This window comes from Phodopus roborovskii, unplaced genomic scaffold (assembly GCF_943737965.1).
Source record: "Phodopus roborovskii unplaced genomic scaffold, PHOROB, whole genome shotgun sequence".
NCBI lineage: Eukaryota > Metazoa > Chordata > Mammalia > Rodentia > Cricetidae > Phodopus > Phodopus roborovskii.
The window spans coordinates 9,158,722-9,210,731 of NW_026126558.1; the positions used below are offsets into that span (position 1 = coordinate 9,158,722).

General features: G+C 49.7%; 1 protein-coding gene across 1 annotated transcript; it reads left to right on the forward strand.

Annotated features, from left to right (window-relative positions):
* The first annotated feature begins 272 nt into the window (after positions 1 to 272).
* Positions 273 to 33,006, forward strand: Cotl1 (coactosin like F-actin binding protein 1). Its single transcript, XM_051201594.1, has 4 exons — positions 273 to 462; positions 562 to 644; positions 18,635 to 18,792; positions 31,881 to 33,006. Exons 1-4 carry the CDS (start codon positions 386 to 388, stop codon positions 31,989 to 31,991), a joined length of 429 nt encoding a protein of 142 aa, XP_051057551.1. The 5' UTR covers positions 273 to 385; the 3' UTR covers positions 31,992 to 33,006.
* The last annotated feature ends 19,004 nt before the right edge of the window (positions 33,007 to 52,010 follow it).

Below are 52,010 nucleotides of genomic sequence, written 5' to 3' on the forward strand. Positions count from 1 at the left end.
AGAAGGGGATGGAAAAAGAGAGGGGCTGGGGCCCACGGAGTGGGGAGGGGAGGAGGAGGAAGGCAGGATGAAGAGGAAGAACCCCTCCTCCAATCTTCCGCGAAGTTGCGCAATCTACCTAGGCTGGGATTGGCCTCTGAATGTGCGAGACACCCCGCCCACGGCCCTTGTGACCAATGGAGGCCGAGGGGCGTGGCTTCCCTGGGACTAGAGTCCCGGCGCGCGATCTGGCTCCGCATTAGCCGCGGGCGCCTCTCTCAGAAACGAAGCTTTTTGGTGGGAGTTGCAGTTATCCTCCCGCCCCAGCTCGCTCTCAGCGCCGGCTCGACCCTCTCAGCTTGTCAGTGGAGCGTTCACTGGCTCCAGCAGTGTCCTCGCGGCGGCCATGGCCACGAAGATCGACAAGGAGGCGTGTCGCGCGGCGTACAACCTAGTGCGGGACGACGGCTCGGCAGTCATCTGGTGAGCAACGCCGCGGGCCCGGGGATGCCCGTAGTGACCTGCTCCGTGCCTCCCGCCGCTGCCGCTCACCTCTGTTTCTTTTCTTCCTCCAACCCAAAGGGTGACTTTCAGGTACGATGGCTCCACCATTGTCCCCGGCGATCAGGGAGCGGATTACGAGCACTTCATCCAGCAGTGCACAGGTAGGGTGACCTGAGACCTTTTGGGAGGGAGTGGGCACTCTGGGCGCCAAGGTGTTGGGCATCCAAGCAGCAACAGATTTGGGCCGGGGTGTTTTTTGTTTTTAAAACGGGTCTCACTGTGTATCCAGGGTGACCTCCAACTGACCATCCTCCTGCCCAAATCATCTAGTACTGGGATTTAGGCGTGCATAGCCATGCGAGGCTCTGACCTGAGCTTCCTAAAGTCCAGTGTGTGTCCCTCACCCCTCACCCACTTTGGACATCACCAGAGGCAGAAGTGACCCGTGCAAATTCTTCTCCTGGCAGTGTCAGACAGCTTCTTCCGTCCCCTGTGGTTCACTGGGTTTCCAGGTCAGATCGGCCAGTTCCAACTCCAGTGTCCAACCCTATCCACCACCATCTCTGATTGGTCAGTGAACAATAACAACAAAGCCCCTGGGGGCTTCAAGCTAAAGGCAGAACCCAGGGCCCCACCCTCCTTTCTCCTTCCATCTTTGTCCGTATCTGCTTCCGTAGAAGCCTTTAATTTGGAGAGTACAGAGCCACATACTAAGAGCAGATGCCCGATGTTGCTATATGAGGTCTGGAGAAAGTGAAGCTGACTTGGGAGGTCCGAATGGACAGTTTCTTGTGGAGTGAATGGCCACTGACTGGGGTGGGGCATGGGAGCTCTGGGAGCTGAAGTGCCCCATGGTTTGGTGTGAGGGAATCATGCAGATGTGTGGCTTAGTAAAAGCATCACCCAGGAAACCTGGGGTCTGTATGTGTTCCAAGGCGCCCTCCCCCCACGGCCCATGAAAGAACACATGGCCTGAGTAGCCACAGCCCCTTGGTAGAAGCAGACCATCAGTACACAATTGATAATGTGATCTTTTAAGGAGCTAGTGTGTAGTGCTGCTCAGCCTTCTGCAAACAGAGGCAGGAGGATGGAGAGTTGGAGGTCAGCGTGGGCTGTGCACTCTGCTGCCCTCTAGCCCCCTAAAATCTCTTTAAAGAGATTAGAAGTAGGGGATTCTGTCCCCTGTTGTCTTTAGCTTTGTAACTAACTTCAGACAAAGGCAGGCCTCCTGGAAGCTAGGGTGTGGACTCCCAGCAGATGGCTGTGGGTTTGAATCCCACTGGGGCTGCTTCCCAGCTGGGTGGGTTGGGGACAGGTCCCTGTGGGGGTCATAGTTCCTCATCTGTCATCTCTTAGTGCTGCTGTAGGATTGAATGATCCCAAATGTGTAAGTGTTCAGAACAGAGCTTGTCAGAGTCATTGATGACATACAACAAAAAACAAGCCAGGCTTTCTTTTTTTCTTATTCCTCTGGGTTTTTTGTTTTGTTTTGTTTTTGCAGTACTGGGTATAGAACATAGTGTATGGAACATGCTGTTCCTGCACTCTACTATTGAGGTATATCTCAGCCTTTTAAAAAATCAAAAGCATTTTATTTTGGGACAAGTTCCCACTCAGTAGTCCACGCCTTGAACTTGCTATCTTCCTACTTCTGCTTCCTGGCTTTTGCTACCTGGCTCTTTAACTGCTTTCTGGTCTTACACTTGCTATATAGCTGGGCCTGGTCTGGAACTCCTGATCCTCTTGCCTCTGCCTCCTAAGTGCAGAAACTAGGCATGCATCACCGTGTATAACTTTCTTAATTGAATCATCTTTTGTATGTAGTTCATCTCAAAGGGTTTGCTTTGTGCTGGGCTGTACTGAGATTAATGTGTGATGGTGTGTTCGTGTGTAAGTATTCTCCTGGCTAAAATGTCTCTGGGGAGTTGCTGCTAGACCCTGTATTCATTTACTTTTGTAAATAATTCACTTAAAACAGCAACGGTGTAAAGTGCAACTCAGCACTGCTGTGGAGTCAGTGTGCAGGCTTCTGGCTCAGGAGCAGGATCTCAGCTGTTCTGATTGCAGTAATCCTTCCACAGTGGGGCAAGTGCAGGCTCAACTTTCCCCAGAGTCGGTGCACTGTCAGCAGGATTGGCTTCATAATCTCTGGGGCTGGGTGCTGCAGGCCCACTTCCCTCCTCACCAGATCCGACTTTTCTCTCTTCACCCAGAGGCTCTCCCCAGCTGTCCTCCTCTCTGACCAAGCTGGTGAAGGTGACAAAGGAAGGCTAAGCATCCTGCTGGTAGATTCCTGACTGATGTTCTGGGCTGTTGGACATCCGGCTTGAATGCTGCTTGGGGGACACTTCCTTCCTCTGGTGGGCTGTGGCATTCTGCTCAGGTCTCCCTTTGCTCATCCTCTACAGGGATGGGAAGGCAAGCGTCTGGCGGATGAGCTAAAAATGCTCTGCAGGCTGCTTGTTGGTCCTTGTGAATGGGCTGTGGGATCTGAGGCTTGTCTGCTGCAGCTGCAGTCTGTTTTCTCTTCCCAGCCATCTGGTGGACAGAGTACAGATGGTTCTGCTTGCCACGTCTGCTCTCTGTCCCTTCCCTGCTGAGTCCTCCTGAGCCAGGGACCCCACCCTCAGCATTCCTGTTTGTAATCTTACCTACCACCATACCTGACCTGAGTGTCAGCCATGCTTTGAGTGGGTTGGCTCCTCCTAAGGATTGCAAATCAAGACCCAGAGAGGTTAAGTGACTTATCTGCCACCGCACAGCTAGGAAGAACAGAGCTGGGACTGGACTCTGGATCCCATTGCTCTTGGCCCTAAGGAAGTGGTTTCCAGTCTTGTTCCTTGTGGAATGGTTTGCAGATTAGAAGGCTATGTTTACTTACAGTGATGTAGGGGGAGAGCCCTAAGTCAGCTGTCTTTTGCAGGCCCTTGAAGAAAAGCTTTTTTTCTTCTTTCCAAGAACCTCAGAGGTGTGCAGAGTACAACCCTGCCTTTCTTATGTAATTATTCTTCATAATAGCTACATGATAATTAATCAAAGAATGGCTATATAAATATTAGTTAACGAAGTTACTTTGACTCATGTAGCTTTCATCTTAAGATTCTCAGTGAGTGCCTAGCCCAGCACACAGTGGGTCTGCCCGCATCCTGCCTGTGATGGCCTCCTGTGGCACTAACTTTAGCCTGGGTCTGTTTTCAGTAGCTGCTCAGTCCATAGGGAGAAGTGGTTGCCATGGTGCTGAGGGGTTCAGGCTGTGCCAATGTTCTGGGTTCAGATCCATTTCCTGAAGCAGGCAAGCTGCCCATCTGGTGACCCTTCTGCCATAGTGGAATCAGCAGGAGTGTATACTTAGGGCGTAGTGAGTCTTCAAATGCCAAAGAGTAGGATTGGTGTTTTGTTTCAGGGATGGGGAAACAGCTGAGCTAGGGTGGGAGCTTTAGGGACCCCAGAGAGCCATGTGAAGTCAGGCAGCATCAAGCTCAGCTCACAGAGGTGAGCCAACCAGAGAGGATGTGCCATCTACATGATAACTGTGGAAGGGGCTCATAGATCGGGCATGGGTGACAAGGCAGAGGTACCGACTGTCTAGAGTCACATTTTGTTTTTGTACTGTACAGACAGTTCAAGAGTCTTTGTGTATGTGAGCATATATGTGTGGGTACATGTGTATGCATGCCCATGTGTGTGAAGTCCAGAGGTCAGTGTCAATGTTTCCTTTATCACTCCCTACTTTGTGTATGTGTGTGTGCTCCCTTCTATGCATGCACGTGCCATGGTGCACATGTGCGGGGGTGGGGGGGCAGTGGACAGTTTGTGGGAGTCAGTTCTCTCCTTCTGCCACTTGGGTACCAAGGATCAAACTCAGGCCATCAGGCTTGAGAGCAGGCACTATCATCTGCTGAACCATTTTGCTAGTTTGCTACCTTGTTCTTTGAGACTGGGTCTTTTTGGTTTTATGAGACAGGGATTCTTTGTAGCTTTGTAGCCTATCCTGGAACTTGCTCTGTAGACCAGGCTGGCTTCAAACTCACAGAGATCCACCTGCCTCTGCCTCCCGAGTGCTGGGACTAAAAGTGTGCACCACCACCACCCAGCTTGAGACAGGGTCTTATATTGACCTGGAGCTTGCCTCTAGGTGACCAGTGCACCCCAGGGCTTACTAGCATGCTACCATATCTTTGATGTGATTACTGGGAATCCAGACTCAGGTCCTCATGCTTGTATAGCAAAGCCTTTCTCACCTGAGCCCCCAGTGGTCCAAGATTCTTTTAGAATATTCAGAAGCTCAGTGCAAAGAAGAGACGAAGATCATACAGAGATGAGTTCCTCCTTTCATTTGTGTTGCTGTTGGTCCTCATATTCATCCATTCTGTGCACCAGTGGCTACTCTGTAGACTTGTTCTGGGAATCCAAGGGACATGTCACAACATAGAAATTCCTAGGCTCAGCAGATGCCTCATGGTTCCCCAAGACGACTGACCATATGACCATGGACCTAGTTTTTGTCCATATTCTTGAAATATTTCTCTATATGTATTTTCTGATCCAAAGTGCAGCCAGCCTGTGGGTGTTGGACTACCCACCTTCCCAGCTGGGGTTGAGCTACCTCCTCTATCTTTACTACTGCTTTTGTTTGTTTGTTTGTTTGTTTTCCCCTCTTTTTCCTGTGGCCCCTTTAAAACGGCTACATAATATTCTCTTTGTCAATTGCAACATTGTCTAACCAGTCCTCCTAATAGACCCAGAGTCTTCCAGGCAAGCCAGTTTTCTTTTGGAAAGAACCCAGGTTTCTGGAATGCATCCAGTGTTCTGGTGTAGATTTTAGAGTCTGTGGGGAACTGCACAGCTGAAGGATCCGATCTTCCTCTAACTGAAGCCTGGCTGTGCTGTGTAACCTTGGGCAGGTCTCCCAGATTCTCTGTTTCTGCAGTATCTATGATAAAGTACCAGGGTATAGAAGCACTGCCTGCATAAATAGATGATCAATATGTTTAAAGCTCCAGCGTTGCAGTCTTAGGAGGTGCCTGGCCCAGTCAGGTCTAAGTAAACTGGATGTGTAGAGTGGTCCCTGGAGAAGGGAGAATGTCAGCAGTTAAGTTTGGTTGGCAGAGGTGAAGGCTAGGGCAGGTGAGACTCCCATGGTACTCTGGTCACCCCACAGCCAAATAGCTAGAAGCCTCTTTGACTGAGGACACTGTCCTGTATCCTGTCCTTTGGCAGACTGGGTTGGAGGGAGAATGGCTCTCAGATGACACGTGATCCAGTTTTCACCAATCAGAGCAAGCCATCCTCATGACACTGATTAGCTCAAGGTTGGGGGCTCACATGACTGAGTCCTCAAGCTAATCAGGCCTGCTCCTGGGATTGGGACTTTGAACAGGGCCCTTGGGAAAGAATCCTTTAATCTTTCTCTAGGATTAAACCTAGAGAGTTTGAAGTCTTGGAGCTCACAGGACCCATTTGCCTTCGACAGAGCTTGTAGACAGCTCAGGCAAAGGTCAGGATTGGAGACCAGCTGGCATGGTTTACACCCTTGATCCAGCCATACTTGAAGCTGTTTCCACAGATTGTTCACTTCCCTGAGCCATTTGATTTCTTTTTCTTTCCTTCTGAGATAGGGTCTTAAAACTGTAGCCAAGGTTGGTCTGAAATTCATCGTGTAGCTCAGGTTGGCCTTGTAGTCTTAAAATAATCCCTGAGTGTCATGATTAAGGTATGAGCCACCAAGTCTTATTTTATTTACCTTCAAGGGTAGTGAGTAGCTTGGATACTGTTCAGTCTCCACTGAAGTTTCTTTACATTCTGTTGCTGAATACATGTGTCAGCCCTTTGGCTTTATAGCTTGGTGAAGTTTGTTCTTGCCTTTGGTTTTATAGACATGTTTGCAGGTATAGGTTGGCAGCTGCCTGTCTCCCTCATAGGTAGTTGGTGCCCCTTTCTTTAGAAGCTCCTTTACTTTCCACCTTCAGGAGCTGATAGTCTTGGGAGCCTTCCTGGTTTATAGCACCCTGATTTCCTGGGTGCTATAAACACCTCCCAATGTTCCCTTCCCAGCTTTTATTTCTTTTCTTGATTTTTCTCACCATGGAGTCCTAGATGGCTTAGAACTTGCTGTGTAGACCAGGCTGGCCCAAAGTCCCAGCTTTTGTCTGCTGGAATTGAAGGCAAAATCTGCCACCAGGCCCAGCCTCTTTGTCTTTTTTTTTTTTTTCCTTTCTCTATGCTGCCCCTCCCTCCACTCTGTCCCCTCCCTCTGCCTGGCTGGTTGGGGCTTCTTCACTGCCCTTTCTCCTTCCTGCCCATCAGTCTGAAAACCCTCAGGACCCCACCCTTTATGGTGGCCTTGTCTCCCATTACTAAATTTACTGAATAAAGCCTTTGTTCTTGACCCTATGACCTGGTCCTCCAGCCCTAGGTGACTTCCTGAGTTCACTTTGGTGTCCCCCCTCCGTAGCATTTTTACGGCTTTTGTCCAGAAGGCCCCTGTGCTGGGAATGCCCTGGAATGCCCTTCAGGACAGTCTAGCTAGCTAACACACACACTTCTGGTCTCACTGGTGCCTAGATCCTGGCATATATGGTATCTTTTCCTAAATGTCTCCCATCTAAAAGGGACTCAAAACAGCAACACCTGTGGGCAGCATTACCTCATTTTGCTGCCAAAGAGCTTGCCCATTTCCTTCGCCATGTTGCGTGGACAGTGGAAGATCTGCATGCTGAAGCTCAGCCCCCTGAAGCCCCACTCCTCTCTTCTTAGATCGTGTGGGTAGTCTTCCTGCTTGCTCTGTCTTCCTCCATTTTGCTTTCCAGGATGGCTTCTATATATACTTGTTAAGACCAGGGTAGATGTCACCCTTGTCCTAATAGTACTGGCCATATATATAGATAGCATGCACTCGTGTGTGTGTGTGTGTGTGTGTGTGTGTGTGTGTGTGTGTGTGTGTGTGTGTGTGAGAGAGAGAGAGAGAGAGAGAGAGAGAGAGAGAGAGAGAGAGAGAGAGAAAGAGGTGTCCCATGACAAGGTCCTGAAGAGACTTTCTTGGTGATGTTCATCTTGGTGATGACTGTGGTAGCCAGAGCCTAAGCTTTTCCCTGTGAATGTGTTGTTACCTTGACTGGCCTGAGTCATGGCTTCTCCTATAAGTGCTGGCTCTACAGCCTTCTGTTTCCCCTTGGAGAAGGAAACCCATGCTGTCTGGCCTCCAGTCTATTCCATGTGAGCTGTGTGACCTTGGCAAATCACCTGGCTTCTCTGTGCCCAGTGTGTCCATTGAAAAGAGCTCAGGCCAGTCTAAACCTGTAGCCTCATCCACTTTCTATACACCCAGCCTGCTCGGTTTTCTCCTGGGCACTGTGTTAAATTAGGTGGGTGCAAGCCAGAGGTCTGGGGGATAAACCCAAGAAGCAGGAACAAGGGTGTAGGTTGATGAGGCAGGCATGAGGGAGGAGAAGCAGTAAAGGGAACTTGAGCCAGCTGGTGAGGGTGTAGGTACTCAAAGTGGCATTCTGCTGGGACCCTTGAGGATCTGCTAGGAAGCTAGGGCACACTACTACCTTGGGTTTATGTCCCACTTCATTGGTTGGGGAGCTACTTCAGACTTTAGGGCTTCATGGCCCTAGTTAGCATCTTTGGGGAGTCAAAAACAGTCAGAGTTTTATAGAAAGGCCTTAAGCAGAGCAGCCCAGTGTTCTGGAAGCCAGCAATGCTTGTTGCTTGAGGCAATACCTGAGGCCATGTCCACGTGCAACTTCCTACCCCTGCTAGGATCTGAGCCTGGAACAGGAGCCTGGTCTGTTTCATGCCACTCTGTTGGGAGCACACAGGAGTGCATGGACAGCACCACATCCCACTATTGCTTAGGCGGTCCCCAGATATAGCTGAGGGCTGAGCCTGCACAGGAAGCCCCACTGTCCCTTTCTGAAGTGATAGCCTAGTAACCAGCACTAAGCAAATAGCCCCTGTCAGTGTCCCTGACCACATGACTGCTTTGGCCCCATGCCAGGCCTCTTCCTGCAACCCTGTGTCCAAGAGTGCCTCTCCCACTTACTTTGAGTCGGCTGGCGGCTTCAGGCCCCAGGGGCCTGTTTCCGAGAGTGGGATTTTATATTGCCTTTTAATATTGATGTCATCACTGCACTTTGGAATTAACTTGCAATAGCTCTGGTGGTGGGGGTGTGGGGTGAGGGGGGCCAGTACTGAGGATTGAGCCTAGGGGCTCATGCATTCAGGGAAGTGCTACCCATGGAGCTGCAGGCTCAGCCCTCTTCTTTTCATTTTGAAACAGAGGCTAGCCAAGTTGCCCAGGATGGTTTTGAACTTTAGACTCCTTCTATCTCAATCTTCCTAGTAACTGGATTGATAGGCCTGCCCTAGTGGGTCCAGCTTGCTTAATTGTTTATTTATTTAGTTTTTCGAGACAGGGTTTCTCTGTGGCTTTGGAGGCTGTCCTGGAGCTAGCTCTGGAGACCAGGCTGGCCTCCAACTCACATAGATCCACTGCCTCTGCCTCCCGAGTGCTGGGGTTAAAGGTGTGCGCCACCACCGCCTGGCCTTATTGTTTATTTTTATGGAGGCAGGATCTGGGCAGCTCTGGCTGGCCAGGGACTCGTGGTCCTGTACCACTTCTAGACTCTGATATTGTTTCCAGCGTTGCTGGTCTCCTGCACTTACTGTTCTTGATTTTGTCTTCTATCGTTTTTACTCGTCCTTGCCAATAATGAGCAAGTCGATGGTATTAATAAGAACAGTGGCTAATGTAATGGTGACTTTCCTGTGCCCTTGGCTCTATCCTTTTCTTTCTCCTTCAAAGCCAGCAGTGTCTGTCTAGTTCTTTCTCGTGCCAGCTCCTGGTCCTGACTCTCCTACCTCCCTTTTCTCCAGTTAGGACTTAGTGGTAGCATTTAGCGAAGCTAGTAGCCCAGCGTCATCCCTCATCTAGTCTTTTCACCAAGTTACATTGGTAGAGTTCCCTTTGCCATGTGAGGTCACGGCCACAGTTTCTTGGGGTCAGAACATTGATGTTAGGCGGACAAGAAATTAAACAAAATAAAGTTTAAGTTGTGGAGAAAAAGGAGAGGCCCTTGCCCCAAGGTAAAGGATAGTGATAGTGAGAGCATGTTGGAAAGTGGTAGGACCCAGCTCAAGCAGCCCAGGCTATAATGGGGTGCTGGGGTCTTCCGGCTGCATACCCTTCCCGTGGCCTACTTGTCATCAGTCCCCAGGGTGGATTCTGCCTGTCCACAGACCAGTATCCTCTGGGACTGGCTGCTGTGGCTTTAGGTGCATCCTCCAGCACCCAGCCTATCTCACCTTCCTGCATGTTGCTCTGCAGTCTCTGTTGGTACCCTGTGGTTGCCATGGTTACCACTGGTGTTCTTGCCTTCATTGCCATCTTACTAACTCCTTCCCTCCCCTTTTTAGTATAGTCTCTCTATGTAGCACAGGCTGACCTTAAGACCACAATTCTCCTGCCTCAGCCACTGGAGTATTGTAATGACAGGTATGAGCCTTTATGCTGAGCTTGTCCAGCCACTTGTAAAACTTGATATGTGTCAGGCCATCCCAAGGGCTTGTTCCTGTCACCTGGGTACACCAAGGAAACAGACTGTGTTACTATCTGGAGACAGAGGGGACTTCTCTACATCCCTTTGGCTAGAGCAACCATGCCCTCCTGTGTGATCTTGCTTGGTGATCTTACAACCTCTCCCAGGCCAGCAGCTGTGTGTGGATGCTTCTGCCTCTCCATGCCCTTTGGTTTAAGGCCAGTGTGCAAATGCTGTCAGCTGCTAGGTGGGTCCCTGAGCTCTCTTTGCATCTCATGCTTGTTCTCTGGGGATAGAAGTCACACTGGCAGTGACCAGGGGGAATGGCACCTCCCATTGCACTGAACAGTTGACTCCAAGGACTGAAAACTCTGGGGCCGCAGAGGTGACTGTTCAAGGCTATTACTGAGAGTGTACAATGTGCCAGACACCAGCTGGGTGCTAGGATTAACAAGAACATGCTGTAGTCTTCCAGGCTCTGGCTCTGCTGGTAGTGTGCTTGCCTAGGGTGCAGGAGACCCTGGATTCAGTTCTCATCACTGCACAAACTGGACATAGTGGTGCATGTTGTAAACCAGTCATTCAATCCCTTGGGAGGTGGAGGCAGGAGAATCAGGAATTCAAGGTCATCTTTGACTATACAGTTCCCAGGCCAGCCTGGGCTACATGAGACCTTCTCTGGGCCAAGTTAGCTTTTAAGATTTGGATCAAATAAGACCCCACCCATGAGGTAGGTTTTCCTTGATCACAGTACTCAGAAAGAGCTTCCTTTGATGTTTCAATAACTCCAGGTAACAGCTGTTCGGGTGTTAGTATCATTGTACACATAGTTTGTTTGACTATTTTTTTTTTTTTAAGGTTAGGAACTGTGCCTTATTCAGTAGTCTCCACATCACAGGCTTGTCCAGTGACCAACTTAGTAAAACTACAAAGAACAAATCCAGCAATACAAATAGGTGCTTGCAATGGCTGCCAGTGCTCCAGCAGTCACACCCCACACCCATACTGGCCCTAGGGTGTCTGGCTTAGATGCTGCTCAGCACTTTACCTTCCATTTAAGAGAGAGGGAGATAACTGATTAGAACAAACACCTGTGCTGTGTCCTGGGGAAGCCTGGGGCTCTCTGTGTAATTTGGGTCTCCGGGTCAGCTTGTTCCCTGGGGCTCTATCTTCCATTTCTCCATGCACCTTCTTGTGTTCTTTGTCAGGCTAGGAAAGCTGGGTCACTGGTGTTTGATGAGAACCCAGTTAGCCAGGGACGGATTGGACTGCTGGAGGTTGGGGGAAGTAGTGTTGGGGGGCCCCTCATACACTTTATGCCATGTGATCACAGATGCAAAACGATACACACAGATGCCCATGAGATCATACTGGAGACCCAGTCTCCCATCCTCTGAGAAAACAAGCCTTTGCCAACAGAGCATTCAGTTCTGGGTTTACAGGGATTGAACTCGGGTCCTTGCTCACCCACCCCAGGTCTCTACCACTAAGCCACATCCTAGCCGTGTTTTTACTTTTCCCTTTCAAATAAATCCCATTAAGTTGACCAGATAGGACTTGAACTTGCAATCCTCTTGCCTCAGCCCCCTGAGAAGCTAGAGAGAGAGCTCCATTGGTAGAACAATTGCTAGGCATGCACAAAGCCTTGGGTTTCACTCCCAACACCTTATAAACTAGGTACATATCTTAATCCTGGGACTCAGGAGTTAGAGGCAGGAGGAACAGAAGTTCAGATCATCCTGGGCGACATGTGGGTTTGAGGCCAACCTGGGCTACATGAGACCCTGTCTTTAAAAATAGGTGTGTGTGTGTGTGTGTGTGTGTGTATTTGGGAACAAAGGGTGCTAGTGTATTTGTTTTGTCCTTGATAACCAGGGGCTGCTGTGTGGTTATGAACAGAGAGGTATTTGTTGCCTAGCATTTTCTGTGCAATTTCAAGTCAGCCTGAGATTCCTGCTTTTGGCCTCATCCATCCATCCATCCATCCATCCATCCATCCATCCATCCATCTATCCACCCACCCATCCATTTTCTGGTGCTAGGGTAGAGTATATCTATACTACAACTATATATAGTATAAAATATATAACTACACCATAATCACAGAGTATAGTGAGGGCTGAGGGGAGGAGGGGAGTGTGCCTTTAGTAATACAGCTTCTGTCATATGAATGAGGGCAATGCCAGCCTCCTTCCCCTGTGATGGAAAGAGATCCTTCACCCCTCTAGGGGATGTACCTTCTGTGTGGCTCTACAGGAGCCAGGATGAAATGCCTGTGTCCATTCACCTCTGGGATTTGGCAGGATGTCAAAGTTCTTTCCACTTCCTCCCAGCTTCCTGGAGTTGCAGCCCTCCCCTCCAGCCTGTACCCCCACCCTCAACCCAACTGCAGCCTCCTCTCCAGCATGCAGCCTCCTCCCCTTGTGGAAGATGACTGCTTAGCTCTTTGGTGTGGGGGTGGTTTCCCCATTCTGAGCTTTGTTTGCACAACTTCTCAGGCTGCGGGGAAGGTCAGGAGTTGTGTGAGCTGATCTGGGCTCTGGGCTGTGTCCTTCTGCTTTCCTCTTTCTCCTTTTATATTGCTCTGAAGTTCAGCTTCAGGGCAGAAATAGCACAAATCATTCTCCTTTTCTCTACTTTCTGTTGGTCCATGGTTCATTTATATACTGCCTATGCCGTCCCTGGCATGGGGACATGACGACTGGACAGATGGTTCTCTGAAACCAGGCTGAAAATGTAAGACCCTCAGAATGAGGAGTCTTCCAGGTTCGGTCGATACCCCAAGAACTCAATGTCCAGTCCAGTTGCTGCAAAATGCAAGAGGCTTTAATGAACAGGAAACGTTTGCGCAAACGGGCTCCTCCAGGACGCAGGCTAGGGAGAAGCCCCCTCCCCTGGGCCCAGGTGTTTTTAAAGGCAAACCCACAAGCTTAGGAAGGGACCCTCTGTCCATTGAGTACGTGACCCTTGGAGGCCGGATGGTCTGCTATTAGGGTCAGCAGGCCTTAGGGCCTCAGGTGTGCTAATTAATCTTGTCTGGGCAAACCAGAGTTACAGCTATCTCTTGACCCTATTTACCACCTGTTGACTCACAGGAAAGGAGGGGCAGTGTGAATTCTTCTTATCTCAGGGCCCTGTGAGAGGAAGCTAGTAGCCTTTTGCAGGAAGGCAGGGTCTTGGTCAGTGTGGATGCAGTGTGGGGGGACCCGTGGTGAGAGGGGGAGGGAGAGAGGATAGTCCCAACCTGAGTCCACTGAGGTTTCAAATTCGGGTGGGAGGGGAGATGGGTTGCATGGCCAGCGGTCAGCGTGGTGGGGACGCTATGCTGGTAGTTCTTTGGGAGACATCACTGAAGCAGCCTGTCCTAGTGGCTTTGTAGATTGCAGAAACTCAGACTTCCCTCTGTTATCCATTTTCCCATCCCCCCTTATGGTCACTCCCTCCTTTGTGGTCACTCTGTTCCTCCCACATCCCTATTGCTGTCCCTGCCCAATATTCCCCTGCCTGAACCCCAGCTGGCTCTCTTCCTTACTCCTGCTGGGGACTCCCTCGCCTCATTGCCTAAATCCTATCCTCCTCCTAGACTAGAAGGGAGACTTAGGGAGGGCACAGGTGGGGAGAAGAAGATATGGGGAGGGGGCACTGGTGGGGGAGAGGGCACATTTGGTGATAAAGTAGGAGAATGGTGGTAGAGGCTATCATGAAGAAAAGGCACATGAGGAGAAAGCAGGCAGAGGCAGCAGTGCCCTGGGGGAGCACCGCTCAGACCGTGCTCTGGGGGAGCACCGCTCAGCTGTGCCCTGGGGGAGCACCGCTCAGCCGTGCCCTGGGGGAGCACCGCTCAGCCGTGCCCTGGGTCAGACGGTGAGTGCCTGGGTCAGAAGGTGAATGCCTGGGTCAGACCGGTGAGTGCCTGGGTCAGACCGTGAGTGCCCTGGGTCAGACCGTGAGTGCCCTGGGTCAGAAGGTGAATGCCCTGGGCCAGGCGGTGCCCTAAACCTGGCAGTGCCCCAAGTCAGACAGTGAGTGTCCTGGGTCAGACGGTACCCTCGGCCAGGTGGTGCCCTGGGCCAAGCAGTGCCCTGAACCTGGCAGTGCCCTGGGTCAGACGGTGCCCTGGGTCGGGCAGTGCATTAAGCATGTCCACTGGCTCCCCACTATTGCTTCTGGACCGCAGGGTAGATGGAGGCTGGGATCCTTGCAAGCAGGAGCCTGTTTTAGCTGTTCCACCTGATCCCACAGCTTTCAAAGAGATCAGCCTGTGAGGAGATGCAGGTCAAGGTTTTCTGGGTTGGGTCAAATTAACCCTGTAGCTTTCATGAGAAAAGCTCACTGGCTATGTATGAGGAGGGTGTTACAGTTTCTGAATTGGAGATGGAGTGACCTGTGCAGTCACCCTGGGCCTGGCATCCATAGAGAGAGCACAGAACTTGTGTCAACCCTCCAGCATGGGCCTGGTCTCATCTTACTCTCGGTGATGTTCCCCATGAGATGGAATTAAAGTGGATTTGTAATGCACCCCCCCAGTCATTGGGACGAAGGCTTCTTGACACATTAGGTGAGGAGGGAGGTAGTCTGAAGAGAGTCTGGATTCCCTATGTGTCTTAGGGACAGTCCCGTCGCCTTTGATGGTTATGTCTCTGATCCTGCAGAGTCATGTGGAAAAGGGGGACCAGATCTTTCAGGAAGCCTGGCCTGATCACTTCCTTAAAATGGGGGTGGGGGACATGGGGCAGGAGGAAGGGGTGGAGCTGAGCTCTGAGTACTTCTGCTTTTCGGCACTGGAGCTCTCTTGTCCCATCTCTTGTTACCATAGCTGCAGTGTTCCATCCCTCTGCTGGAGCCTCTCTGTCCCCACCTCGCCTTATTCTTTCCATGGTGACTCTCAAGCTTGGGCCATCAGAGTCACCCCAGGGGTTTGTTCAAGCTCAGCTCCTGAACCTTCCCCCCCCCCTTCCCCAGAGTTTCTAGATCAGCGGAGCACATGTCCTTTGGTTCCTCTGTGTCGAAAGGCTGGGACTGTGCTTTGACCGAGCACCATGGTTCTCGACTTTGCAGAGAAGCGACTTCTCGTTCCTCACCACCCAAGTCTCACTGGGGACAGAGTGTCACTGAGGGCATGACAGCAGACGCAGGTGCCAACCTTCTGGCCAGTTTGGCACCTTAGCATGTGTGTGTACACACATGTGCACTCATGGAGAAGTTCCTCCTGATCTCCCATGGTCCCATTCTCCTGTATGACAAATGGGTAGGATGTGTGCTCTCACAGCTTCTGAGCCGTCCTGTTTGGAGAAAGGGGTAGAAATGGACTTCCCAAGGGGCCACCTGCTCTCCCAAGCTGTCAGAATGGCAGTGACTGCCCAGGGCATTGAAGCAGTGGTAAAAGTGCTCTGAGACCCACAGACCTTCTGCCCGCCCTCAGCTGACATCCTGTCTGGCCAGGTCTCTAATGTCCAGCGTAAGTGCAATGTCACTCCGGATTTCTGAAAATGTGCCTGTCAGCAGTCTTCTTGAACACACTGTGGCTAGATAAGCACTCAGCCAGTCACTCCATGTGTGTGTGTGACCCGCCTTCCTCTCTCCCTCCCCCATGGTTGTTTAAGGGAAGTCAGTATGGGGTTCTGGAAGGTTCTCAATTCCTTTAAGAGTGTGTGTGACTTACTTGCTGTGCGTGGGGTAGTCCTTCGGGCAAAAGTTTTACTGGGCGATTGTTAGTGGCTCTTCAAAGGAAATCAAGGGGTTGGCAAGTGGGTAAAGATGATTGTCCCACAAGTCTGACAACTTAAGTTCAATCCCTAGATCCTACTTAAAGGTGCAAGGAGGGAACTGTCTCCATAGATTTATCCTCTGACCCCCATGTACATATCCCACTCACATTACTTATACACACTCATAATAAGAAATATAATTAAATAAAATTTTAGAAAGAACCATGGTGGCTGTAGTGGATAGAGTGTCTGAAATGGATGAGAGAGACTTGAGAGGGCCATCTTGTGAAAGTCCCTTGTGGCACAGGAAAGCTGACCAACATTCAGGGAGGGTGACACAGGAGAGGCAGGCAGGGAGAGCTCATGCCTCTGGCAAGCTCTGCTCTTGGCTGAATGGAGGAGGTCAGATGAGGGGCATCAGCCACTGCCCCACACAGAGACTTTGATATCAACCCACAGTCTCTGGGTCCAAGAGTCCACATTGACACTGCAGAGCTGGGAAGCTGTCATTTTGGAAACAGACACTGGTGGTCTTTTGTGAGAGGCTGGTAGGGAGGTGGCTAGGTTGGGTGCCTGCCTCCTCCCTAGGCCAAGGGTGAAATTCAAACATTTCACTGCTGGGTATTGGGACACAGTGCCTGAAACACTGCCCATACCTCCACCCTTCTCATGCTGGGAAATGCACTCTGCTACCCATGTCCCCTGCTGTATCTACATCAGCCACAGGGCCTGTGTACCTGCAACCTAGAAGCCTTCATCTTCAAGAGTTCAAGGTTAACCCTGAGGCCACACAGCAGCACCCTGGCAGCCCTGCACCATGGCAGTAGCATGACAGTCCCCTCTTCATGGATGATGGGCAGACTGTGGAACTGCCATTTTGGAAGCAGCTCTGATGTCCATCAGATGATGGGTAGACAATCATACCATGGAATGTTTTGGGTCCTGAGGGAGTCATAGAAATAAAGGGTGTTTCTGAGCTAGCTCAGTCAGTGAAGTGCTTGAGGCCCTGTGTTCCATTCCCAAAGCCCACATCAGAAGCCAGCATGGATTCCAGCACTGGGGAGGCAGAGGCAGGAGCATCCTTGGGGCTCACTGCTGTCCAGCCTAGCACACTTGGTAAGTTTCATGCCAGTGGGAGACCCTGTCTCAAAACAAAGGAGTCAGCTCCTAAAGCACAACACCTGAGGTTGTTCTCTGACTGCCACACGAATACATGCATACCTTTACACATGCACAGGCCTGAGAACACAGTGACTTATGAGAGAACTTGGTCTCCACAGTCCATGTGTGACATGATATCACTCACGTAACTGTGATCTAGCCAAATACAGAGACAGGTTTAGTGGTTGCAGGGGGCTGTGTGAGCATGGAAGCAGCTGTTCCTGGGTCTGAGTTTCCTTTTTGGATGATGAGAATGTTCTGGAATTAGGCTATGGCGATGGTTGAACAGTTGTGTCCTTTAAAATGGTGTGTGCGCATGCTCTAGCGAACTGTTTTACCAGTGACATTTTTTAAAATAAGTTTCCAACTGTCAAACATTTAGACTTTGAAGAAAAAATGAAACTGCAGAATATTTCTAGAATACTGTCATGGGAGTACAAACTGCTTGGGCTCGCAAGACAGCTCAGTGGGTAAGGGCATTGGCCACTAGGCCTGACAACCTGAGTTCAGTCCCTGGTACCAACATGGTGAAAGGAGAGAACAGACTTTGCAAAGTTATCCTCTGACCTCTGTACATATAACATTGTCTTCATGGATATATCCCCCCACCCCACCAGTGGACAGGTAGTTCTACTCCTGGGGGACAGCTGAGGGTGTGTCATTGTTCTTTGCCTGTCACAACTTGGATGCTCTAGTCTTTGGTGAAGAAGGCCAGGGGTATTGTACAACACACTGTACCACAATGACATATCAAGTCCTTCATCTCTCTTTTGCTTCCTTTTTTTTTCCTTCAGTTTTTTAAGGTAGTTTCTGTATACCTTATAGACCAGGCTGGCCTCCAACTCACAGAGATCTGCCTGCCTCTGCCTCTGCCTCTGCCTCTGCCTCCTGAGTGCTGGGGTTAAAGGCCTCTCTCAGAGGAAGTGTGGGGGCGGGCAGTGGAAGGTGGAACTTGATGAAGTTGTACTTGGTGTGGGTTGTGGGAGAGACTGCAAAGTGACTATACAAAGAGCTCTAATGTAGCTTGGTAGAGCAACTGCCCAAGGTGTTTTCTTGAAAGTGAGCATGCATGGTGTAAGCAACCTAAGTAGCCTAACTTCCCAGCTGGAAGATGCCATGGATCTCACTGCCTCGACATGGGCACCCTTGCTTATATTGGTATTTGTCTCTCTAAAGTGGCTTTCCTATTCCAAGTAGAACCTTAAAGATGATTTGCCAACTTTTGCTTTCTGAGACAGTGTCTCCAGTAGGCCAAGCTGGCCTTGAACTTCTGAGTCTCTTGCCTCCACCTCCCAAATGCTGGGATTGCAGGTGTGCACTATCTCACCTGGTTTATAAAGTGCCAGGGATTGAACACAGCCTCAGGCTGGCTAGGAGAGCTTTGTACCTACTGAGCTGCATCCCCAGCCTGAGGCGATGACTCTCTATCCCTAAATAACATTCATGTTTTGAGCCTTGGCCCATGAAGCTCATAAAGGTGACAGCCAGGGAGGCCTGAGTGCAAATCCTAGCATTCCTCCAGCTGTCTATCTCACCTGGGTTGTCACATGATCAGGCTATGCTTCTCCTTCCCATCGGTGAAACAGGCATTGGAGAGGACATTGCTGAGGTCTGTGGGTACACACTTGTTTTACCTTCTTACTGGGCACACAGGTGTGCCTGTGGCTCATGGCCTCTCCCCAGGAAGATGGTGTCAGGAAGTCCTTACTGAGTGCCATACTCTCTTTGTTTTTGCCACAGATGATGTCCGACTATTTGCCTTTGTGCGCTTTACCACCGGTGATGCCATGAGCAAAAGGTCCAAGTTTGCCCTCATCACATGGATCGGGGAGGATGTGAGTGGGCTGCAGCGAGCCAAGACGGGGACCGACAAGACACTGGTGAAGGAGGTGGTCCAGGTAATGTGTACTGTCGAATGTCAACAAGGGTCACCACCCAGTTGAGATAGCGGGTGTGGGGTGAACTCTGGAAAGCTTCTTAACATTGTTCAGGGTGCCAGCCAGGACCAGAACTTTGCCATCTTGACTGTCTCTCCATAGAAACATAGCTGCTGGATATCTAGCTCTGCACAGCCAGCATCCCACAGAGAGGGGCTGACGATGACCAGAATGGAGATCACTGCCTATCCCATTGTAGGTGGGTCCCAGCAGTGGCCATGGAGACCTAGGGAAGAGGATGTGATCTTTCCCAGGACAGCATCTGTCATGGGGACACTGCTCACACTTGCCTGGTGCACGTTAACCAGATTGACAGTGGGGTATATTGTCACAGTTTGGTAACAAAAGCTTGACAGTAGTACTATCTACAGCACCATAGACAGTGAGGTTGTTTGTTTCTGGGTTGGGGTAAGGGACCACATTAAGAAAGAAAAATCTGAATTTGTAATAGTGAAGCAAGGTGAGCATGGAGAAGGATTTCCCAAAGCCTAGAAGCCAGAGCCCTTCCTTCTTTTAGTTCCAGTGACTCGAGTAGATGTGGCCAGCCCTTGGCCCTTCAGTCTGGCTGTTGCCCAGGGCCAAGTGACATATGCAAAGAAAAAAGATGGGGTTGGAAAGATGGCTCAGTGATTAAGAGTGTTGGCTGCATTTCCAGAGAGCCTATGTTTGGTTCCTGGAGCTCACAGGGCAGTTCACAACCCTCCGCAGCCGCAGCTCCAGGCTATCTGATGTCCTCTTCTGGCCTCCATGGGCACTGCATACATGTGGTGCACAAACATACATTTAGGCAAAACACCCATACACAAAAACAAACAAAAAAAAAGATGTGGCTTGGCTCCCATTGGCTCTCTGGATCACACATTGACTGCCTTAACATTTTGGGGGGGGGGGGGAACAGGGTGTCTTAGGATTTCATCTATTGCTGTGATGAAACTCCATGACAGAAAGCAAGTTGAGAAGGAAAAGCTTTATTTATTAGGCTTACACTTCCACATCACTGTTAATCACTGGAGGAAATCAGAAAGGAACTCAAACAGGGCAGGATCCAGGAGGAAGGAGCTGATTCAGAGGTCATGGAAGGGGTGCTGCTTACTGGCTTGCTCCTTGTGGCTTGCTCAGTTTGCTTTCTTATAGAACCCAGGACTACCAATCCATCTACCATGGGCTGGGCATCCCCTATCAATCACTAATTAAGACAGTGTCCTACAGGCTTTTGCACAGCTACATTTTATGGAGACATAGTCTCAATTGTGGTTTCCTCCTCTCTGATGACTGTAGCTTGTATCAAGCTCTTCATAAAACTAGGCAGCATACAGGCTCTCTCTGCTATGTAACTCTGGCTGTCCTGGAACTCACTCTGTAGACCAGGCTGACCTGGAACTCACAGAGATTCCCTTGTCTCTGCCTTTTGAGTGCTGGGATTGAAGGTGAAGCCTGGCCATACCCAGCTTTTTCTTTTCCCTTTAAGTTCTGAGGATTAAACTGAGGTTGTTCTGCAAGCATTTTACTAGGGGAACAGCTTGAAGCCCCTGCTGGATAGCCTCTGTAGAAACCCTAGAAACCCTAGGAGGGATTCCAGGGCTTACAAATACAATAGTCAGCTTTATTGCATTTAAAGTAGGTTTTTAATTAATTGTCTCATTTGCATGTATATGGTTTTGTGTGTGTGTGTGTGTGTATGTGTGTGCACGCACTAAGTGCATATGGACAACACTGTAGAGTCAGTTCTCTCCTTCCCTCTTTCCTTGGCCTCCAGAGATTGAATTCAAGTCATCAGGTGCACCTCAAGAACCTTTACCTACTGAGCTATCTGCTGGCCCCATTATTACCTTGTTGTAATTTACTTTTGTTTCGATAGGGCCTCACTCTGTAGCCCAGTCGGTCCTCAAATTTATGCCTCTGGTTTTTGAGTGCTGACAGTTGACCCACCACACATGGCTGGATTGTTTGTTTAGTTGATTATTAAATGCTTGTTGGTTTGTGGTGCTGAGGTTCCAACCAGGGCCCCGCGCATGCTAGACAGGCACTCTGCTGCAGTCCCAGCCCAGGGCAGTGGCAAAGGGGACTCAGGAACCTAGATTCTCTGGTGGCAGCCTTCATGGCGGGAATACTAGTTCCTAGTTGTGGATTTTCAGGCTCCAAGAAGGTGAAGTTAATTGGCCGGCTCTTCACAGGGGGAGGTGAGGGCTTTAGAGACTCTTAGCTAGATCCAGGCTCAGATAGGTTTCATCTCTCTTCCATTCTCTTTCTCTCTGGATTTGGCCACCCTCTGCCCAGCAGAAGGAACATCCAGGCTTCGGTGGTCCTAGAATGGAGGCCTGCTACCTCTGTGGTAGTTGGTCCCTTCAAAGAACCCTAAGCCATTTAGGGGCAGAGGTGGGGCTCCTTCCAGTTCAGAGGCATGATGGGAGTTGAGGTATGCTGGGGTCACTCAGATGAGGAACTAGGATTCCCAGCCAGATGGAGGTGCATGCCTGTAACCTCAGCATCCAAGTGTGGAGGCAGGAGGATTCGGGATTGAGGCCCACTTGGAACTGGAAGCCAGAAAGGTCACGGAAGGGTTCGTGGCTGAGAAAACCAGACAAAAGTCTCCTTCTCCACCAGCCTCAGGGCAGCAGAGGCAGCAGGAAGCTGGGCTGTTCTAGCTGCCCTGAGTTGGGGAATGTGCTGAGCTGACAGCCAGTTTCCCTGGCTGAGGTGGCCCTGTCACACTGTTGTCTGCTGGTGCCTGAGATAGCACACCCGCCTTTGTTCTGGTGCCTCTGTAGGCTTGTGGGGACAATGTGGTGACCAGCAGGGGAGACTCCCTGGTGCCAGGCCAGGCTGCCTGGAATCAGAGCCAATCAGGTCTGCCTGCCTTGCAAAATGCTCTAACTATTTGTACTAATTTATCATTGAGTTTAAAATTTTTATATATGTGCATGACATGTATGTGGGTGTGCGTGTGAAGATCAGAGGACAGTGTCATGGGATCTCTTGCCTTTCACTATGTAGGTTCTGGGGACTGAACTCAAAGTCAGGTTCCAAGTTTAGCAGCAAATTCCTTTACTTACTAAGCCATCTTTCTCACCAAAGGGTGACAGACCATTTTGAAGGTAGGGCTTCATCTGAAACACAGTGGGGAGCCTGGGAAGGCTTTAAGCTAGGGAGGACAGGTTTGCTTGGGGAGAGGCCCAACACATAAACAAGGCTGCAACCAGAGAACTGTTCTGTGCTAGCCATGGCTTGCTGCCCCTCATCAGACTCTCGACCTACTCCTAGCCCGTGGCCAGCCTGCTCCGGTGCAGCCATGCCCAACACAGAACCATGGAACACCTCTGCTTGGCAGAGCTCTATGGTGGGAGTCCTCCTCCCCATAGTATTCCAAGGCCCAAGCACCCTGGGTGCGTGTTCTGCGGGCTTTGCCTGCCCACTTCCTGGTGCCTCTCCAGTTTTCTGTCTTCTGGATATTTGTCCCTACATGGTCCTTTTCATAACAGGCCGGTACCACACACAGTTGTGCAGTAGCTGCCAGCCACAGACACGAGTCTAATGAAATGCCAGTTGTGTGGATTCTTTCTTGTGTAGCCCTCAGCCAGCCTTGGCCGGGAGCTCAAAAAAATCAAGTTTCTGGCCCCTCACCTCCCTGAATCTCTGTTTCCTCATCTGAGAAATGGGATGTCAGTCTAACACGTAGAAGCATGAAAATAATAAATAAGATGCCACCTATGGGAAGTGCTGGTATAGATGTACAGTTCCTTTTTGAGAGAGGTCCAAATGTTGCCAAGGCTTGAACTCACTATGTAGTTGAGGTGACCTCGAACCCCTAAAATTCCTGTCTCTATCTCCCTAAGTAGTGAGTTGCTAGACAAGCATTCTACCAACTAAGCAAGCCCCTGTTTACTTATGTGTTCATTTTTTTTTTTGTTGAATTATGAACACATCCTGGTATTTGCTGACAGTGAACATCTTTGAGGCTAAGTGTTGTCATTTTAAAACAATTCTGTTTACTGATTCTTTGAAGGAAAGCCCCAAACATGCATGTGGCTGGGAACAAAAAATGCTATGTCTGTTTCTGTCTCTCTCTCTCTTTATCCTCTCTCTCTGGAGGCCCAGGATCTCTTAAGTGTTGGGTGAGGGTTCTGCTACATATCTAGTTCCCCAGTTTTGATTAGACAGAAGTTGAAGACCCAGCTGGATTTGACCTCAGCTGACCAATGGGTAGGGGCTGTTTGGAGCTCTGGGTAAAGATGTGTTCTGAGGTTGAGTGTTGACAGAGAATATGCCACGATTGATTTGTGAGGACTGCCATAGACATAGGAACAGAGATTGGAGTATGTTTCCTACCCCTTTCTCCTCCCTGAACTAGATAGAGTCAGAGGTCAGGCCAGGTGGTTCCAGAGCTTTGAACATCTGGGAGACAGAAGAGCAGGTCCCAAGCCTTTTCTTTTAGGCCACCAACAAGTTCCCAAATCATGACACAGACTTCTGATCTGTTTTGAATGCCAGCCTAGCTTAGCTCTTTTTTTGGCTAGTTCTTTTAACTTAAATTAATCTGTTTCTCTTATCTGCCTTTTGCCTCAGGGTTTTCTTTCTCCCTTCCTTCCTTCCTTCCTTCCTTCCTTCCTTCCTTCCTTCCTTCCTTCCTTCCTTTTTTTTTAAATCTTTTCTTACTTTCCTGCCGTCTCTATGTCTGTCTGAAGGCTGCCTGGTTTCTGGCCCCAGATGTGTCTTCTCTCCTCTCCCCTTCCCCTCCCCTTCCCCTCCCCTTCCCCTCCCCTCCCGTCCCCTCCCCTCCCCTCTCATTCTTCCTTCTTCTTGAACCCAGATTTCTCTTCCTCTCTGCTTGGCAACCCTGCCTATCCTTTCTCCTGCCTAGCTATTAGCTGCTAGGTTTTATTAAACCAATCAGGTGCCTTAGGCAGGCAGGATGTAACACAACTTTACATAATTAAACAAATACAGCACAAACAAAAGTAACACACTTTTACAGGTAAAGTAATATTCTGCAGCATAAACACATCTTTGTCCATTTATAATAATATTCCACAATATTTTTCAGGTATGGGATCCACTGCTCTGAGTTGGTTTGGTCCACACAGGCTCACAGCAGGCTCTTGGGACATCTGTCCGCTTGCATTTTGTCTTGCTGGATCACGGTGTGCCTACCTGTGGTGTGCCCCTGGTTCTTTCTCTCCCTGATCAGGAGGGTGACCTGTGCCTTTGTATCCCAGTCTGTCAGAATCTTGGCCTTCTGATCCATTTGTTTCCTTCACCCCTCTTTGATGAGTCATGCCGGCCTTTAAGAACCTGCTCTTTTTGAGTAAATTACACCTTGCTGGTTTTAAGTTTTAAGGACTTGGTCTTTCAGGCACTGAGTAGGTAGCAGGGCACAGAGGGGGTGGGAGGGCTGATGGTGGAGCACCACTGGCTGCGTTCCATTGCTTTCTGCTCAGCCTCCTGGGAGGTTGCCCTTTCTCCTGGCAAGAAGGGCTGTTGGGGACTGATTGCTTTTATTCAGCACTCAGAGGTCTTTGACTTAGAATTCTTAGGGAATTCCTGTTGGTGAAAGGCACTTTATTGTGGCCAGCAGGTGACTTGTCCACTCCTGCCTCAGCTCATGCATGTGGCATAGAGTCTACACCCTGTATAGTGGAGACTTTCATGGGTTCTGGGTGGTTCCAAAGCATTCGCAGAGCCTTAACCTTGAATAGTGCTGTGATTCTGTATGGGTTCCCCACGGATTCTGTGTCCATGGTGTGTGTGGGGTGCGATGGGGAGGGGGCATTGCCATAGTCTTTATCTTCATGCTGCAGGGACTTAGGCAGAACCTGGATGGCTGGTGAGGATCTGTTTGGGAGACCCTTTTTTCTCTCTCTCCTCTTTCACAGGAGTGAAGAGCAAGCAGGGCCAGAGTCATTGAATACTGTGTTTGGGGCCTCTTGGACCTCCTGCTCCTCATCTCTTAGAGAGAGAGCCACAGCTGGAATTTGGCCTCCTAGGGTATAGGCAAGTAGGTGATGGCCATAGTGAGTATTAAGGCAGTACAGGTTTCGGGCAACAGTGGTGGTATTGCTCTGCTTGTCTTCTGGTTTGGTGGAAGCCACCTCTCTTCCCTAGCAGGCTTTCTCCTCTGTAGCTCTCCCCTAGCCCAGCTTTGGGTGTTGTCACTGGGTTGGTTGGTGGACACAGCCAGCATCCATGTTTACCCAGAGGAAGCACCAGGGCTGCCCTTCATTGAAAATGAACTCTGGGGAACAAGGAAAGGGCCCAACCACTGAACCCCAAGCTCCCCTGAAGTCTTGAGGTTGAAGGGAAAGCTACATTACTCATAAATCAGCAGAGGGCCAGTCAACACTTGCCCAGTGCTGGGCGCACCCAGGGTCTTTGCAGTCTCCAAGGCCCTCATTACAGCCCCAGCATGTGGTACTGTTTCTGTTCCTGTTTGCAGAGGAGGAAGTGAAGCAGGCTCACTCCAGAGGGCCAGGCTACTAGAGCTTGGGGCAGTTTAGACTAAATCCTGTTCTCAGCCTGCCTTAGCAAGAAAACTGGGTTTAAGCTAGGCATTTGGGAGCCCTTTAAAAAAGAGATGGGGACTGGGGATATAGCTCAGCGGGTACCCAGCACCACATAAACCAGGCACTGTAATGTAACCACACGTAGATGGCAGCGCTGGAGTGATGGAAGGCCAGAAGTTCAGGGTCATCCTTGGCTATCCGCAAGTTCAAGGCCAGCCTAGGTTACATGAAATTCTCTGAAAAGGGGGTAGGTGGACAATTTAAATCAAGGGTAGGAGAATATTTATGCATATCTTAATTTAACCTTATAAACAGAGGTGTGTGTGTGTGTGTGTGTGTGTGTGTGTGTGAGAGAGAGAGAGAGAGAGAGAGAGAGAGAGAGAGAGAGAGAGAGGGAGAGATACACAGACCTTCATTGGCATCACTTTCTCAAGGAGAGCATCCTTGGGTCTGCTTAGCTTCTGAGAAAGGGTTGTGGGGACAAAGTCCGTCCTCAGCCACCTTTTCAGGGTATTTTGATGGAAGCCTGAAGCTGCCAGAGTTGGACAAGGCTTGAAGAAGCCTCGTCCTTTGAACAGTCCCACTGGGAAAACGTGCAAAGTCCCCATTTAGAAACCTTGGGTGGGATGGGAGAGTCCTGAACAAAGCACTAGAAGCCTCAGGAGACAGTGCCCAGACTGGCATTTTGTGCTTTGGACTCTTACAGGTAGCTTGGGCAGCCTTGGGGCTTCTGGTATGGGAGTGTGGGGGTGGAGAAGGCAGTCTAGAACAGCCTGGAGGAGGGGCGAGGGGGAAGGGCAGGCCTAACATGGAGCTCTTTACTCTGTGACCTGAAGTGAGTCACTTCCCTTCTCTGGTCCTCTATCAAAAGCGGAGGTGGTTGGCAGGGCTAGTGGGTTTTGTTCATTTGGTTCCATCCTCCCACTTTGTCTTGAACCACAGGACAGTTACAGCTGAGTGACTTTTGAACATTTCAAGCTTCCCCTGTGAGCACCCATGAAGCCACCAGCAGGTTTAAGGGAGGGACATGTGTTCCCTCACACCCCTGTCAGGCCCTGCTGCCCCTGAGCAGGTCAGCTGCAGGTCTCTATGACGGAGACTATCCCGTGTGGCCACCCTGCTTGCAGACTTGCTTGTGTTCTTTTCAGCCGCCAGCAGCTACAGTGTGTTGCTCACTGCTGCTGCTGACCTGTGACACACCTGATGGCCAAGCTGAGTGCCAGAAGCTGAGGGCTGACTGTGGGTGAGCTGGCAGCATTCCAGGGGTGCTGCAATGACACCGCTTCTCTTCAAATAAGGTTGCATGTGTGTCATCAAAGCGCTTCTCACTAAGGCTGGCCTGGGTCGTGCCACCTCCTCGCCTTGTGGCTGTTGGATGGCTTACATGTGCATAGGGGGCAGGTGTGGTGGGAGGTAGCCTTTGGCACAGGGGATGCCTTGGTGGCCAGCACCTAGGGATGCAGGTGAGCAGCTCCTTGTTCTTTCTGGTCCTGGCGGTGATCCCTGGTCAGACTTCATCTGCCCAGTGATGTCGCTTGGTTTCTGCCCTTTTTACAAGCACACCAGGAAGGCGACTCCTCTGTGGCATTGGAGACTCCCTTGGGTCTGAAGCTGACTGCTTAGTAGGAGAGGAGGCAGAGGGCAGGGGGTCATTTCAAGTAAGTTCTGAGGTTGGTACCTGTCTCTGGGTTTCTATTACTGTCATGAAACACTATGACCAAAAATCAAGCTGAGGAGGAACGGGTTCATTTTGTGTAGGATTCCATATCATATCATCACTGAAGGAAGTCAGGGCAGGAACACAGGCAGGGTGGGAGCCTGGACTGGAGCTGATGCTGAGGCTGTGGACGGAGGGTGCTGCTTACTGACTCGCTCCTTGTGACTTCTCAGCCTGCTTTCTTAGAACCCAGGAACTGAGCCCTCCTCCATCAATCATTAATTAAGAAAATGTTCTCTGGATTTACCTACAGTCCGATCTTACAGAGCCATATTCTCAGTTGAGGTTCCTTCCTCCCAGCTTGTGTCAAGTTGACATGAAACTAGTCAGCACAGTGCCCAAGTCATTTAGGGACATTTTGTAGAATTCACTCACATCTGGATGGGAAGAATGCGGTACTGGTGTGGACCTTTCGTTGGGGGGGTGACCTTTTGGCCCACCAGGGATACCATCACAAGATTGCTGCCTCTTCCACCCCCTCACATGAGGAGAGACTGCCCCTGGAATATAGGGAGGAGATCCCCTCAACTTTGTCTCCACATGGGTGACAGGAGCCCATTAATTGTCTTGGTTGGAAAAACCTCATTCAGAAGGATGAACAAGGAAGGGTTGGATCATAAGAGGTATGGAGATCCATGAGGTTCCTGGAGGGTATGGGGTGGGCAAGTGAGTGACATGGGTGTCAGTTAAAGGTTGTGAGTGAATGAAGCCTCAGCTGTCCTCATTGTAGACAGAGGAGTAGGTGAATGGCTTCTTGGGCCTTGCAATCTTCCAGTCTGTTGCTGGGGAGATGGGGGCCCCAGAGGAAGCACCTTTTCCATCATCTGCAGACATGTCTGACTTAAGCTGGGCTGTGGGTGTGGGTCCATCTCCTGGGCTCTTGTGGGGTGAGGGGAGCAGGGCCAGATCTATCATCCTCCAGCCAGGCTCACTGTGAGGATGAGGTCATTAGCCCAAGGTGTCAGCAAATCCATGGTCTGCCTTGGTACCAGGGGCATGGCTTGAGCGTCAGTGGCTTCAGAAACGTTAAACACCTGCCCTGGTCACCAGAAGAAAAAAGCAGTCAACCAAGAGATAGAACTCTTTATTCTGCTCTCTAACTCTGGAGTTCCCCCAAAGCAGTGGGAGTAGAGTGACAGGACAGGGTACTGGACAGGGTACTGGAACACGTAACCCACACCCCATACTACTTTTCCATAGTTACAATCCATGGAGGTGCCGGCTCGGCCTCTGCAGGCAACAACAATAAAAGCACATCTTCAGTCAAGTCTCCTTCTTCCTGTCTTCTGTGGCAACACAGAGGAGAGAATGTTCTGTGTGGCTGACCCAACGAGGCATCATTTGGGTGGTGACACAGCTGTCCTGTAAACTTTGTAAACTTGAAAGCATTTGCTTTGTGGCTAGTTGGTTTTAAGCTTGCCTCAAAGTTTGAGGCTGCATTTATTTATTTATTTATTTATTTATTTATTTATTTATTTATTTTTTAGTTTGAGGCGTGTGTGTGTGTGTGTGTGTGTGTGTGTGTTTGTACGCGCACGTGCGCGTGCATGGGCGCATGCATGCATGTGTGTATTATATATGTGGGGAGCTTAGATGATTTTGCCCATTTACATTTATTACTAGTCTGATCTCCTTTTTCAGACAGTATGATAGCTTGGGCTGGTCTTGAACTCCATATGTAGCTGCGGTTAGCCTTACATTTTTTTTCTCATCTACTAACTTTGTGTGTGGACTTGTGTGTTCCACAGCAGCATGTAGAGACAGGACAATGCACAAGGCTTGGTCTTTCCTTCCACTATGGGGATCTTAGATCATCAGGCTAGGCGGCAAGTGCCTTTAACTGCTGAGCCATCTCCCCAGCCAGTAATGTGGGATTATCATGCCTGGTTTGTGCAGTGCTGGGGATTGAACCCACAGGGCTCTTTTCATGCTGGGAAAGCACTCTGCCCACTGAGCCTCATCTCCAGCCCCAGTTTTGTTTTGTTGAGACAGTTTTGCTATGTAACCCAAACTGGCTTGAAGCTCATGGGCAGCCTCCAGAGTTCTGTGATTCAAGGTGTCTGAGATTCTAGGTGTGAGCACCATCCTGATTGTCATGTGATGACCCACACTCTTGTGGTTTTAGTTGGGGAGCTGCACCCAGCCCCTGACACTTCCCTTTAGATTTCTTAACCTTATCGCGTCTTCCTAATCGCCTGTTCCTGACACAGACTTCAGGTTCTTACTTCTTTAGATTGCCATATATGGCTGTCAACAAGCGGAGGACTTTGAACTTCCTCTGTAGGCTTCTCAGCCAGTTGGCTTCCTTGCTGGGGCAGTCTTGCCCCTCGCCGGTGCTGCTGGGCTGGGTGTTGAGACGCAAGTCCTCTCTCAATTCTCTTTCTGATTGAGGCCCACTGCCTTCCCCTGTTTGGGTCACGTGCACATACGTAGCAGTGCTGGCCAGTGGGGCTGGTGGGAAGGGTCTTTACCTTTGGGGCTGGACAAGGCTCTCTTGGCTCTGCCCAGGAGTAGGGTCTTATCTTATCCAAGTAAAAGGTCAGCATATGGAGGGTGGATTCAGAGACTGTGTGAGGCTGTCCCTCTTGGCTGATACTAACCCCTCCTCCATATCCCTCCATGTCTTAGTGGCCTTGCTCATGGTTTTCAGAAAGCTGAGAACTTGGTCTTCCTGGTACTGTGGTGACTTTGCTTATTTTGTTTTTATTGATGTGAAAGACATTTAATATAAAATTTAACTACCCCCTCTCTAGTTCCAAAGATTTTTTTTTTTTTTTTTTTTTTTTTTTTTTTTTGGCCATCTTTCTTTATACTTATATCAGTATAGGTGGGAATGCTAGGCATTGAACTCAGGACCTCATGCCTGTTAAGTAAGGTAAGCCATAAGCCACACTCCCAGCCTGAGGCAGTCGTCCCAGCTCTGTGGCCTTGGCCAGGCATTGCAGTCTTCAGACTCAGTCTTGTCTGTAAAAGGGAAACTATCTTGACTGTCCTGGGGGATATGAAGAGTTGCTCTTGGGGTGATTTGGGACAGAGCTGCACTTTGTGCATGGAGGGAGCTGGTTTTCTGGCCCTTCCTGGTTTGCAGTCACCTCTGAGAGCTCTACCGATTTTTACCACCGTCCAATTTTAGGTGATGTCTGTCATTTCCTGTTCTGTTTCCCACTCATGGTCACCTCTGGTCTGTTTTCTCTGTGGATTTGCCTTTTTTGGACATTTCCTGTCAGTGGAACCAGACCGTGGGTGGCCTTTCGTGTCTGCCTGCTTTTGCTCATGTTTAAGGGTTCTGCCGTGTCGCAGCAGGCACCGTAACTTCTTTCCTTTTCATTGCTGACGAATGAACGCTTCATCATGTGGAGTGTCCCTGCTTTGTGTGCCGCCTCATCTCATCTGTTGTTTAGCTGTCTGGGGTGTTTGGGTGTGGGTGAATCATGCTGCTACGAGATCTGGGTGTGTGCTTTGAGACACGGTGATTTCATTTCTCTCCGATAGATTTTCAGGTGTATAGTCCTGGGGTCCTAGTTGGGGATCTCCTATTTGACACTGTAGCTTGGCCTCAGTATCATAGCACAGTGTGTGTACACAGAAGCACTGATAAGGGTCCCACAGGCCTGGGGCTGTTGCTCAGTGGTAGAGCGCTTGCCTAACAAGACTAGGCTCTGGGTTCCTGCCCTGGTATTGGTGTGAATGTGGGGGTATGATGTGTGGTGTTGAGGTACACACGTATGTGCTGATGTGCACTATATGCATGTGTGTGCGTGTGCTTGCTCCTCTTACTTTGTTGGTCTTGAACTCCTTATGTAGCTGAGGCTGGCCATGAACTCCTGTGCCTCCTGTCTCCACCTCCTCCTGGTGCTGGTTTTACAGGTTTGCTCTTCCGCCTCCAGCTCCTTTAGGTGGATAATTTTCTAACCTTTGAACTTATGCTTATGGCAGCTTTCTCTGTCCTTTGAGATTTTCTTGGTTTATCGTAGTTTATAAGCTACATATAAAATAACGTAATCCGCATGGCTCAGTGTTATCTGATAAGATACCACCCGCTTTGCCCATTCCCACATGGGCCTGACCCTTGTGTCTGGCAAAGCTTTGCACCCCAAGATGTGACAGTAACAGTATGCTTCCCAACTGTAGCCTGGCATATTGCAGGATGAATGATAATAGTGCCCTGTCCACCTGCCCAGAATTGATTGTGGTTGGAAAGGCCAAGTTACCCCTGGTGGACTCAGGCTTAGTAACGTTTGAGCTGGCGTGTGAGAGCCTATCATCCCGGCTACTCCCTGCCCCAGGTGCAGTAGTAACACGGTGCGTGAGATGAGCAGTAGCCACAAACCAGTCTCCTTTTTCCTTTTCCCTCCCGCCAGTGATTTTTTTCGAGATAGGGTCTCACTATCTTAGAATCATGGTAGTTCCCCTGTCTTAGCCTCCTGAGTGCTGGGATTGCAGGTATGTGGCACCATGCCTAGCTCCTCCTTTCCCTTCCTTCTCTTCTGGAGTTGAACTTTGGCCAGCTCCCTGCCTGCTTTTCCAGCCTCATACCCTCCCTGGAAGGTTTTTATAGTTGAAAAAGTTGAATGACAGTTGAGAGGGACTTGCCCAAAGTAAGCCAGCCAGGAAAAGACAGCCCAGGAGTCATGCTTGGGTTCAGCCGTGGCCCACAGGACATGGCATCCCTGTCCATCTGATTGGGCTTCTGGCACAGGCCCTGTTGGCATGACTTCACTGTACTATGCTGCGAGTGTCTGGGGTGCCAGGGCTTCCTGCTGTGTTGCCTGGGCAACCCTGGACCTGCCCCCTCGTCCCTCACAGAAACTCTGAGCTCTTCTTTGTCCTTGCAGAATTTTGCAAAGGAGTTTGTGATCAGTGATCGGAAGGAGCTGGAGGAAGACTTCATCAGGAACGAGCTGAAGAAGGCTGGAGGAGCCAATTATGATGCTCAGACAGAGTAGTCCCAGCCCCACCCCCCAGAGCCATCTGCCTGCTCCACCTAGGAGGAGACTACCACCTCTAGTCACCAGCCCACCAGGGAGGAGGAGCCATGAGAGGCACCGGGTGCCACCAGTGTGTGTAACCCCCTTCCCTGCCTCCCTAACCCTCTCGCCCCTCTGTGGCCCTCTCAAACTCACCAAGCATCATTCTTTGGTACCCGTCCCCTTTTTGTTTTAAGGAAAAGTCATCTTGGTGCCAGGGTCATGCACACCATCAAATCCCAGGTGCCTCTGTCAGTGACCCTTGGCCTGTCATTTCCCTTGCCCTCACTGTGGCCTGCCTGGTCTGAGCCACCCTGGCCTCCAGTTGCTGGGGCCTGGCCTGGGTACCATCCCAACTTGCCTTGGCTATTTCCTGCTAGCCCTAGGCCGGCCGCCATGCTAGAAATTGTGTACACCCTACAGCCTTCATGAGCTCACACATGCTCCTTAGAATCCCTAGACGTGGCTCCAGGTCCCACCCCACCCTACCCTGTTCAGAGTCTGGTAGATGCTGCTTGGCAGTGACAGGTTTAGGTTTGGCATGAACCGAGTATAAAGTGACAATTTGCCTTAAATCTTGCTTGGCAGTGACTCTGTCATGTGGTCTAAACTACCATTTTGACGAAGTCCTTCTGAAGTATGAGAGGTCTGAGTCCAGTTGTGATGAGGGTGCAGGGTCAAACTCAGGGCCTCCTAGGGTGACAAGGATGGAAAGATCCCCCTGCAAGCAGGGAGGCGGGCACAGGCCTCACGGCACCTGGAAGGTGGCAGTTGGAATCTTAGTCTGCACCACCAATTTGGAAAGATGGCTTTGTTTGCTTTTAACGAAAGCTGAGGCGGGCGTGGCTCCTCGTGAGCATGTGAAGATGGTTCTTTTCCTTTCTCCTTGCTCTTTTCATTTTGGGGAAGAAGACTGTACTGGACTGGGCTGTGAGGACCATCTCTGGCATTCCAACAGTTTACAGAAATAAATGTGTTTTTCAAGAAAAACGAATTGAGTTGTCTGCTTTGTGTGTGCGTGGTTGTCCAAATTCAGACTGAGTGGTTGTTGAAGGAACTACTGGGCCCTGGGCATGTGGGTTTCCCTCTCTAAGGTGTTGAACTCTGGATTTTCCTTCTGCCATCTCCAAAATGGTAGAAGTTATAGATATGTACTACCATACCGTATTTCAGTAGCTTTTAACCCTCTCTGCAATCCTGCAGAGGACCCAGCACCCATGCTGGACATCTCCCAACTGCCTGTAATTCCAACCCAGGGCATCCAGGGTGTCCCTGAACTCACTCCATGGCCCAGGGAGTTGTAATCCTGTCTCCTCTCAAGCAGCTTGACTCACAGGTCTGAATCTCCACAGCCAGCTTTAGATATATGCCTTTTGTGTTGTCTCTAATGAGACAGGGCCTTACTAGACTGGCCGTGGATGTTTGGTAATCTCCCTGCCCCAGCCTCCTGAATGCTGGGATTACAGGTGCCACCACTCTTGGCTTAGATTTTAAAATTCTTGGCCATAGAAGTTGACGTATACCTTCATTTTATAAAAACAAGAGACTAATCTGTCTCCCTTGTCACAAGGCCGTGACCATGCTGCCTGGTGGCATGAAGCCAGAGGTGGCCCCATCCCTGGTGGGCTCACATTCGTGGCTCTCAGTGCCTACTTTTCTTTTTATAGTTGTATGTCTTCAGGAAAGTTAACCTCTCTGAGCTCTGAATCCTTCATAGGAGAATGGGCAGCACTGTACAAGCTGGGTGTGATGGTAATCATAGCCCTTGAGAGGGGGCAGGAGGAACAGAAGTTTAGAGTTACCCTCTGCTATATAGTGAGTTCACAAGGCCAGCCCGGGCTACAGACCCTGTCTCAAAAAGAAAGAAAGAAAAAAAAAAAAAAAAGAAAGAAAGAAAGAAAGAAAAAAAGAAGAAGAAAAGAAAGGAAGCAGAGACCTGGCTACCCTGCAAGACTTCCCTGTCCTCCACTCTATCCTGCCCTTGCTTGAGGTGGTATGTAGTGTGGGAAGGGAAAGGAGAGATGAGAGAGGAAACCAGCCTGTGGCTGTGGTGTATATTTTTGCTCTGTTGCTGATTGGTCTATGGGGACTTGTCTGTTTCACAACTTCACCCAGCCCTCCTATGGGACCCTGGCGCTCTGCTTATACTCCAGGGGTTATCTGGGGCTAGAAGGGGGAGTGCCACCCTAGGTCCAGGGCGCCATCCAGGCTGGGGAAAAACCTCTTCCCTGGGGTGATGTCCTGGATTTAGTCTGGCTTAATCTCCTCGTTCCTCATTCCTAGAGAACCGCAGAAGAGATTAAATCGAGGTCAAGCAGGGTTACCTCAGGTGACTCCTTAAGGAAGAGGAGGTGCTGAGTAGCATGAAGTGTCAGGTAGTCCAGGCTGCCCTTGAACTCAACATGTAGCCAATAATAACCTTGAATTCCTTATCCCCCAGCCTCTCCTTCTAGAGTGCTAGGACACACCACCATACCTAGGTCACACCACCATACCTAATACTATTATACCTAGTGCACACCACTGTATCTAGGTCACATCACCATACCTGGGACACACCATGTGCCTAGTGCACACCTCCATACCCAGTTTTGTGTGTTGAGAAAGTACCCACTGAGCTACTTCCCTAGCCCCAGCAGTTGATTGTGCCACTGTTCTTTTAGAATGTTCCCTGGGTCCTGTAAAGTGGGCTATGAAGGGGTCTGAACATTAGTTCCCATAAGGTTTATGTCTGTGCCCGCACCATGGACCTCCATTGGAAAAAGTGTCTTTAGAGATGCAATTGAAGATGGGTCTGGATTAAGGAAGAAGATGATGTCTGTGGGAGGTCTGAGACCCAGACAAGAGAAAGAGAAGAGATTGTGATGAGGAGGCAGCCATAAGCTGAGCAACTCCTGGGCCTGTACACAGCTGAAAGAGACAGGAAGAGGACCCCAGGCCCTCTGGAGGAGGCAAGGGCTGCTCTCCCTGAACCCCAATCCTGGGTACACATTCTGCTGTGGGGGTTAATGTCAATTTAGAACCTTCCTTTTCCTCATTACCTACTCCATCTCTCCCGGTGGGACAGCGTCCCTGTGGTCCTTGCACAAGGCAGGAGTTTGCTGAAACTGGAGTCCTGAACCAGGTGGTGGTGGTGCATGCCTTTAATCCCAGCACCCAGGAAGCAGAGGCAGGTAAATGTCTGTGAGTTCAAGGCCAACCTGGTCTACAAAGCAAGTTCCAGTATAGCCAAAGCTACACAGAGAAACCCTTCCTCAAAAAAAAAAAAAAAAAAAAAAAACCCAAAAAAACTGGAGTCCTGCTGGACTACCAAGCCACACAGATGCCAGATATCAGACCAGCTTGGTGCTATGCCAGGTGGAGCCAACCAGTTCCTGGTTGTCTTCTGGGTGCTGGCTCAGGAAGGTGGCTGACTTGTTCACTTATCTGACCACCAAACCAGCCTCCCCCCAAGCCCTAGGCCCCTCCACTTCCTGACTCCTTCATTTAATGGTCCTAAGGGAGGTGGGGTCATGAGAGGGAGCCTTGCTGCTGAGGCCCCTGGGCTGGCCTGACTCTGGGGTGGACAGGAGAGGCAGATGTTGCCCTGAGGTTCATGGAGGGTCTGGGGTGAGAGAGCCTGGGTCTGCAGAGCCTGGGGAGCCCTCCTTGCCCTGTGTCAGGACTGGTTTGGGGTGCTGCCGGCAGGCAGGGGTTGGGGGTTGAGAGGAAGGAGGCCCCTGGAAATGAGGGCTAACAGCTCACCCCAGTTTCTGGCAAACCCACTCAAGCAGATGCTAATGTGTTTCTGTGCTCCTTGGCTCATCCCCAGCAGTTCCCATGGCTGATGTCACTCTTGGTGACTTGCCAAACCATGGTGGCACACACAGGGGAGGCACACAATGAATCTTCCCATAAATCCTCAAGCATAAATGTGGGCACCCCAGGAGACCTTCAGTGCCATTCAGGCACAGCAGTTACATGATCCAGGTGTGTGTGTGTGTAAGTGGGTGTGCATGTGTGTGTGTGTGTAAGTGGGTGGGTGTGCAGTGTCTGCGTGTGTGTGTGTGTGTGTGTGTGTGTGTGTGTGTGTAGAAGGCAGAGGACAATGTTACATACCTTCCTCAGTTAATCACCACCTTATTTTTATTATTTTAAATTTAATTTAGGTTTATTGTGTATGTGTGGATGGTGGGGTGACAGGCTTGCCTGAGCACTTAAGCCTGTGCACACGTGCGCGTGCACACACACACACACTGTGGCACTTGTGTGGACCTGAGAGGACAACTTTCAGGAGTCTCTTCTTTGGCTATGGATTCCAGGAATCTAACTCATGTCATCTGACTTATATAGCAAGAACTCTTCCCCACCGATCTCCCTGGCTCCCCCGACTTTGAAATTGGCTCTCACTGAACCTTGTGCTGTTCTCTGCCTCCTGAACACTGGGATTTAAATATGTATTGTATGCTGGAGTTTTGACGTTATGGTTGCAGGTGTTGGGGATCTGAGCTTAGGTCCTGTAGCCCGTGCAGCACTTAATGAGCTGAGCAATCTCCTCATTCCCTAATTGAGCTTCTCCAAACAAACATTCCCATAGGACACCCAGCAGCCTGTGGGATCCATGTTGCCTACAACACGTGACTTGGTTCAAAGTCTACCTGGAGGGAAAGCTAGCAGGGAGCTAGGGAACAGGGCAACTTTCCGGGTACAGTGGGGAGAGACAGCAGGATTGGCAAGGCTGAAGGTGGAGTTTGGTGACAGCTGTTGCCTGGTGTGCACAGAGCCTTTGGGCTTGAAATGCAGAACTGTTAAAAAAAAAAAAAAAAAAAAAAAAAGGATTGTTCCAAATTGAGTCTGAAGCTGGCTGCTGTCCTGAAATGAGGCCAGCCCTGTTGAGAAGCAAAGTGTTGGTCTGAATCATCTAGAAGGAAAGTGTCCTCAGAAGTTTCTAGGACTGTCCAGATGGCCTCCAGGCCCAGCACCTCCTCCAGAACCCATCCTGTGCTGCCTGCCTTCCCCAGCAGCTTGCTTTGGCCTGGGCACTTGCTGCCAAAGAACACTTCCGTATCCACTTGATTCCAGCAGGCGCTGGCAACCCAGAACCTAGTAAACAATAGGCACCCCATGGTAAATTATTCAGTCTGTCAATGCAAAAATGCACCTCAAGGAAATAAGAGATAATTTATTCTGGAGCTAAGTATGAGTGTCCATGGCCTAGGAACACGGACTTAGGCTACCTCAAATTCCATATTCCAACCTAGAATCAGTTTATGAAGATTTGACAGTAATGGAGCAAAGGAAGTCATGAACCAAGGAGATTACAACACAGGAGAGGTCTTGGATGCTCTCTGAGACAGTTAGTCCTTTAGTTGGTGGGATATAGCTTTCCTAATACATTCCAGAAGACTTTATGTGTTAGTCACAGGATGGTAGGTCCAACAGAGAGGAAAGGAATGGCTGTTGAGGGGGCTAAAGATAATCCAAGATGAATTAAAATTAGGCTCTGGGCTTCCAATATTCCAACTGCTCTGCCTTGTGGAAGGTTCCATCAAAGGTACCTTGTGTTTCCTGTTGTTCACGGTTCATAGTGGGTGCTACCTAGATAGGTTGAGAACACAGAGGTTAGCAGCCTGCAATTCCATCCTACTTTCAGAGCAGATCTCTTGAAGAGTGCTTCAGGCCTGTGAGCTGCTGTGCGTGGAGACAGGCAGTAGCCTTGTAGTCCTCACACCTCTGCTAGGTGAGGCTCAGGTCCTTTAATGGCCATTTGCTTAGTGACAACAACACTAGCCATACCCAGAGATGGACTTGTAAGGCTGAGTCCATATCCTGTCCTGCCTACTGAGTCTGGTGGCAGGGGTTAGCCAAGAGCACTCTACATTTCTCAATGCAGCCTCAAGGCCCCACCCATCCAGCGTGGGGGTCCAGCTTTGGCCCCCACTTCAGGCCGGAAAAGAAACTTGAACTCCATTTAGACTTAATTTTTCTTTAAAAATGTTTTTGGCATGCCAAAAGCATGGTGGTGGCGGGCTTGGCGGTACACACTTTTAATCCCAGTGCTGAGGAGGCAGAAGCAAGTGGATCTCTGTGGAAGCTGCAGCCAGCCTGGTTGACATCATGAGTGCCACGACTGCATCAGGAGACCTTGTCTCAACAAAACAAAACAACAGAAAAGGGAAAAACTATAATTATAATAAAAATTCCACAGAAAGTGAAGAAGATAATATATTCATATGCGGCTTCCCAGGTCACCCTCATCACATTTTAGGTAGGTGCACAGCCCTCCAGACTCTTTGATATAGTCTTCAGATTATGAGCATGTTTGGCCCTCCGTGTGTGTGTTCGTGCTTATCAGTGTGGGTGTGTGGACTCTAGAAGTCAATATTGAATATCTTGTCTTGATCGCTCTCCACCTCTATTTTATCTTATTTTTAATTATTTTGAGGGCTGGTGAGATGGCTCAACAGGTAAAGGCACTTGTTCCACTGGCCTGGCAAGCAGAGTTTAATCACCGGGATCCACATTGTAGGAGAACATGTAACCTACTCCTGTAAGTCTTCCTTGTACACACAGAAAGGAAGAAAGAAAGAAAGAATGAGAGGAAGAGAGAAAGATGTCTTTATTTATTCTTATTTTATGTGTTTGTTTGCACATATGACCATGCACCATGTGCATACAGTAGTCATGGAGGCCAGAAGAGGGCGTCAGGTCCCCTGGAACTGGAGTTACAGATGTTTGTGAGTTACTACGCTGGTGCTAGGAATGGAAACTGGGTCCTCTGGAAGAGCAGCCTGTGCTCTTAATTGCTGAACCAGATATCTTCTCAGCCTCTTAATTAAAAAAAAATGAAATTAAGAAAATTAGACAGGCAGTGGTGGCCCACACCTTTAATCCCTGCACTTGGGAGGCAGAGGCAGACGGATCTCTGTGAGTTTGAGGCCAGCCTGGTCTACAGAGCAAGTTCTAGGACAGGCTCCAAAGCTGCTACAGAGAAACACTGTTTCAACCCCCTCCCCCAAAATTATATGTGTGAATGGGTGCAGGAGGTCAGAAGACAACTTGCTGGAGTTGGTTCCCTCCTCCCACCATGTAGGACCTGGGAACTGAAATAGCCCAGGCTTAGCAATGGTTGTCTTTACCCACTGAGCCATCCCACTCACCACTCTACCTTTAGTTTTGAGTCAGGGTCTCTCACTTAACCTGAAGCTCCTGCATTTGGCTAGGTTGGCTGGAATGAGCTTCAGGGATTCCCCTGTCTCTAATGCCCTACCCCCCCCCCCACAGTTCTTAGGTTTATGTGTGTGAGCTACTCTGCTGTTTTTTTGTTTGCTTGGTTTGGTTTTTTTTTAGGTGCTGGGGACCTGAACTTGGGTCATCATGCTTGAGCAACAGGTGCGTCACCATCTGAGCCATTTCTCCTGCTCTGTCACTCTCTAATGGGCTCTTTTCACTTGTGTTCTGCAGGACTATCCTCTCAGGCACAGTCCCCTGTGCCTGCCAAAGCCAAATCCCCACAGCTGGGTTTATTGAGTATTGACCTCCTCATAGAGGGTTGTGGGACTCTCACCTAAGTATCCAGTCATTCCTCCTAAAAGTGGTATGCAATTCTGTCCTAATTGCAGGTGGCCTTAAGGAAGAGTTAGAGGACATAGGTGGGAAAGGACAAGAGGGAGGTAGTTCCATCTGTGTGGACATGTGGGAGTCACCCATGCCAGGTCTTGAAAGATCCCCTTACCCAGGTGAGCTGTGGCAGTGTACACTTTTAATCTTATTACCTGGGATGCAGAGGAAGGTGGATCTCTGAGTCTGAGGTCAGCCAGAACTATAGAGTGAGTTCCACAGCCAGCGCCACACAGAGAAACCCTGTTTCAAAAAAGAAAAAAAAAAAAAAAAAGAAAACACAAACAACAACAAAAAGCAAAGAATCCCTTGTCCTTCACTCTATAAGTCAGCCTAATTAACTCTCTGGTTCCTCAGAGGGAACTGGGATGGAGAGGTTCTTGGGTTTGTCATCCGAACTCAGGAACTTTGGTGTTGTTTCCGTCCCCCCATCCAGGGAAGGAATTTTATCAGTAACTCTACACTACATTGTAAGCACGTTTTCACATTCACAATACTATCCATCATTTCATTTCTTCCTCTATTGAACCCAGGTTGGCCTTGAACTTGAAATCCTCCTGCTTTACCCCCCTGCTGAGATAACAGACTTGTGTCACCACACTCTGCTCACCCTTTTCTGTGGCTTATGTCAGTGGTGGTATGACAACTTTCTGAGTCTATTCCTAGAGTGGAGTGAAGCGAGCTGCTGACCCAAAAGCCAGACTCAGCCCCTGGTGTGATGACCCAGCTTGCTTACATGGCAGAATACGTAGAGAACCATATCCTGGGACCCAACACAGCCAGTGTCCCCAGATTGGGCAGTGAACAACTTGCAAAACCCAGAAGCCCCTGCTCAAAATTTGAATTGGAGAGGTGCAACAATGCTGGGTTCATACACCTGCAGCATGACTGGGGCCGAAAACAGCGTCAAGGCTGTGTGCTGGCTAGTTTTGTGTCACCTTGACACAGCTAGGACCATCTGGGAAGAAGGAAATCTTAATTGAGAAAATGCCTCCATAGGGTTGGCCTGTAGGCAAATCTGAGAGGCATTTTCTGGATGGTTGCTTGATGTGGGAGCCTCCCAGCTCACCAGATTTGGTGCCGTGTCTGGGCAGGGGGTGCTGAGTGATATGAAACCGCAGGTTGAGCAATTAATTCATGGAGAGAAAGCCAGTAAGTAGCGCTCCTCCAGGACCTCCGAATCAGTTCCTACCTCCAGGTTCCTGTGAGTTCTGGGGACGATCGATGGACTACAGGTTGTAAACTGAAGTCAACCCTGTCCTTCCTGAGCTGCTTTTGGTTGAGGTGTTTATCATAGCAATAGAAACCCTACCTTAGCAGGCTGGCTGTGAGGTGAAGGGCGTGCTCTCGCCCGGTGCTCCCCCCCCACCCCAGGCTCTGTCATCCTTCTGCTCCTTTACTTTAGCTGCTGGATGGGAGCTCTGTATCTGCCCAGGCTGCTCTTTTAAATGTTTGTTGAATGAGTAATGGGATCACTTTCTGAAGCCACAATAGAGTCAGAAGCGGTTAGCCACACTTGGTGTAAACAGTGCAGACAAGGGTTGTCATGACAACTCTGGGACTATCTTGTAGACAGCTTTAGGGATGATGGCAGAGTATCCATCAGGAAGCAGCACCCCTCCCCCAGACCAGCCTGGATCCAGCTGGCACTGGGGCCATCATCACCTTAGGCTTCCTGTATATCCTTGCTGCAAATCCCACATTGTACAACCACCTTCAGTTATAAATCTCTTTGGACCTCAGTTTCACCACCCCTTTTTGAAACAGGGTCTCACTGTATAGCCCAGGCTGGCCTGGAACTCTGTGTAGACTGGGCTGGCCTCCAATTCACAGAAATACTCCTGCCTCTGCCTCTCTGGTGCTGGGGTTAAAGGTGTGTGACACCATGCTTGGGCCTCATGACCTTTTAAATAAGAATATGGTGACAGTCTCTGTCTTAAAGATGGCTGTATAATATACATCACATGGTTGGGGGGTCATGAATGAAGGACTTGGCGTGGTGCATGGCAAACTGTGGTCAGTGCAGGACTGCTATTAAATTTATGATTTGCAAACTGGGTTCAGTGGCTCATGTCTGTATTCTCAGCCCTCAGGAGGCTGAGGCAGAAGGATCGGGAGTTCAAGACCAGCCTGTGGTACAAAGTGGATCAGCATTTATCTGTGTGACTATAATGAGGTTAAAACACTAAAACTCACCCTTACCATGGCAGTGTAAGGACATCAGGGGTCACCTAAGGAATCTGAATGGGGGTGTCAAGGCCCTCCTTGCTTCTGGAACTGTGATGGTGCCCCGGGACCTAGTGGCTCCTACCCATTTCCTGAGTGTCCATGTCCTCCAGTCGTCTTGCTGCTCCTTGCTGACCCTGGTCTCCAGCTTCTGTTTATTTCCTTCCTTCCTCCCTTCCTTCCTTCCTCCTCCCCTTCCTTCCTTCCTTCCTCCCTCCCTCCCTTCCTTCCTTCCTCCTTCCTTCCTTCCTCCCTTCCTTCCTTTCTCCTCCCTTCCTTCCTTCCTCCTCCCCTTCCTTCCTTCCTCCCTCCCTCCCTTCCTTTCTCCTTCCTTCCCTCTTCCTTCCTCCTCCCCTTCCTTCCTTCCTTCCTCCCTTCCTCCCTTCCTCCCTTCCTTCCTTTCTCCTTCCTTCCCTCTTCCTTCCTCCTCCCCTTCCTTCCTTCCTCCCTCCCTCTCCTTCCCTCCCTCCATCTCTCCCTCCTTCTCTTCCTTTCATTCTTTCTGTTTGTTTTGTTTTGTTCTAGATAGGGTTTCTCTGTGTAGCTCTGACTGTCCTGGAACTCACTCTGTAGACCAGACTGGCCTCAAATTCATTCACCTGTCTCTGCCTGGAATTAAAGACATGTCACCACCACCCATAACTTCCAAAATAACCCCCAAATTGTAATATTTAAGTGATCGGCATTTCTCCCAAACATACCTGAATTGTTTTGGCCAATGGGGAGGGTGTGGGGGACGGGCAGTCAGTGCCCCCACACTTTCCCATTTAGCATCAGAACAAGGGGTGTGGAGACAGAGGGGTTCCAGGTTGTGGGAGGCCTATAAAGCTTGAGACAGATACACCCAGCTTTGTTTCTGGGTCCCACATGCTCCTGCCAGGCCTTTCACAGATTCTAGAACATTCTCTTCAGATGCTTGGTTCCCTGTGTCTGTTTCCATGGCACTGTGTGAGGCTGAGCAAGCCTGTGTGTTGTTTTCCTTGGATGTCTGGAGTCTGCCCCTTCAGTACCCCCATCCTGTGTGACATAGAGGCACTGGGGCCTGGGATTGTTTCTGTGGATTTATGAGGTCCAGAGCAGATGCTGTGGAGGGTCCTGCCTGCTCCTGCCTGGGATCTCTGCTGAGAGGGTTGGGGGCTGGGTTGTTGCTGAGCTGAAAGGAAGGGAGAGAAATAAAACACCACGTCTTGTCTGGAGCAGGTTGGTGGGCCAGATGTGAGGCAACCATGGTGCCTGGGGCCACAGGTGGAGGGAAGAGCTTGCCCTAGCTAGCCTTTGGGGGCTTCAGAGCTGGTCAGAGCTGGGGGCTTCAGGTTGGCAGGCATGTGAACTCCAACCAGTATTTTCACTGACAACCTGAAGGTGCTTGCCCTGGGCTGTTCTGGGGGTCCCTGTGCCTTTGAGCTGTAGCTGGGAATTTCAGAAGCAGTCAAGCTGATAACCAAATTAGTCATCACACCGTATAAACCAAGTGTGGTGGGCACTCCTGTAATCCTAGCACTTGGGAGGTAGACACAGGAAGATCAGTCTTGACATCCCAGCAAGTTTGCTGCATTTGATGCAGTCTCAAAATAATACACATACAAACACATACAATCACACACACACACACACACACACACTATCAGTTCTGTTCATTTAGTATCACATGACGAATGCATGTGATACTGGGGACTCAAGCCAGGGCTTTGTACATGCTAGGCGAGCACAGACCAGCTGAGCCACATCCCCAGTCCTCTGAATTTTCAGAGCCTTTGTTCCTGCTGGATACCCTGCATGTTGGTTGCCAGTCTTTACTGTCACAATGTCCTTTCCAGCAATACACGGACCCTGTTCCTGGCACTGAGAATAACTCAGGCAGGGGGCATGGACTGGGTAAAATTTGTAGAGTGTGGGGGCATAGCTCTGTGCCTGCAGCTCCCCTTTGTCCCTGTCTCTCTTTGCTTGTCATATAAAGTGACATGCAGCTGGCATGACAGCACATGCCTGTAATCCCAGCACTTGAGAAGCTAAAGCAGGAGAATGATGATGGTTTAAGTGTCAGCTTTGGCTACACAGAGATAACCTGTTTTAAAAAATAATAGGCTAAATAAACAAATAAATAGCTGGGCAGTGGCAGTGTACACCTTTAATCCCAGCACTCAGGGAGGTAAAGGCAGTAGAGGCAGGAGGATCTTTGTGAGTTTGAGGCCAGCCAGGTCTACAGAGTGAGTTCCAGGACAGCAGAGCTACATAAAGAAACCTTGTCTCAAAAAACCCCAAAAAGATGGGGGCAGTGAAATGGTTCTTAGATAAAGTGTTCTGCCATGCAAGCCTGGTGACCTGAGTTTGATCCCCAGAACCCATGTAAAGGTGGAAAGAGAGAACCAACTCCTCAGAGTTGTCCTCTGACCTCTGTGCATGTGCTGTGAAAGCCACACATCCACATGTAAGCATCATGCGCACACATGATAACAAATAGCAAAATGAACTAGATGTCTGGACACAGTTTTGAGTGTCACACCTGGCATCTGGTAGGCATCTACAGTACACAGGACAGCCCCCACCAAATGTCAGATTCCAACTATGTCAACATTCTCTGTGATGGCAGTCCACAGAGCAATTGTGTCTCGGGTTCCTTATCACCAACAGCTGAACACTCTCATCTCCAGCACACTGGTGTGAGGAGCAACTCCACAGACAGTTATGCCTTGGTGCACAGAGGCGGGGTGGCACTTCTGAGATGGAGAGAGAGAGCAAAGATAACATTTCACCCCACATGGGTCATACCAGAGGTGTAGTCAGGTATAGATTCTCCCACCCATGCGAGATCAATGTGTGATGGTCAGTTACATAGGATAGCCACCCAAGGGAGAACAGATACATAACCCCTCCCATGTAACCAGCCCCAGGATCTGAGTGGGTCCCCATCCTTCTCTACCACCCGCTGTCTAAGTGCCTGACCAATTCCTTTGCCTCTCTGTGCCCACTCCTCCCCATGTCTCTGACCTTGTGATGAAGCTGACAATACCATCAATGCTCAAAGATTCCTGGGAGTGTAAGTGAACACCTGCCGAGCCCCATGGCCTGAACCAGTGAACACCTGCCCAGTTTTGGGGCCTGCTGAGCACCCCTAGGCACACAGTATTTCTTCCCAGAGCCCTTCACTGGTTTATAATGCTAAAAACTGGAGGGGCAGACAATCCTGCTGAGGGAACCCCAGCTAGGGCATTGTTAACTGACTCCCCCATCCAGATCACTGCTCAGCCACAGGAGACAGGCAGGGAAGAGCACTGAAGCTTGGAGGCTGCTGTACCAGAAGGATAATTGTCCTCAAGGGACCTGGGAGGCGTTCCTTCCCACCTCGAAAGCAGATGGCTCAGAGAGAAATCAGGTCTGTCTTCCTTCCTTCCTTCCTTCCTTCCTTCCTTCCTTCCTTCCTTCCTTCCTTCCTCTCTCTTACTCTCCCTCTCCTCTTTCTCCCTCTCTCTCCCTTCCTTCCTCCCTCCCTCCCTCCCTCCCTCTCTCTCTCTCTCTCTTTCTTTCTTTCTTGTGTTGAGAATGGAACCCAGTGCCCCAGACATGCCAGATACCATATGTATATGCCAGACCTGTCTCTCACCCGCTGATTAGGCTTTTGACATAAAGTCAGGGAAACAGGGATGGGTGGGGTCGGCCCCTGAAAAGGCTGACCTGACATCATTTGTTATTTATACAACAACAAAAATGAACCTAAAAGGGAAGGTGGTGGCAGGGTGGTGTCTCAGGAGCACACGTTACAAATGCTATTTGATTTAAACCACCCCCTTGGGGGCGCTGGGCGGTGTCCCAAAGCACCCACAGTGGTGACTCCTGGCAGTGGGGAACCAAAGTCCTCACATCCGAGGGGCACCAGCTGTGAGGATCCAGGTCTTAAGGACAGTTTCTGGGGAGACCCATGCCTATACATTCCATGATACTCTGGGGACAACTTCAAGGAAGTACAAGATATCAGTGACTTCAGTTTTTACAATTCTTCCCTTAGTTTTCAAAGTGAAGCCGGTGGCCAGGTGCCTCAGATTTCACTCTGAGCTGAAGCATCTGGTCCTGGGCTCGTGTTTCTGATTTTCACCCTAGGGTTGACCTCATGGCCCCTTTGCATTCTGGGTGCCAGGTGTTGGCCTGACCTCATGTTGGTCACGGGGGACCTCTGGATCCCCCCCCCACACACACACACATTGTGAGTGGTTAGCAGCCCAAAGGCCACATTACCAATAGGACAGCTCTTAGAATATGGGTGTAGCGTTACAAACCTGTAATCCCAGCATGGGGGAGATTGGGGTAGGAGGATCAGGACGTAGGGATCAGCTTTTGATGCACGGCGAGTTTGAGGTCAGCTTGAGCTACATAGTGAGTTACAGAGTTACAGGCAACAGAGTGAGTCTCAAATCAGAACTATAACTGGGCAAAGGTGGACTCTGAGAACAGATAGAGCCAGTCAGTGCTCAGCACAGACTCACTTATGGCTGGGCACAGAATCTGGGGGTAGCAGGGCCCACAGCTTCACTTAGAGGGACCTTGAAAAGCCCTGTGCTATGATGACATTTACCTGAAATCTAAATCTGAGGTGGAGTTAAGTCTGGGCTTTCTAGGAAGAAAGATGGTAAACTGAACAACGGCTTCTTGATCTAATCCTTAGACTGCATTAGAGCTGCTGTCTGTGGCCACAGGGGCATTGCAGGAGTAGCCTGTTGGGAAACAGCCGTAGGTTCAGGAGACGTGCCACTTTAGGGAGGGGTATGGGTAGCACTTTAGCAAGTGCCTCCCCTCATCTTTCCCACAAGTAAGTTCTTAGGGAAGACATGAGGTTTTTCGTTTTTGCACTTATTTAATCTTTGTATGAGTGTTTCACCAGTGTGCATGCACCGTGTGTGTGTCTGGGGCCCACAGAAGTCAGAAGAGGACACTGAAACTCTAGAAACTAGAGTTATGGATGGTTGTGAGTCACCATTTGGATGCAGGGAACACAACCCTGCTCCTATGTAAGAGCAACCATGTTTTAAATCACTGAGCCATTTCTCCAACCTATCTATCTATCTATCTATCTATCTATCTATCTATCTATCTATCTATCTATGTTTGTGTGAGCACACGCATAGATAGGAGTCTGTTCTCTCCTTATACTATGTGAGTCCCAAGTTTTGGTGTCCAAACTCAGGTTTACTATGTTTGGCAGCAAGCACCTTTATGCACGGAGCTATCTCACCAGCCTCATGACAGAGAAGAGAGCCGGAAAGAGGCCTCAGAGGGTAAAGGTGCTTGTCACCAAGACTGTCAGCCTGAGTTTCATCCTCAGGACCACACAAAAGAACTGACTCCCAGAAGTTATCCTCTGACCCCTGCATAGAGGTGTGTGCTCCCACTACACAAAATAAGTAAATAAATAAAATAATTTAAAAACTATGACAGAGATGTACTGGTCTGACATGGACTCTGAATCCTCACATTCCCAGTTGGCCATCAAGACCAAGAGCTCTACTGTCACCTTGCAGCCTCTGAGTCCCAGCTGCATCTGCTTGGGGACCCACATGCTACATCCTTACGTGTACCTGACCTGTCAGTCTCCCTGTCTTCAAGGGAGTTTGGTGAGTAGCTACACTGCATTGTATATGTGTGTGTATACATATGATATAAATGTATATGAATGTATATATGTATATATCATATGTATACACACTGTATATGTATATGTACACTCATAGTATATATACACACTGTGTATGTATACACACACACACACACACATATATATATACATACACACACATATATCACACACATATATTACATAGTATGTCTTCTCCTGTACGGTATCAATTAACCTCACCTTTGGATTACTCTACTGTGGATAAACATAAATGATTCCCAGAGGGTGCCTATTATACCAGAGCTGCTAAGAATGCTCTAGAACATGTGTGTGTCTCCGTTAGGAGGCTGGGGGTGTCCGTGATGGGTTTAGGGTAGGTTGGACATGCTGATTGACTTCCTAGCTGAAGAATCATAGTGAGGACAGGTTGGTACAACTATGGTCAATACTGGCCACTGGGCAGTCATCTCTAGGACAGTCTCTGGGTCCTATGTTTAGAAGAAGAGCCTGTGTTTAGTTAGGATTTGGGGCTCTTTTGTTCTTTCCTTCCTTTCTTTTTCTTCCTTTTCTTTCTTTTTTCTTTTTCTTTTTCTTTTTTTTTAAATTGTGGGGTCTTATGGAGGCCAGGCCAGCTTCAAACGTGTCATAACCATGGAAGACCATGAACTTCTGATCCTCTTGAATCTGTCTCTCAAGTGCTTGGATTGCAGACAGGTCCCTCAGTTTTAGGGATGCTCTAACCTGCAATTGCTTCCTGACTGCCATTCCTAGAAATTTACCATGGGTGCAATAGAGCATGGAGCAAGGCCCTTCCATACTTGCCTCGCAGCCCCCAGTGACAACAGCAAGAGGCCTGCCTAGTTTGAAGCCTGACAGTCCCATTGGTCTGATGTGCAGGGCTGGAGAGACCTGGCAGGGGCAGAAGACAGCAGCCTTGTCTCCTGCCACTGAGGAGCAGGCAGTTCAGAGCTGGAGCTCATGAAATGGTCACGAGGTCACCATTCATAAAGCATGAGAAGGTCAGCGGGGCACTGCGGACACAGGGCCTTTGTTCCTCACAAGGAAGACAAGTTCTTGGTTTTTTATTTTTTCCTCAACATTACCTGGGGCAGAAGGATGCAAAAGAGATGAGGAGCTGCTCTTGGGAGGGGCCTCTGTCCCTCAGAGCTCCCAGATGCTTGCAGGATTTGAGAAACACTGTGAGGGGCAGCCTATGTGAACAAAGCTCACAGCCCATTGTGTGCACATCAGGCTGCCTCCTCCTCCTCCTGGCATCCTCATTCAGGACCTTGAGCTTCTTTGCTCCGGTTTGTTTTCCAGCAGGAAGAGAGAGGAAGTGACCAGACCGACAAGGCTCCCATAAGCCCACAGCACAGAGGAGCCTTGCCAGCCAGTGGCAGGAGGCCAAAGGTCAATCTGTCAATCAATACCACTCAAAGAGCTTAGCATGGGAGGTCAGCTGGGAGGGTCCAGGGGGCCCGGGTGAGACTGGAGTGGGGAGCAGTTGCCTGGGGGCTGTGAACAGGCTTCCCAGCCAACAGCTGCCTGCTGCCTGCTGCCACACAGGAGCCACCCTTGTGCAGTGGATAACTGTTGGCCAGAACCAACCGGCCAGGCTGCATATTGACCCAAGCTGGACCAATCACATTCTCAGTTGTGTGATACTGCAATGGGGCTGAGGTTTGGAATATCAGGGATACAGAGGAAGTCTTGGGGCCTGACTCTAAGAGAAAGAAAGACAGGGCTACAGACATGAAAGCTCAAGGGCGGAGGGTGGGGGAGACAGAAACAGAGGAGGAGGACGGGAGACAGAGGAGAAAGAGGAGAGGGGGCAGAGAGAAGGAGTGAAAATTAGGAGGGGGGTGGGGAGAGGCAGTTCCTCTACCAGCTGAAGTGACTTGCCAGCTCTCACATTTTTCATTTGGGACAAAGTCTCTCCACATTGTCCAAGTTCGTCTTAAATGTCTGATCCTCCTTTCTCCACCTATTGCCATAGTTCTTAACCTGTGGGACGAAACCCCTTTTGGGGGGCGGTGTCCTAAGACCATTGGAAAACACAGATATTTACATTGCAGTTCATAACAGTAGCAAAATTACAGTTATGAAGTAGCAATGAAAATAGTTTTACGGTTGGGGTCATCACAGCATGAGGAACTGTATCAAAGGGTCCCAGCCTTAGGAAGATTGAGAACCACTGTTGGATTCTGGGATTATAGGTGTGCACCGCCCTCCGCAGTTTATTTGGATTGAATCCAGGGTGCCAGGCAAGCACTCTCATCAATGGAGCTGCGTCTGCACATGGTATTGTTGTATTTAAAATATATTAAGTCTGTAGCTCCCAAAGGGCAGAATTTTGCTAGGAAAGTCTTTTACTGTGTCATGGATTGGCCTGCTGAGTAGTCTGGTCCCTGTTGGGGCCAGGAGGCTCTAGCTGCAACCTTGCCTTGCCCGTCATCCCATGCCTGTGCTTAGGGATTCAACCATAGAGCTGTGTGCTGTGCTCAAGTTACTGGAACCTAGTGAGGTTGATTTTTCACATCATGAAATGAGGCGTAATTCAAGGTTGCTGGGGAAATCCTGGTGCAAACATAACAAGCTGAGTCTTTGTAATGGATTAACCTAGATTCTCACAAGCAAAGGGAATGCAGGGGAAGTGACTGTTCTCTCAGCTGAGTCACCTGCCACCTTCTGGAAGGCCCAGGAGCCAAGGACCTCAGTCTCCCTGAACGTCACTCCCCTCTTGGGTGGAGAAGGGCTTGGGCTGGCCTCTCTGAGGGGGACTGGTAGTGAGTGCACGTCCAACACCTCAGACTCCTTCCTGTCAGCAGAGAGGCAATGAGTCGTGGCAGTAGCCAGCTTTTTGTTTGTGCCAGGGCTGATGCCCACACCCACTTGTCTGAGGCACCACATGACTTTCTGGGGCAGAATGAAGAGTTCCCTGGTCACTGGTGCAGAGGCAGCCTCCGGTGGCTTCCTGGTGGGATTTATAGATTCTGACTGTGTGCTTGGCTCAGCTGAGGGCAGAAGAGCAGCCAGTGGGGCTGCAGGGAGGCGAGGGAAAGGCTGAGGCCCTTCTCTGTATTCAAGACTGAGTGCTGAGGCATAACTTCCTCTGATTCTCAAGCTGGCTTGGGGAGGGTCAGCCAGATCAATTGCGGACCTCAGTCTAGAGTTGACCTTAGTGGGGAGCTCCTCAGGCCAGTCCTGAGAGCACAAGAGGGGCCCTAAGCTCCTTGCTTAGATACTCTTGAGCTGGGCCAGTGAAAGTCCTGGACTTTCCTTTGACATATAGCACAGGGCTACACAGCTACTGTCACCAAATATGAGTTATGAAGAAAAGTACCATCTTCTTGACAGGGACAAAGACATTAACTCACATGTGAGTCTACCTGTGTCCTCTAAGTCAGACTGGCAGATGGACACCTGGATGGAATGTCCTCAGGTGGTAGTGGCTGTGTTCAAAGCAGAGGGGGCTCTGAAAAGGCACAAGCCCATAATCCCAGCACTCAGGAGGCTCAGAGAAATATGGAAACTTCAGGGCCATCCTGGGCTGTAGGGAGATCCTGCCTCAACATAGAGAAACAAACAAACAGAATCCTAGCCAGGTGGTGGTGGGCGGCTGGGTCTTGAATCCCAGCACTAGGGAGGAAGGGCAGGTGGATCTCTGATTTAGAGGCCAGCCTGGTCTACAAAGTGAGTTTCAGGACAGCCAGAACTGTAATACAGAGAAACCCTGATTTGAAAAAGCAAAGCAGAGCAAACAAACAAATCCCCAAAGATCCAGGAGACAGGGCATATTGAGGAAGAGAAAAAGGTGGTGGAGATGGGGTCAGTCACTGCTTGTTGGGGTGGGCCTTTGGCCTGTTTGAGTATAGAATCTATAGTCACGTTTGTGTTCCTTGAGTCCCATTTTTCTATGTGGAGACGCAGCACACAGTGAGTCCTGTGGAGGCCACACTGCCTTCTGTGCCATTCCTGTTCTTTGAGATGTGGATTCAAATTCCTAGTTGGAGTTGATGTTAGATATAACACCTGGGTGGATTGGGAGTAAGGTTTTCCCCGCTCGTCTGGTCCCACCACCACACCAGCCCCAATGAACACACACAGACTCTGTATTTGATATACTGCTGTTGGCCAGTTACTAGTTTCTGTTGGCTAGCTCTGTCTTAAATATTAACCCATTTCTATTAATCTAAGTATTTCCACATGGTCTCATCTTACTGGAGAGAGGGGCCAGAGTTCTGCTCTCTCCAGTCTCTCCATGCTGACTCCTCCCTACTACTTTCAGAATCCCCCTTGTCTCCTAGTCCCGCCTATCTTGCTTTCCTATTGGCCAACAGTGCTTTATTCATTAACCAATAAGAGAAACATATTTACAGAATGACATCTCCCATCAGGAGGAGGGGAGACAGGAATAGGCATCAGGTGTCAAAGGCATTAGCTCACAGGGCAGGTGAGCTATGACATCAGAATGGGGATAGACCCAGTGGGTAATTAGTTAATCCCAGGACAAAGATGACCCATGGGAGGTCCTCCCTGGGGTCATATGGTTGGTTCCAGGAGCCCCT

Excerpts from the sequence above, each read along its gene's own strand:
- Cotl1 (XM_051201594.1), top strand. The coding sequence starts at position 386 with ATGGCCACGAAGATCGACAAGGAGGCGTGTCGCGCGGCGTACAACCTA. Across the intron at positions 463-561 it reads GACGGCTCGGCAGTCATCTG|GGTGACTTTCAGGTACGATG; the intron begins GTGAGCAACGCC and ends TCCAACCCAAAG. Across the intron at positions 18,793-31,880 it reads TGGTGAAGGAGGTGGTCCAG|AATTTTGCAAAGGAGTTTGT; the intron begins GTAATGTGTACT and ends TTGTCCTTGCAG.